General features: G+C 38.5%; 1 protein-coding gene across 3 annotated transcripts; it reads left to right on the top strand.

Annotated features, from left to right (window-relative positions):
- The first annotated feature begins 15,070 nt into the window (after positions 1 to 15,070).
- TCAF1 (TRPM8 channel associated factor 1) lies at positions 15,071 to 64,943 on the top strand. Of its 3 annotated transcripts, none has more exons than XM_053553390.1 (9): positions 15,071 to 15,201; positions 39,755 to 40,388; positions 53,337 to 54,331; positions 54,632 to 54,729; positions 55,742 to 55,955; positions 56,237 to 56,476; positions 57,343 to 57,680; positions 59,510 to 59,760; positions 62,320 to 64,943. In XM_053553390.1, exons 2-9 carry the CDS (start codon positions 39,769 to 39,771, stop codon positions 62,327 to 62,329), a joined length of 2,766 nt encoding a protein of 921 aa, XP_053409365.1. In that variant the 5' UTR covers positions 15,071 to 15,201; positions 39,755 to 39,768; the 3' UTR covers positions 62,330 to 64,943. The 3 variants fall into 3 exon arrangements, with proteins under 3 accessions (XP_053409365.1, XP_053409364.1, XP_053409366.1); XM_053553389.1 differs by lacking the exon at positions 15,071 to 15,201 and adding an exon at positions 32,366 to 32,490; XM_053553391.1 differs by lacking the exon at positions 15,071 to 15,201 and adding an exon at positions 34,216 to 34,352.
- Positions 64,944 to 72,089: the final 7,146 nt, after the last annotated feature.

Genomic DNA, 72,089 nt, shown 5'->3' with positions numbered 1-72,089 from the left:
GCCCCCCAGGATTCCAGATTCTTAGGAGATCTCTCGAGGGATGTGGATAGAGCATAAACTACGGCCACTCAGTGCTGACTCTGGGGCATGAGACAGAGGAGAAAAGGATCGGCTGGGTGCCCACACCAGAGCGGCAGTTCCTGGAGGCAAATCAACAGCCGTTTTTTCTTTAACAGCAAAACGGCTCACTTCTGGATATTCTGAAGCCACACCCCCTGTCTCCCTGGGCAACCAGAGGAGGCCACCAGTGAGCAAAGGATTTGCCTGACACTGCTCACAAACCTGGGAAGCTTCCAGGGCAGGGCTGACTCAGAGAGGTAATCGAACACAAACCTCCAGCAGCAAAGATGTTTGAACACAGAACAGCCCGTCTTCTGTAGGCTATTTTAGCAGAAACAGAGACAGAACCCCGCAAAGTTGTCTGTTCTGTTCTGTTAGCAACATCAATCAGGGACGGGGCTAACCCTGAGTAAACACCTCCCTCCAACCACCTGCATCAAGCACTCAAAGATGTCAGGCCACATCTCCTCCTGCTACATAGCGGCAGACTGCAGGGGCCTGGCAGACTTCCTTGCAATTCAGGCAGGTGCAAACCCCTGGAGTATCTGTTCACTACAGGCAACTGGGTTAGCCATCTGCAGAGATACCAGTGACTGGGTCCGACGGAGGGGCAAAGTGGGGAAGGAGACATCAACTTTCCCAGACTGATCTATTTGCTAGGTGGCTCCTCCTGACTCCACGCAGCACTGGAGTAAGCCATATCAGAGGAGTCACCAGACACCTCTGATCCAGTTCCCGGAGACCTCTTGAACTCTCCCACCCGAGACAGGTGCTGATTGAGACAATTGATTTGGACCTTTTGAACTGAACTAATAGACTGAGGACTTTTCAGGCGGTGCTGGGTATGCCATTCTAGGAAGGTTTGATTTTCCTTTTCCTTTTCAAATTGGTGCCAGAGGTGGGCGGGCAGGGTGACTTAATTGCTGGTTTTTCCACAAAGCTGAGACTTCAAGCCAGAGTAAATGTTACAATAGGATCGAACAGAAACCAGCTGAAAACAAGACAGAACCACTTTGCTCCACCACACCAGACAGGGCCCCAGTTTCTCAGGCCACAACACTGTACGGGCCCTCGATAAAACCCCAGGGGAAAAACCAAAGGGAGTAAAATAACCATGGGGCGGAATCAGTGGAAAAACTCTGGTAACATGAAAAACCAGAATAGATCAACCCCCCCCCAAGAAAAGATACGGCAGATGTGATTGAAGATCCCATTCATAAACAACTGGCTGAGATGTCAGAAATCGAATCCAGAATTTGGATTACAGACAAGATTAATAAAATGGAATTAGGAATTCGAGGAGAAATTCAAAAGTTGTCTCAAGAACTTAACAAATTTGAAGACAAAACCACCAAAGACTTAGACACACTGAAGCAAGAATTTACAGCCCTCAAAGATATGAAAAATACAGTAGCATCCCTCAGCAACAGAATGGAGCAAGCAGAGGAAAGGATTTCTGACATTGAAGATAAAGTCTTCGAATGCTCCCAATCTCTCAAAGAGGAAGAGAAATGGAGAGCAAAAACGGATCACTCACTCAGAGAATTCTCAGATAATTCGAAGAAAAGCAATATATGAATAATTGGGATTTCGGAGAATGATGAAGTGGCCTTGAAGGGCACAGAGGCCCTTCTGCATGAAATTATGAAAGAAAAATTTCCAGACATGCCTAGAGAATCTGAAATTCAGATAGCAGACAGCTGCAGAACCCCAGCACGATTCAACCCCAATAAGTCATCCCCCAGGCATATCATAATTAGCTTCACCAAAGTTAATATGAAAGAGAAGATTCTCAAAGCAGCCCGGCAAAAGAAAACCATTACGTACAAAGGAAAGAATATTAGAATAACTGTGATCTCTCTGCTGAAACATTTCAAGCCAGAAGAGGGTGGTCATCGAATTTTAATCTCCTAAAGCAAAATAACTTTCAACCCAGGATCTTGTATCCAGCTAAACTGAGTTTCATTTATGATGGAGAAACTAAATACTTCAATGACATTCATATGTTGAAAAAATTTGCCATAAGTAAACCAGCTCTTCAGGATATTCTCAGACCTATCCTCCACAATGGCCAACCCAATCCTATACCACAAAAGTAAACTCACTCAGAAACTTTGGATCAAACTCCAACTTCCGCACTGGTGAAAGGATTAAAAATGTCCACTGGACCTTTGAAAAACTCGATACCCAAAATTCCACCAGACTTATCAATACTCTCCATTAATGTGAATGGCTTAAACTGTCCTCTAAAGAGGCATAGGTTAGCTGACTGGATACAAAAACTCAAGCCAGATATTTGTTGCAAACAAGAGTCACATCTTAACCTATAAGACAAATACAGACTCAGGGTGAAAGGATGGTCATCCATATTTCAGGCAAATGGTAATCAGAAAAAAGCAGGTGTTGCAGTTTTATTTGCAGATACAGTAGGCTTTAAACCATCAAAAGTAAGGAAGGACAAGAATGGTCACTTCATATTTGTTAAGGGTAATACTCAATATGATGAGATCTCAATTATTAATATCTATGCACCCAATCAGAATGCACCTCAATTTATAAGAGAAACTCTAACAGACATGAGTAACTTGATTTCCTCCAGCTCCATAATAGTCGGAGATTTCAACACTTCTTTGGCAGTATTGGATCGATCCTCCAGCAAGGAGCTAGCAAAGAAATCTTAGATTTAAACCTAACCATCCAATATTTAGATTTACCAGACATCTACAGAACATTTCATCCCAACATAACTGAATACACATACTTCTCATCAGCCCACGGAACTTACTCCAAAATTGACCACATTTTAGGTCACAAGTCTAACCTCAGTAAATTTAAAGGAATAGAAATTATTCCATGCATCTTCTCAGACCATCATGGAATAAAACTTGAACTGAGTAACAACGGGAATCTGCATACTCATACAAAAACATGGAAGTTAAATAACCTTATGCTGAATGATAGCTGGGTCAGAGATGAGATTAAGAAAGAAATTGCCAATTTTTTGGAACAAAACGACAATGAAGATACAAACTATCAGAACCTCTGGGACACTGCAAAGGCAGTTCTAAGAGGGAAATTTATAGCACTGCAAGCCTTCCTCAAGAGAACAGAAAGAGAGGAAGTTAACAACTTAATGGGACATCTCAAGCAACTGGAAAAGGAAGAATATTCCAACCCCAAACCCAGTAGAAGAAAAGAAATAACCAAAATTAGAGCAGAATTAAATGAAATTGAAAACAAAAGAATAATACAACAGATCAATAAATCAAAAAGCTGGTTTTTTGAAAAGGTCAATAAAATATATAAACCTCTGGCCAACCTAATCAGAGAAAAAAAGAGTAAAATCTCTAATATCATCAATTAGAAACAATAAAGACGAAATAACAACAGACTTGTCAGAAATCCAAAAAATCCTTAATGAATATTACAAGAAACTTTATTCTCAGAAATATGAAAATCTGAAGGAAATTGACCGATACTTGGAAGCACGCTACCTTCCAAGACTTAGCCAGAATCAAGTGGAAATGTTGAACAGACCCATATCGAGTTCAGAAATAGCATCAACTATACAAAACCTCCCTAAAAAGAAAAGCCCGGGACCAGATGGTTTCACATCAAAATTCTACCAAAAAAAGAAGGAAGACTACCCAACACGTTCTATGAAGCAAACATCACCCTGATTCCCAAACCAAGAAAAGACCCAACAAGAAGAGAAAACTATAGACCAATATCACTAATGAACATAGATGCAAAAATATTCAACAAGAGCCTAACAAACAGAATCCAGCAACACATCGAACAAATTATACATCATGACCAAGTTGGTTTTATCCCAGGGACTCAAGGCTGGTTCAATATATGTAAATCTATAAATGTAATTCAGCACATAAACAAATTGAAAAACAAAATATGATTCTCTCAATCGATGCAGAAAAAGCTTTTGATAATATTCAGCATCCCTTCATGATCAGAACACTCAAGAAAATTGGTCTAGAAGGGACTTCTCTTAAACTGATAGAGGCCATCTGCAGCAAACCCACAGCCAATATCATATTGAATGGAGTTAAAATGGAATCATTTCCACTCAGGTCAGGAACCAGACAAGGCTGCCCATTGTCTCCATTGCTTTTCAACATTGTAATGGAAGTTTTAGCCACTGCAATTAGGAAAGAAAAGGTGATCAAGTATATCCAAGTAGGAACAGAGGACATCAAACTTTCACTCTTCACAGATGATATGATTGTGTATCTGGAAAACACTAGGGACTCTACTACAAAACTCCTAGAAGTGATCAAGGAATACAGCAGTGTCTCAGGTTACAAAATCAACATCCATAAATCGTAGCCTTTATATACACCAACAACAGTCAAGTTGAAAAAGCAGTTATGGACTCTATCACATTCACAGTAGTCCCAAAGAAGATGAAATATTTGGGAATTTACATAACAAAAGACGTGAAAGATCTTTATAAAGAGAACTATGAAACTCTAAGAAAAGAAATAGCTGAAAATGTTAACAAATGGAAAAACATACCATGCTCATGGCTGGGAAGAATCAACATTATCAAAATGTTCATACTACCCAAAGCAATATATAATTTCAACGCACTCCCTATTAATGCTCCACTGTCATATTTTAAAGATCTTGAAAAAACAATACTTCGTTTTATATGGAATCAGAACAAACCTCGAATAGCCAAGACATTACTCAGAAATAAAAACAAAACAGGAGAAATCACACTACCAGACCTCAGACTTTACTACAAATTGATAGGGATCAAAACAGCATGGTATTGGCACAAAAACAGAGACGTAGATATCTGGAACAGAATAGAGAACCAAGAGATGAATCCAGCTACTTACCGCTATTTGATCTTTGACAAGCCAATTAAAAACATTCAGTGGGGAAAAGATTTCCCTATTTAACAAATGGTGCTGGGTGAACTGGCTGGCAACCTGCAGAAGACTGAAATTGGACCCACACCTTTCACCATTAACTAAGATAGACTCTCATTGGATTAAAGATTTAAACTTAAAACATGAAACTATAAAAATACTAGAGGAGAATGCAGGGAAAACCCTTGAAGAAATTGGTCTGGGCGAGTATTTTATGAGGAGAACCCCCCGGGCAATTGAAGCAGCTTCAAAAATACACTACTGGGACTTGATCAAACTAAAAAGCTTCTGCACAGCCAAGAATACAGTAAGTAAAGCAAGCAAACAGCTCTCAGAATGGGAGAAGACATTTGCAGGGTATATCTCTGACAAAGGTTTAATAACCAGAATCTACAGAGAACTCAAACGCATCAGCAAGAAAAAAACAAGGGATCCCATCGCAGGCTGGGCATAGGATTTGAAGAGAAACTTCTCTGAAGAAGACAGGCGCACAGCCTTCAGACATACGAAAAAATGCTTATCATCTTTAATCATCAGAGAAATGCAAATCAAAACTACTTTGAGATATCATCTAACTCCAGTGAGACTAGCCTATATCACAAAATCTCAAGACCAGAGATGTTGGCGTGGATGCGGAGAAAAGGGAACACTTCTGCACTGCTGGTGGGAATGCAAATTAATACATTCCTTTTGGAAAGATATATGGAGAACACTCAGAGATCTAAAAATAGATCTGCCATTCAATCCTGTAATTCCTCTGCTGTGCATATACCCAGAAGACCAAAAATCACAACATAACAAAGATATTTGTACCAGAATGTTTATTGCAGCCCAATTCATAATAGCTAAGTCATGGAAAAAGCCCAAGTGCCCATCGATCCACGAATGGATTAATAAATTGTGGTATATGTACACCATGGAATATTATGCAGCCTTAAAGAAAGATGGAGACTTTACCTCTTTCATGTTTACATGATGGAGCTGGAACATATTCTTCTTAGTAAAGTATCTCAAGAATGGAAGAAAAAGTACCCAATGTACTCAGCCCTACTATGAAACTAATTTGGGGCTCTCACATGAAAGCTATAACCCAGTTGCAACCTAACAATAGGGGGAAGTGGGAAAGGGAGGTGAGGGAGGGGGGTGGTGGGTAGAGGGAGGAGGTTGGTGGGATCATACCTGTGGTGCATCTTACAGGGGTATTTGCGAAACTTGGTAAATGTAGAATGTAAATGTTTTGGCACAGTAACTGAGATAATGCCAGGAAGGCTATGTTAACCATTGTGATGAAAATGTGTCAAATGGTCTATGAAGCGAGTGTATGATGCCCCATGATCATATCAATGTATACAGTTATGATTTAATAAAAAAAAAAATAGAAGCCAAAAAAGGAAGAAGTATTTAATAACATTAAGAGTGGTTTTCTTTGGATCTTGTAATAATGGAAGATTATTTTTTATCTTTTCAACTTTCTATTTAAATTTTTCTTGGGGGGGAGAACTAATTTAACATTAGATCTTCATTTAAAAACAAAATTTCCTTTAGCTGTTTATTTAGTCTCTTACCACAGGAAGAAGACTTCATACCATCCTGGGAATTTAAAGGCACAGACCCTCTCTCAATCCCCACCCCCTAAACTGAGCCCTCAATTTGCACTAAGGTGAGACCATGTCCTTGGAGCACAGTGAACCGCTGACTAACATGGTTAGCTGCAGAAGCTGCTTTATGGTGTTCTGATACCAACAGTCTCTCTTAAAAACCTTTCTCATCAGCCCGCCTACCTTCTGCCACTGCACTAGTCTATTTGTCTTGCTCGATATTTAAAAGAGCACATTTGTTTATGTTTTTTGACTATCTTGCCTAAAGGAAATATTTCCTCCTTGCCCCACCCACCTAAAAACAGAAAGAGATGGTTTGTGGGCATGTCGGTGCAAAGCCCTGGCCCATGACTAATTCTTTCCATTCCTAGAAGGCAGATCAGCTTTTAAATTCATACTTAGTTGGCTAGTTGAATGTAAAACAGCCTTCTTTCTTCTCCTTTCTTCTTCTTTACCTGATAGCTACTTGGCGATAATTTCGAAAGCCCAGTGGAACTAGCAATCTCTAATTGCATAGAATGTCTCTTCAAGGCTGTGTCAGAGGCAATGCCTGAGAGAGAAGACAATCCTTTAAAATGATCAACTTAATATGACTAAACAACTTCTAAATGGTTTTGTAATTTCTCTCCACACAGTTCTATTCATTTCCCAAATTTATCCGCAAGATCGTTGAATCAGAGCCCCTCCGCATGACAAAACTCTGGCCCTTCCAACCTCCAGTCAGGGTGAAAAGGAAAGAAACTCTTACAGGCAATGATCCCCTTTTCATAGGTCTCTGGCATACTTCACTCACATCCCACCTTCTTCTGACTTTCCCCTCAACTTTCTTTTGAAAATCAAAATTGCATTTTATATTTAATTTTCCAACAACTTAATAGGTAGACAAAGAGTACTACTATTATTTTCATTTTATACAGAATAAAAGAATTTCTCTGGCTAGTCTTCCACATAAAAGATTGTACAAGCCTGAAGAAATAAACTTCCTGCGTATTAATGGGTTTGTTACAAGTGAGATGTTGAAAACCAATGGTGTTATGTTCCTACATATAAATTAGGAATAAGTAATATATGAGGACAATTAATGACAATTAAGGTTATGGGGGGGAAGGAAAAGCAGACAGAGGGATGGAGGGAGGGGGCGGGCCCTTGGTGTGTGCCACACCTTCTGCGGGCAAGACGTGATTGCAAGAGGGACTTTACCTAACAAATGCAATCAGTGTAACCTAGCTTATTGTACTCTCAATGAATCCCCAACAATAAAAATAAAATAAAATAAAATATTGTAATAAAAAAATAGACAAATGTTCTTAGTTCACAATTAAAAAAGGATAGTTTGACACAAAAAAAACCTCTGCAAATACGTATGAGGCCAAATAGTGGCCTTAGTGATGTCATTGCCACAATGTTTGGAAATAGAGTGTGTGGGGCCATCATATAGGGTATGCTAAATTCAAATAGCATCACAGGACTATATTATAAGAAAGCTAAGTGAGAAACTTTTGCAAAAGAAACAACTTCTCAACAATACTGGTAGATATCACCTTAATCAAGTGACCATGACTATCATTAGTCATGGGATAGTCTGAGGTCATATGATATCTGATAGAAGTGAGAACTCAGCATCACTTCTGTGCCACTCCTGTTAAAATGCATAACCTGAAACTAATCATAAACAGAAATAAGGAAAATCTAAATCCAGAATATATAAAATAAATGGCCTGTAGTCTTATAAAAGTGTCACAGTCATAAAAGCCAAGGGAAGAGTGAAGGACTTTCCCAAACCAAAACTAAAGAGACATGACAACCAAATGGGACATGTGATTCTAGACTAGATCTTTCTTGTTAAAAATATCATTATTGGGGTAAATAGCAAAATTCAAATAGGGTCTGAAAATTAGATGGTAATGATATATCAATGCTGAAAATACATAAAAGCTGATTATATCAGTTTGTGATAGTTGTTATGATGTTTATATAGAATACTCTTAAAATTCAGGGGTGATTGGAACATTATTTTCGCAACCTATTCTGGAATGGTTCAAGGAAAATAGACATTCCTGCATTTCAATCTTGAGAGTTTGGACAGTTTGGATGGTGTTGATTGAGTCTTTACGGTACTCTTTTATATATTATTTTTCTTCCCTTGGAAGCATTGGGGATTTTTTTTTTTCCTCCAAACTACCCTATAGGGATAGTTGTAGAGAGAGAGATGGAGGAGCTGGAGGAGGGAGGGCAGGGATGAGAGAGAAAAAGAGAGAAGAGGGAGAGAGAGAAAAAGGGTGCGTGTTTAGGTTTAGGGTATGGATAAAATATATGTGAGTGACCAGGAGGAAAAAGAAAGCTTATATATTTTTTATTAGATAATGTCAAAACTTGTAACAATTGAGAATTTTGTGGAAGAGAATAGATAAACTCTTTCCTTGAACATGTTGGTTGGCATGCATGATTGCATCTGGTAGAAAGCAATGGCAGAAATTTTCAGGATACCAAAATGACAGATTCCCTTCTATCAATAAGTAATAAAATTAGAGAAAGTTGTAAGAGCATAAAAAACATTGCATAGCATAAAGCATAATAGGAATGGGACACAACCTTATTACATAAACTTCTAAGAGTGAAAATAATAAATACATGGCACTTCCTGAGCACTTGCTGGGGGCTAGGCTGTCTTCAAACTGTATCTTATGTGAGAATGTGTCTTTGAAGCCAGAGTATTTGGCCTTAAGTTGTGCTTCTGTGAAAACTAAGAGTCTGGTTCATCTTGGAATGATGTTTAAATACTATTCCTGCATTTTTATGCCCCTCCATATCCTGAGAAATTATGCTAAATGAAGAAATGAGTTTATAAAACACTAAGAATTCTCCCTGACATTGGCCAATCTTGAGGTAGTGGACTGAGATAATGAGAAACTCCTGAGAAAATGTGAATAAAATCCTTCAAGTGCAGAAACCTCTTATTTCCTCCACCATTGGCTTTGCAGATACCAAAGAGAGGCCCTCAGGGTTTCCCTGGTTCAAAAGCACTGTGCCTTGTGAACCAGATGCATCCCAACCATGTGGAGAAAACCCTCTGTACCCTATACTTAGAATATGAGTATTTCAAATATTCGTGTGTGGACAATCATTTTATCTGAGCAATTCTTTAGTTTCCTTATTGAATTCAAGTTAAACTTTTCTTTGAGGGAGTTTCCAAGGGCCTATCAGGTCTCCTTGTGACACTGTGTTTACTTTCTCAACTCAAGTTGCAACACTGCAAGAATTCCACTTTACCCTCCCAGGGGAGTGCAGTGCAGTGAAAGGGAATGGTTGAGAAACATCTAAGACATGATTACAAATCCCAGTGCCCTCAAAGGTCAGGCAATAACCTAAGTAAGCAAAGTGAGCCTGGAGTAGGATGTTAAGAAGTGGGGAGCGGTACAGCCAACACAATACTCTTCTGCAGAGAGCCCTAAATTGCTGTGCCATAAGAATGCAGGTCCTCTGATGCTCAATTTTCAGATTGTTAAGAGACACTGGGAGTCTGGACCCTTAGGTAAAAACCTCGTGATTTCTCAAACGTTGGAGATTAATAAAAAGATTTAGGTTTCGGTAGCCTCTATAGGCTCCCTAGACACACCTCCGGGGACCAAACCTAGCCCATGGGTCATTGGTTTGTGACCTCTATTGTAGATAAATTTGGATAAACCTTTCTGCTTGCTCATGTGGTGTGTATTGTTCTCAGTGGAAAATATCATTTATGTAAAAGAAAAATGATTTTGTTTTTATTAAATCAAATTAATTTTGACAGTGAGCTCCTACACCACTGAGTTGACAGAAAATGTTGTCAGAGTCATTGGCAGGGTCCCAGACATCCCCACTGAAGTTTGGCTTGCTCCTTGGGGTACCACGACAAGGCACGAATAGGTTAACCCTGTCATTGCTGTTCTGGGGTACATTGACCCCACTCCTTGTCTCTGCATTCTCTCCTGTTGACTTTCCTGGGTTTTTAAAAAATATTCTTACCCTTGCTTCACTATCTAAGCCCTTTAAACACCTTTCCAGTGGCTCAGGGGTTCCCTAAGGACTGATTCATGATGCCTGGCAGGACTAGCTACATAATTTGGGAGACTGGTGCAAAATGAAAATGCAAGGCCTCTTATTCAAAACTTATTAAGATTTTCAAGATGGCCACAGCAAAGTCTTAGACCAGGGTGGGGCTCTTCTGAGCACCAGGCTCCTGAGCATGGGGCCCTGTGCAGATGCAGTGATCACACACCCTTGCAGTGGCCCTGACTCTTGGCCTTCTATCCTGGCAAATTATCTGAGGTGGGGACTTACAAATCTTAGCCACTGACTGAGAGGGTGGGGCAGGTTGGGAAATGCAGAACATTGTGAAATTTACCACACATCAGAAAAATTACCTTGCCGTATTTTCAAGAATAGGTCCAGGTTTTGGCTTCCTAGGCCACAGCCAAGACCACAAATTTCATAAAGCTGAGAGACACAGGCCAAGTCACCAAGGGCTGATTCTGGAATTCAGCATCTGTGCAGTCACTCTTTCTAGCTGTCAATCAAGTTGGGAGGAAGAAAATCAGAAAAAATCAGAAGGATGTTCTAATCTCAATCTCTCTCTCTCATAGTAGCATTCTAGGGAGTGCATTTCAGGTCGCCAAACCCCTTGGCAGCTCAATCTAGCATGATAGGAGGCAATCAGAGGGACAACCACCCTTGCTCCTTTGCTTTTAAATCTCTATGCTGTGTGCTCCCTCATTTCCTCCATGTCTAATCTCCCTCCAAACTACCCTGCTATGCCTGGCCTGAGATTGCAGGGCAGGCATAGGAGGTTTCTAGAAGTGAATATACCCAGCTACCGGCATAAGGGAGTTGTTTCTGACTATTCTGATGAAAGGAAAAACCAGTGTCTGGGTTTTTGTACAGTCGGGTGGGTACCTAGGGGCACCTATGGAGATAGGTGGGTGTTTGGGGCTTGTACTCTGAGTGTTTCTAAGAGATGAGGCTCCTTGTAGTTGAGCTGTGGCTCTTTCTCATTCTCTTTCCTGAGACAGCTGCATTTTCCTCTTGCCAGATCCCTCCTCCTCTCTAAATCTGACAGTCAACAGGACACAAGCCTGCCCTCTTCCTCCCCCCTCTCTTCAAGCACACAGGTCAAACCCACCGTTTTTAGTTGCTGCTGTTTTTTGCTGTGCAACTGATGGCGGAGTTTCAGAGTTAAGATAATCGCCTCAGAGCTCCTTCCATATATTAAAAGAAAAAAGGAGTGATGAAATGCTACCAGCAGAAGGGATTCATACAAGAAGAGATGGAGCATGACCTTGAAATTCAGATGCCAGTGCTTTTGGAGTACAAAGTCCCTAGGGCTGAGATTACTGGCCAGTCCCCTGGGTGCTTCACGTTTCTGTGTGTGTATATGTGTGCGCATGCGCTTTGGGGGATGGGGTGGTCAAGGACTGGAAGGACTTGGGGCCAGCATAGTGAAGGACCCTCTTTTACCCAGCAAACATGAACTGACTATCTGGACCTGGGCCAGGGCCCCTGAGCATGCCAGTCAGCCCAGGCCAAGCTTTCCTACTCTGCACCCCTCCTTCCCCTGCTCCTCCATCCCTCCTCTGCTTTTCTTCTGACTTGCATTTTTCGCCTGGCTCTGAGCAGGGGAGGAAAGGAGAAGAGAAGGGAACTTAATACTGACAGCCCAGAGCTTAGGATGACCTTCCTTCTCCACACATTGCCCTGAGTGTTATTACTCTGAAGAGTAAGAATTTTGCAGTGGCTAGAAAGTACTGTGAGAAGGCAAAGCAAATGGTCTGCTGATAAAATCTTCTGCTCACTAAGCTTTCTACCTGAAGGGAACCAGACTAAGATGAGTAATGCAGAAGAGAGAAGATGAACAGAAAGACCTAAAGGAAATTCCCTTTAAAAGGAAAGCAAGATTTAGAATTGAGGGAGGCCTATTGGACCCAGGGCATAAAGGGAAAACAGGTCAAACTGGCTCAAAAGGGGAGTGGAAGGTGCACCTTTGAGAAAGAAGCTGCAGATAAGAGAGAACCAGCAGCAGAGGTGAAGGCACCCACAGCACAGGGAGGTCTTACTTCCAGAAGAATGAGGTGACATTGTGTGATTTGGAGATACATGGAAGTGTCTGGAAGGATGTATTCATGTCTGTGGTAGTAGAGAGCACTCACATACGGTTTACCTTCTGTGACATGCTGCTTTAAGTGCTTTTGAGGTTGGACAATTAAGTTCTCAAACTAATCCTAGAAAAAGTGCTACATACCTCATTGCTGAATATTGCTTTTGACATATTCTCCTCAGGAAGCTATGCACTGATGCCAGTGCCTAGTCTACTCTTCAAAGCACTTTTTCTAGGATGAGTTTTTGAACTTAATTGTCAGACCTCCAATGACAACAGCTTTGATGGCCATTCCAGAAAGAGTTCCAAAATTGCTTTTAAGGGTGAACGAGGCACTGGTGTCACTGCATAGCTTCCCAAAGGGAGTACTTCAAAGGTGACTGTAGTGATATTCAGGAATGAGGTATGTAGCACTTTTTCTAGGATGAGTTCAGGAAATTGCCTGACTTTGTATCTGCCTTAACTCATTTATTCCTCATAACAATCCTGTGAGGTAGATATGATCATTATCCCCCATGTTACAGAAGAGGACGCTGAGATAGAAATTAATGAACTCTCTATGATAGGCAGAAAAAATAGCCCTGTCCAGCCTGAGCAAGAGTGAGACCCCATATCTACTAAAAATAGAAAAACTAGGCCAGCATGGTGGTTACCTGTAGTCCCTGCTACTCAGGAGGCTAAGATAGGAAAACTGTTTGAGTCCAAGAATTTGAGATTGCTATGAGCTAGGCTGACGCCACACTACTCTATGCAGGGAGACAGAGTGAGACTCTGTCTCAAAAAATAAATAAATAAGAAGAAAGAAAAAGAAAGATGTAGGCGGTGCCTGTGACTCAAAGAAGTAGGGAGCTGGCCCCACATGCCAGAGGTGGTAGGTTCAAACCCAGCCCCGGCCAAAAGCTGCAAAAAAAAAAAAAAAAAAAAAAAGAAAGAAAGAAAGAAGTAGTCATCCTGATACTAAGCAAAGAGAATTAAGTCATCAGATAAGACTGCTTAATCAGCTGACCCTGAGATGAGAGATTATCTGGATTATCTGGATAGGTCCAATGCAATCACAAGGGTCATTCTAAGTGGAGAGGTTTTGCTCCTGTTAAGGCTGGTTTGGAACTCCTAAACTCAAGCAATCTTCTCACCTCGCCCTCACAAAGTTCAAGGATTATAGGCCTGAGCCACTACACTTGTCCTATATGCTCCATTTTAACACTTCAATTTTTAACATAAGGACATTTGCATTTCAATGTTTATAGCAGCTCAATTCACAATTGCAAAGATGTGTAAACAACCCAAATGTCCATCAAGACATGAATGGATTAATAAACTGTGGTATGTGTATGCCATATAATGCTATACAGCCATAAAAAAAAGGTGGAGACTTTATGTCTTTTGTATTTACCTGGATGGATTTGGAGAACATTCTCCTAAGTAAAGTCTCAAGAATGGAAAAGCAAGCATACATGTGCTTAATACTATGTTAAAACTAATAGATCAACAACTATAGGCCCAAAGGACAGAAAAACACAATTAAATGCAAGAAAGGGGAAGGAGGAGAGAGGGGAAGAGGGTTCACCAAATTCCTACAGAATAAGTACAATGTAGAAATATATGGCACATTTCCTGGTGAAGGACTTAACTGAAACTCAGACTTTACCGTCCAAACGCAAACAATGTAACCTAATCATATGTGCCCTCATATTAATCCGAAATTAAAAATGTGTGTATATATATAGGACAAACAGATTTAATTCGTCCCTTAAAAATAGTTGTTTTTTCCACCAATCACCCTCCCTCTGCCCATCCTGCCCCTCCCCGCCCCTCCCTCTACCCCTTCCCCATATTCTTAGGTTATAACTGGGTTATATTACACCTGCGGTGCATCTTACAAGGGTACATGTGAAACTTAGTAAATGTAGAATATAATTGTCTTAACACAATAACTAAGAAAATGCCAGGAAGGCTATGTTAAACAGTATCATGAAAACGTGTCAAACTGTTTATAAAACCACTCTATGGTGCCCCATGATCCCATCGATGTACACAGCTATGATTTAATATTAATTTTAAAAAAAGAAAAAAAAGTTCTTACCACAAGAAAAAAAAATAGTTGTTTTTTATATATAAAGATCTATCCTTATTTATCAACCCTCCACTTGTTCCTAAACAGTCTCACCTTTTATTTTTATTTTATTTTATTTTTTTTAACGAATTGCCCCCAACAAAAGCGTTGCTTCCATCCCGGATTTGGGGCGTTCCTTGGGCCAGAAACTGACACACAGCGGGGCCTCTGCTGTCAGCCACTGGCCGACCAAGCCCCGCCCCACCCCCACGGCGGCCAATCCGCTCCCAGGGCGGTCTCCTCCGCGCCCCACTCCCCAGCGGTGACTTTCCACTTCCCCCAGCATCGCGTCCGCCACTCAGTCCTTTCAGATCTGAGAAGCTCTTTCTTCTTGGGAACCACCCCTGGCTGCTCCTAGCAGATCCCTTCTGCCCTGAACCCGTGCTGCAGGGAATAGCGGGGCAAAAGGTGAGCGTGGTGTAGCGTGGGCGCTGGACCAGGAAAGGCCTGCGGTGACAGAGGCCACAGCGGCTGACAGCGACGGGACCGGAGAGGGGCCTGGATGGTGGATGCCCGGGAGGGGTGGGGATGAATCTGGGGCCTCTGCGCGTGCCGGAGGGTGACGGGCAGCCCACAGAGGAATCCTTCCTTCTGCCCCCCTTTCTGATTTTTCTCTGCGGTCTCTATTTCATTCTGGCACCATGGTTAATTCCCTCTTCCTCTGGGAGATGGATGACCCCCTTTTTCCTGTCATTTGTTTTTTGCTTCACCGGGAGCCATTGAGATCTGAGCTCATAGGAACCATGGAGACGATGTTATCTCATCTTCTGCGGAGGATGGGGGGGAGGAGCATGATAGTGAATTCTTTTAGGGTAGCTTGTCTCTGCTTAACCCCTAAGTGAAAGTCCTCAACCAAAGCCAGCGCTTTGCATGCTCATGGCCTCTGAGTGTTTGTGGTGAGGGAGTGATGTCTGGGGAGGGATGCTGGAGAGAGTGGGAGAGTGGGTGCCAGGATCCAGGAGAATGTTAGTCTGGAATGCATTTGGCCTGAATCCAGCAAGTGCTGGATTACACACTTACAGGGTAAATGGCCAGGAGCTAGCCACCAGGTTGGCCCAACCTGTAAGGGAAGGAGAAGGCCTTCAGTGGGTATAGGAGAAAAAGACCTTTGCCAGTTGGATCATCATGAAACTTGAAATTTTCAAGTACATGGATGACTAGATAGAAAGGACAGAATGTATCTGTCTAGCTGACCAGCCAACCACGTTCGTATGTGTATTCCAAAAACATACCTGCCTGTTGTCTTTCTCAAGTTTTTACTTTCATACCAATGACATTATCCTGCACATATTCTTAAGCTTTTCAGATTCAGTCTTATTGGTGCTTCCTTTAGTTTCATTCTTTATGGTATAAATGTACTATAATTTGTCCATTCTACTGCTGATGGACATTTGTGTTGTTTGTAATTTGAGAGATATATTAATTATCTACAGCTGTGTAACAAAGTAGTCTAACACTTAGCAGTTTAAAACCAAAAACCCCAAATGAAACAAAATAAACCCTACTGTCTCCTGTCTTAAGAGTTTCTGTGGATCAGGAACATAGCAGGGGCTTAGGTGGAGTCTCTGATTCAGGGTTTCTCACAGGCGGTGATCAAGGAATCAAGGTATTGGATGGGGCTACAGTCATCTCAAGGCCAGGAGTGGGGTTTTTGGGACATCTTTCAGTATTACTGACATGGCTCCTGGCAGGTCCTTCAGCCTCACTGGCTTTGTCAGTTCTTTGCACATAGGCCTTTATAGAGGATGATCACAATATGGCACCTTGCTTTCCCCAGGGTGAAGGCTCCCAGGGAGAAAAAAAAAAAACAACAGAAAACTAACTTGTTTTGTCACCTAATCACAAAAGTGACATTCCCATCACTTCTTCCATGTTTTATTCATTAGCAGTGAGTCATCTTTAGGTCCAGCACACACTCAAGGGGAAAGGTTTATACCAGGAATAAATACCTGGAAACAGGGATTATTAAGGGCCATTAAGGGCCATTTTAAAGAGTACCTATTACAGGGAATTTTAATGAATAATGTTCTCTACCATTCAAGTACCCTTGTGTAGGAGTTTCCCTGGTGTCTATAGCTATGAGTAGAACTGCTGAGCTGTAAAATTTATGTATAGTTGACCTTATTAGGTTATTTCCAAAGGGTTAAATAAGTTGCACACCCTTACCCCTCCAGCAGGGGGTAAGAGTTCTTGTTGCTCCACATACTTGTCATAACTTGGTCTTGTCAAATTTCATTTTTAGTCTGGCAGGCATGAAATAGCATACCACTGTGATTTTATTTAGCATTTCCTCATAACTCATGAGATTGACTGTCTTTTTATGTGTTGGTATTGTGCATTTTGTCTGTGAAATTCTGGTTCTGTCCTGAAAATATTCATTTTCATATTGGGTTGCTTACCTTTTCCTTATGGACTGAATGGACTTTGTTTTTAATCTGGATACTAATCAATTCCTTGTTAACTATATATGTCACAAATACCTGCTTCCAATTGCTTCCGAGGTTTTCTTCCTCTGTATGTCTGTTTCTTTCTCTGTCTCTATCAATGAGTGTAAGCTTTGAATTTTGATTTTAAGTTACCAGTGCTTTCTTTTATATTTTATCTTGCTTACAAATTATTTCCACAAGATTGTAAATTAATTTTGCTTTATTTTCTAAAAGCTTTTGTGATTTCCTATTTGACAATTAGATCACATAGAAATTTATTTTTTTGTGTTGTTTATTCCAGATGGATAATCAGTTTTCCCAAAACCAGTGATCTACATGAATCAAGCTTTCCATATATGTCCCATAATTTGTTTTAAGTTTCCTCTCTTATGATCTGTTTGTCCAACTGCACCAATACTAAATTTTTAACTACTATAGTCTTATAAAAAGCCTTCAAATCTAATAGAAAAGTCCTTCCACCTGTTTATTGTTCTTCAACAGGGTTTTAGCTATTCTTAGAGCTTTGACCTTACATATAAATATTTTTAAAAAATTTGTCAAGTTCTCCACAACAAGAAACAAACAAGCAAGTAAACCCGTTGAGATTTTAATTGGTAATCTATTGTCACTATATTTTAGTCCATTTTGTGTTGTAACAGAACACCTGTGGCTTGCAAGTTGTAATGAACAGAACTATATTGACTCATGATTCTAAAGTCTGGAAAGTGATAGATCAAAGGGTTAACATCTGGTAAGAACCTTCATGCTGTTTCATACAACAATGGAAGGGAAAAGAGGGTGAGAGAGAGAGAGAGAGAGAGAGAGTAAAAGAGAGCCTAATTCCTCCTTTTAAAACCAAACCACTCTGTTGATAATATCATTAATTCATTCCCTTTGTCCTCAGGACCTCTCTTTAGACTCTACCCACTTCATAACACTGTTGCATTGGGAATTAAGTTTCCAACACATGCTTTTTGGAAAACACATTCAAACCATAGCCCTCTATATATCAATTTGGGGAGCTATGACCTCTTTAAGATATTCAGTCTTTCCACCAATAACTTGGTATAAATGCTATTTATTTAGGTCTTCTTTAATGTTTTGTACTATTTTTGTATTCTTTTTGCTCTTTTTTTGTTAAGTGTATTTAACAAAATTTTTTCTTTTATAAAAAGAAAATTGTGATTTTTTTATTTTATAAAAGTTATATGTTTATTGTTGCTAACATACAAAGATCCACTTGCCTTTTATATATTAATTATATATACATTATATTTAATAAAATTATTATTAACCCTCAGTTTATCTGTAGATTCTTTTAGACTTGCAGCATAGATAATTATATCATTTGAAAATGACAGTTTTGTTTCTTCCTTTCCAGTTTTTATACCTTAATTTCTTTTTTCTGTCTCACCGCCACAGCTAGGAACTCCAGTACCTTGTTGAATAAAAGTAGTGAAGAATATCTTGTTTTGTCCTTAAGATAATAAATATTTCATCCTATCAACTTTGAACAGGTCATTTGCTATAATGACTTCCCTATGGTAAGGAAGTTCAGTTTTTTCTTTTGGTAAACACTTTTATTATGAATGGATGTTTTATCAAATGCTGCTTCTGTAACTCCTGATAATATCACATAATCCTTTTTCCTTTAACTATATTAACATGGTATAGTATTGAATTTCTGATATTAAAAAAAAATTTTATATTCCTAGAATACAAAAGCCTTCCTTGTAAATATGTAATAACTTTTAAGAGTAGATATAGATATAAAGGCAAACATTAGATAGTTGAACTTGAATGCGTGAGTTGAGATTGGCCTGCTTTTATCCTTTCTGTATTAATCTTTATTTGTATCGGTATCATCATAAAATTGTATGGGTAATAGTCTCTCTTTTTTTATTCTAGTCTTTGAATTTTTGCAAGATTAGTATTATACAATTCTTAAATATTCCTTGAATCACTTGGAAAACTATCTGGGTTTAGAGTTTACTTTGTCAAGAGATTTTAAACTTGTTGGTCGAATTACTTTAATGACTATAGAATTATTTAGGTTTTATTATGGGGTCAGTTTTGAAATATTGTATTTGTCAAAATATTTAAGCATTTCATACATATTCATATATGTATTCAGATATATTCTTATATATATATGTTTATTCAATATATAAAAATACAGTTGACTCTTGAACATGTGAGGGTTAGGACACCAACCTCCTGCACAGTAAAAAATTCACATACAACTTTTGACTCTCCAAAATTAGCTACTCACAACCTACTGTTGACCAGAAGCTTTATGGTAACATAGTCAAATAACACATATTTTGTGTGTTATATATCTTATATGCTACATTCTTACAATAAAGTAAGATAGAAAAAAGAAATTGTCATTAAGAAAATCATACAAAAAAGAAAATATATGTACTACTCATTAAGTGAGAGTGGGTTATCTCGAGGATCTTCATCCTTATTTTCTTCATGTTGGGTAGCCTGAGGAGGAAGAGAAAGAGGATGGGTTGATTTTGTTGTCTGGTAGTGGCAGAGGCAAAAGAAAATACACAAGTAAGTGGACCCACGCAGTTCAGGACAGTGTTGTTCAGGAGTCAACTGCATGCGTATGAATATATGTATTCAAAATTGATAAAATAAAATTGTCCATAATATCTTCTTCTTATCTGTTTAAATCTTGCCATCACCTATTAATATGATCCCTTTTTCATTACTAATTAACACATGTATGTTTTTTCCTCTTTTGTTTTAGTTTTGCTGGAACTTGGTCTACTTTATTAGCTCTTTCACACAACTTTTTTTCTCACAATTTTTTGCCTGTTTTATTACTTCTTCTTGCTTTCTTTTATTTTTTCAGTTATTTACCTTTCAAGCTTTTAGATTATAAGCTTAACTCATTAACTCGAGCTTTTGTTCCTATGTAAGATTTTAAGCTGTTAAGTTTCAGTCACTGTTTTTTAACTCCACCTCATAGGGTTTTGTATGAAGTTTTTGATCATGTAGCTTTAAGTGTTTATAATTTCCGTTATATGTATGTTGTTTGAGTCATGAATTTCTTAGATATGTGCATTTTAATTTCCAGTTGTTCATATGAAATAAATGTTGCCTAACTTATAGTCAGAGAATGTAGGATACCAATTCCTTTGTATTTATTGAATCTGGTTTTTGTGCTTGAAAGGATGTGTAGTCTCTAATTATAAGGAGATTATGTGTATCTTTAAACTGTGTTAACCATGTGATCCAATCTTATGTATCTTTACCAATTAAATTAATAATTATAGAAATAGGTATATTATAATTACTCACTATAATGCTAGGTTTCACAGTTTTTCATTGTGTAGCTATATATTTTGCTCTGTATATTCTGAGGATACGTTATTAGTGAATTGTGGTAAACTGAACATTTTATTTTAATGTAGGGATCCTATATCATGATACCTATCCACGTTTATTGTTTTAAAATCTTAATTTGTTCAAATATCAAGTCAAGCTTTCTTTGATTGGTATTTGTTTCATTTATCTCTTTTATCCTTTGACTTTAAATCTTGTGAATCTATGTTTTAAGTACGTATGATATCTGGATTTTAAAAAATCCTGGATTTAAAAAAAATTGACAATTTATAAATTATCAATGAGTAATATAGTCTTTTTATGTTTATTGTGATTAGTTATATTTAGATTTATTTCTACCATCTTATTTTTGCTTTGCTTTTTATTTTTCCTATTTTTCTGTCTCTTTCATTACTACCCCTCTTTTTTTTTTTTTTTCTTTTTTTTTGGCTTACATGGAAGTTACATGCTTTAGGTCTTATGTTTTAGGAATATTTTAATTTTTAACACATTTAACTCATAGCATTCCTAGTTTATAACATACTTAGTTTTATAACATACTTTACATAGCACACTCAAGTTAAATAACATTGGTTCTTAGGACTTTATGCCTAACTCTTGTAACTGGGGTGCCAGAACCAGGAACATGAGCCACTCATGGGGGTTAAAGACGTCCTTTGTTGGCCAAGATTCAGAATCCCAGAAAGACAGGGAGATCATTCTCAAAGGCTGCCTGACTTTGGGAGAACTTCACAGAGTTCTTATGCCCTCCTCAAAAGTATTATCTTTAGTTTCACATCATCCAGCACGCTAATCTCTAGCTGAAGGACTCAGTGTTTGTTACATTCCCAGGCTGTACATCTGGTGTTTTATCCTTCAGCTCAGGGTCGTGGTGGCCTTCACCGTTTGAGAAGCAGGGGAGGACTGGGTGACGTGACTGACTGATAAGCATTTGTATCTTTAGGAAACTTTTACAGCTATTGGTAGGCTTGAGGAAGTTTCTCCTCTTATACTCTCACTTCTGAATATCAAATGATTTTTATTATTATTTAATACCATCAGTGTTTGATTTTCCAACCTATTTACAAATATTTTTGCTTAAAGATTTTTCTTTTTATGAAAACATGATGTATAACTTACATGTATAAATTCACAAAAATGTGCACTTAATATGTAGTATATGTGTATATAGTTTAGGTCAGGATATATAATATTCAGACTTCTTCACTTTCACAGATTACCACTATTCAGATCTTTATCATCAAACATTGGTCCAATTGCGATCGTCACATAAATTGAGTAATAAATAGGTATTCTTTTGGGTTTGGCTTGCTTTATGCAGCCCTAGGTCTGTCCACATGGTGGCATATAGCAGTACTTTGTTCTTTTACTTTTCTCTGTAGTATTATATTGCTTAAGTAGATCACAAATTATTTATCCATTCCACTATTGATGAACATTTGAGCTTTTCCAGTTGTTTTGCTGTTAGAAATAAAGCTACTTTGAACATATCTTTTGGTATCACTCATTTTTATTGAACATATACCTAGTCAGCCTGAATAGAAAACACCAGTTTTGCAAAATTACTTGATCAGTTTACCCTCCCATCAGAAATGTCTATTTTATACGTTCAAGCAACTCTAGATCCTTGTCATTGTTTGATATTGTCACTACAGTTAATTTTAGACATCTAGAATAGATCTAAGTCTCTTACAGTTTTACTTTGAATTGCTTTGATGACTAATTATAATATTAAGTATTTTATTGTATACTTATTGGCCATTTGACTATCATCTTTGATGAAGTGTCTGTTCATGTTTTTGTCCATTTGGGTAAACGAAGTAGTTTCTTTGTTAATTAATTTTGTGAAAAAAAAAATTTTTTTTTTTTTTTAACAGATCTCACTTTGTTGCCCTTGGTAGCAGCTCACAGCAGCATCAAACTCTTGGGCTGAACTGATTTTCTTGGCTCAGCCTCCACAGGGCTGGGACTATAGGCATGCACCACCATGCCAGGCTAGGTTTTCTATTTTTAGTAGAGCCTGGGTCTCACTCTTGCTCAGGCTGGTCTTCAATGCCTAAGCTCAAGCAATTGACCCACCTTGCCCTCTTGGAGTGCTAGGATTAAGGGCTTGAGCCACTGTGCCTGGCCAGAAGTTTTTTATAATGTTCTGAATCATGCATACACATATTTTTTGTATTAATAAATTGCAAATATCTGTTTCTAAACTAAAGCTTATCTTTTCACTTTGGTAATAAAAAGTACTTCTAAATTCATTTAATTTTAATAATACCTAATTTCTTTTAATAAATCCAAACATTTATGATTAGCAATTAAGTCCTATTTGAGAGAATTTTGCCTACTCCTAGATTACAGAAAAGTTACCCTATGCTTAAATGTTTTATTGTTCACATTTAGTATAATTTATCTTGAATTATTTTTTGTGTATGACATGAGGTATGGGTCAGGGTTTATTTTTTTCATATAGATACCTAGTCAGTCAAGAACTACTTACTGAAAAGTCCTCTTGACACCAGTGGATTATATTAGTTACTTTATTGTAAATCAGGTAACTATACATAAGTGAGTCTGTTTAAGATTCTTTATTCTTTTTATATATTCATTTATACATTCATTCAGTTTGATTTGCTATATTTTGTTAAGGGTTTTTGAATCTATTGTTCAGCCTCTCGTATTTTGTTCTTGTAATATACTTATCAGATTTTGGTATCAAAATTATGCCACGTATAATAAAATGAGTTGGGAAATTTTTTTATATTACTATTCTGTGGAAGAAGTTGTATAACATTGGTATTGTGTTTCTCAAATGTTTAAGAAAATTCACTATAAAATTCCTTCTAGGTCTAAAGCTCCTTTTTGGAGAATGTTTTTAATTTTGAGTTAAATTTCCTTAATAGATAGAATTATATATGTTTTCTATTTCTTTTTACACAATTTTGGATAAATTATGTTTTTAAGAAATTTGAAAATTCATCTGAATTTTTCAGGTTTATTGGCATGGGGTTATTTATTATATCATTTGTTTATCTTTTTAATATCTTTTAGGACTGTAATGTAAAACCCCCTTTTATTTCTAATAATAATCATAATATATTTTCTCTCTCTTTCTTTATTGATCATTTTTCTTTTGGTTTATTAAAATCAACTTTTGGTTTTATTGAATTTCTCAATGTTTTTGAATTTGATTTCTGCTTATATGTTTATTACATTCTTTCATTTATTGTCTTTGGCTTTGATTTGTTGTTCTTTTTTTTTTTTAATATCTTAAGATAGAAGCCTGGATGGTTTACTTTCAGACTTTTCCTCTTTTAGTAATATATGCATTTGGAGGTACAAGGTGCTCCTAGTAATTGATTTGCTTCATCCCACAAACCTTGATATGGTGTATTTTAATTTGAGTAAAAATTATTTTTTAATTTGCATTGTGATCTCTTTTCTGACCCAAGGGTCCTTTATATCTGTAGCCTCCAGCCCCCAGGTGGCCTGTTCGTGGCCTGTTAGGAACCAGACTGTACAGCCCGAGGTGAGGGGCAGGCCACTGAGCCTAACTTTATGTGTATTTACAGCTGGTCCCTTAGCTGGCATCACTGCCTGAGCTCCACCTATGGTCAGATCAGCGTAGGCATCAGATTATCACAGGAGAACATAAAGAACCCTACTATAAACTGCACATGCGAGGGATCTAGGTTGCACATTCCTTATGAGATTGTAATGCCTGATGATCTGAGGTGGAAATGTAATGGGCTTGAATTATTCCCAAACCACCCTCCCCAGATCTGTGGAAAAATTGTCTTCCTTGAAATTTGTCCATAGTGCCAAAAAGTTTGGGGACTGCTGGTTTAGAAATATATTCTGTAATTTCAAAATGTGAGAATTTTCTAATGAAGTTATTGATTTATGTTTTGTTTAATACTATTCAATCTCTGTGTTTTTTATTTTGTTTAGTTTTTTGCTTTGTGCCCAACATATGGTCTGTTTGAGAAAATGTTTGACAAGCACTTGAAATCATGTATATTTTATTGATGGTGGGTGTATATGTATCATATGTTAAGATGGTCAAATTTGTTAACTGTGCTACTCCAATCTTGTGTATGTATATCCTTACTGAGCTTTATACACTTATAGAGAAAGATGAGAAGGTGTATTTAGGGTGGCGCCTGTGGCTCAACGGAGTAGGGTGCCGGCCCCATATACTGGAGGTGGTGGGTTCAAACCCAGGCCAAAAACTGCAAGAAAAAAAGAGAAAGGTGTATTAAACCATCAACTACAATTGTAGATTTGTCCATTACTTCTTTTACTATGGTCAACTTTTTTATGAATTTTGAAGTTATGTTATTAAGGACACAAATTTAACATTGTTGTATTGCTTTGTGCTCCACTGATTTGATCTTTTATTATGAAATGTCTTTATTATCTCTAGGAACTCTTGTCATAGTAATACAGTTGTCAATGCACCCACACTAGCTTTCTATTGGTTAGTGTTTGTATGGTATATAATTTTCCATCTTTTTGTTTTCAATCTCTATGTATTCATATTTGAAGTTTTTTTTTAAGTAAACTCTGTCTTGTAATTGGATTTTTAATCATTTACAATGAATAGAATTATTGATATAGTCAGTATTTTGATCAGATTGGTCTGCTGTAATGCAAATGTCATGGAGTGGGTAGCTTACAGTTCATTTATTTCTCACAGTTATGGAGGCGTGGCAGGGAAAGGGCGGCATTCTAAGAAAAAGGTGCCAGCAGATTCCATGTCTGGCGAAGGCTGGATTACTGGTTTGTAGACAGCCCCCTTGTCAGTATATCTTCACATGGCCAAAAGAGGGAGCTTTAGCTTCTTTCTCATAAGGACACTAATACTATCAAGGGTGCTTCATACACATGACCTCATCTAAACTTAATTATCTCCCAAAGGCCCACCCCCTAATATCATTCCATTGTGAGTTAGGGTTTCAACATATGAATTTTGCAGGGACACAAACATTCAATCCTTGGCAGTTGGGTTTAAGTTGACCTAACTGCTCATTGTTTTCACTTTGTTCCATATGTTCTTTATTATTTTGTTTCTCTTTTCTTGCTTTCTTTTGAATCAAACATTTTATATTATTATTTTTTCTATATTATTTAGAATTATATAATTTTTATTAGTATTTTAATGGTTACTATAGATGTTACAATTGCCTATTATTACAATATACCTTAAAATGTTACTTTTACCTATTGTCAAATAATGCAAAACTTTAAAACAGTTTATCTCCATTAATCTAGTCTTACTGCTATGCTATTGTTGTATTGTTTATTTTTCATATGCTATTGATTTAAGAAATGTATATTTATTTATATTGACCTATTTACTCTTTTTAGTGTTCTCTATTCCTACCTACAGTACTGTGTTCCTATGTGCAATGTTTTTCCTTAATCTTGAAAAATTCTTTTTAGTAGTTCTTACACCATATTCTGCTGACAACAACTTCTCTCAGTTTTTGTTATTAAAAATTATTTTTATTTTTCCTTTATCTTTGAAGGATATTTTTCTTGAGCATAGAATTTTGGGTTGGCAAGTTTTCTTTCTTTCTCTTAGCAATTCCACTGTATCTTTGTTTTCATCATTCTTTTGAAAACTGAGCTATATGGCCCGGTGCAGTGGCTCACGCCTGTAATCCTAGCACTCTGTGAGACCAAGGTGGGTGATTGCTTGAACTTAGGAGTTGAAGACCAGCCTGAGCAAGAGTGAGACTCTATCTCTACTAAAAATAGAAAAACTAGCCAGGTGTGGTGGTGTATGCCTATAGTCCCAGCTACTGGGGAGGCTGAGGCAAGAGAATCAGTTCAGCCCAAGAGTTTGAGGTTGCTGCGAGCTATAATGATGCCATGGCACTCTACCCAGGGGGACAGAGTGAGACTCTGTCTCAAATAAAATAAAACAAAATATAATTTTTTAAAATCAAATAAATTTTATAAAATAAAATAATCAGCTATATTTTTGCTATTTGAATGGTAAGTATCCTTTATTTCTGGCTACGTCTCAGATTTTATGAATTTGGTTTTCAGCAGTTTGGTTATGATGTGCTTTAGTGTAGTCTTCTTTGTATTTAATCTTCCTGGGAAATGTGGAGTTTCTTCATTTTGTGGTTTGACGTCTTTCATCTCTTTGGGGTAATTTTCATTCATTAGTTATTAACATACTGCTTCCATTTCATTCTTTCTCTCCTTTGGAACTCTGATTACACATACGTTGTAACTTGTCACCATGTCTCATAATTCTACTATACTCTTTCTATATCCTTTCATTTCTTTGTGCATTATCCTTTCTATCCTCTTAGCTTATGTATGGATACTCTCTACTGACTTTTGTTGCAGTTCACTAATTCTTTGGTTTTCTTTTCTTTTCTCTCTCTCTCTTTTTTTATTTAACGTGCCATTAAAACTATCAATTAAACTATTGCTTTTATTATTTTTTATTTCTAAAACTTCCATTTTATTCTTTTATGAGTTTTAAGTTCTATGCTAAAGTTCTCCAGCCTTGTTTTTGTTATTTTTGAACATATTAATCAGAGTTGTTTTAAGTTACTGGTCTATAAATTCAAATATGTAAACCTCTATGAGACTATTTCTATTACCTGTTGGTTCTCTTGAGTTCTTAGCAACATATTGAGCCTCTTCCTTAATTTTTGATTAAATGCAGGATATTGTGGATAATTATTAACATTCCAATTGATATGGTTTTTCTAAAGGATTTCTGGGGGGAATGAGCAGATAAAGTATTGGAAGATTACTTACATACTATAACAGGTCAGTTGTTTCAGGCTTTGTTAGGACTAGTTCACTTAAGGTCTGCTCTTTCACCAAAAGCATAGTCTTTACTCCTCAGGCATGGTTCTTATTCATATGCCACAAATTTTCTTATGTATCAACTGAAATCACAGCGTGTTTATAAGAATCTTTTTTGTTGGGGCTTGGATTTCACCTCTTCATCTCCCTAACACTGTAGCTACTAAAATGCCTGTTCAGTTGTTTAGACTTTTGGGCACATTTCTTCAGGTTTCTTTGGGGTCTGTCCCTGTGCATGCATAGGTTAGGAGTCAGCCCATGATTTAAGGGGAATTTGTGTATAGATTTTTACATTCACTTCTCCAAAGTGCTTTCATGTCTGAAACTTTACTCTTTGATTTCCAAATGGCTTCTCAGTCTTGAACCAGTAAGGATAACACTTTCTGTTTGGCCTCAGTTACCCTGCAGTGTGAAATGGAAAATGTCCATAAGGAAAAAAAGTCATAGTGAATATGGAACTCATGTGTTTTTTGCCCATCAGAAATTGTAGCTGCTTAAGTCCTGCTTGTGTTGTTTGCTTTTCAAAGTCTTCAGTTGTTCCAAAGATATTCTCTCAGTGCCAGAATTAGAAGTCTCTTGCCATTCTGTTTTACATCTCAGCCAAGTTGTCTAAAATTATTATCCTTCTTTTTGAGATACATCCTTTGGAATTTCCTTGATGTAGGTCTTTAGGTAATAAATTCTGAGTGTTTATTGGTTTGAAAATGGCATTTCTTAAGAATTTTGCAATAGAAGATGGTTTCTGTGTATAAAATTCTAGATTAATTACTTTCTCTATATATATTAAAAACATTATTTTATTGTTTTTTTTTTTCTGTTAAGAAGGCTGTGAGGCATATAATCCTCAGTTATTTGTAAGTGATCTGTTCCTTTTCCTCCCATCGGACTACTTCTGATTTTTTTCCCTTTAGTGTTTTCTGTTCTTTTGCTCACTATAATATATTTAGATGAGTATTTCTTTTATTCATCTTGCTTGAATTTGCCAGGCTTTCTGGATCTAAGGATTGGTATCTTTCAAGATCTCTGGAAAAACTGCAGCATTTATTTCTTCCAATAAAACTCTTATATAATCTTTCCAATATATCCGTTTGGAGCTCACATCAGATGTGTGCTAGATCTTCTTACTCTGCCATCCATATGTTCTATTCTCTTTTATATTTTCCAAATTTTGGCTTTTAGACTGAATTATGAACAATGTCTTCTGCTCCAGATCCAGTTCATTAATTCTTTTTTCAACTAATCTTGTATTTAGTCTCTTTAATGAATCTTTATTTGGAACCATTCTATTTCAACTATTATATTTTTCATTTCTAGTTCTAGTTCATTCATTTTATATTTATTTTCTGTTCAAGTTTCTCAGCTTCTCTTTTATTGGTCAAATACATTAAACATGGCTATTTTATATTCTATGCCTAGTAATTCTAATGTCTGAATTCTTCATTTCTGATGTCTCTTATTTGTGATGGCTTTTATTCATGGTATTTTATGTCCTTGAGTGTTATGTGATTTTAAAAAATTACTAATATAAGCTTCTCTTTTTGTCTGGATTATTTTTTATGTAGAAATTCTTTCTAGATGCATTGAAGTTCAATTTTGTCAGAAAACATCTATATATGCTTCTTTCATCTGGTAAAACTACTAAACTGGTACCACTTCTAATTATTTGCTTAGGCATTGTCAGTCCACAGAGTCCTGGATTTATATTACACACCTATGTGGAGAGTTGATTTGGTTGTTCTTTTACTTACTCATTCAAAGACACGTTTTCCCCTTTCACCTTCCAGCAGGGTTAAGACAGGCAAATAGCATTGATTTCTTCTGTGTTGTGCAATTTATTTCTTATTTACTTTTACCCCAGTAAGCATACCTCTTTGGTATCTGAGCATCATGCAGGAATGTCCTTTTAAATTATACCCTTCATGTGGGCCTGGTCTTAAAGTCCTGGGCTGGAAACCACAGAAGTGTTCCCCATACATTCTCCACGGTTGTGTAGAAGCACCATGATGAAAGCCAGCCTTTGTGCCTACTTCCGTCAGTGTTTCCTGGTCTTAGGTTGTTTTGACTTTGCAGAATCCTTACTTCCATATTATTTCATTGATGACTATATGATACTGTTTGTTTTTTTTTTTATTGTTGGGGATTCATTGAGGGTACAATAAGCCAGGTTACACTGATTGCAATTGTTAGGTAAAGTCCCTCTTGCAATCATGTCTTGCCCCCATAAAGTGTGACACACACCAAGGCCCCACCCCCCTCCCTCCATCCCTCTTTCTGTTTCCCCCCTCATAACCTTAATTGTCATTAATTGTTTATACATATTGTTCGCATCAGCAGTATGATTCAGGGTACTTAATCAACTACATTTCTAGAATTAAAATACTATCTTAATACCTCATTAAAATGTGATATTTGCATGTGTGCTTGTATATAAATATGTTATAAACGTGTGGTTTGATAAATTTTCACAAAGTGATCATGTTGTTAGACTGGCCCTTAAACTCATTAAGAGAATATTACTAATAACCCAGAGCTCCTCCTTGTGCCCTCTGTCAGTCAATACCTTGCTTAAAGATAAATCTTCTGAGTTTAATATAAAAACTATTTTTTTATTTGTGTAAATATGATCATACAGTATAGAATTTTGTGTTTCTGGCTTGGTTCACTCTACAGTTGATTGGTAAGATTCTGCTATATTGTGCATAATGCTAATCTTTTATTCTTATTGCTGTACAATATTTCACTGTGAGTATGCCACCATTTATTTAAGTATTCTACTGTTGATAATACCCAACTGATGAAGAAGGGTGGCAGTAGGACTGAGAAAGTGGGATGGTAGCATTTGGGCAGTTCCCGTATCAGACTAATACAGACGGTGCTGCTTTGAAGATTCTGGCACATGCCTTTTGGTAAACATGTGTATGCATTTCTGTTGGGTATATACCTAAGAATAGCATTACTGGATAATCTTATTTATAATTTCAAAGTGCTACTTGTAACCTTTTTAAATGCAAAGTGCTAAAGAAAAAATTACTGACCAACTCTTTCCCAAGTTCTTGAAGTGGCCAAATATGTCTTTATTTTTACTGTGCTTATATTAACAGATACCATTTTCCCCTGCAAAGGTAGGATCATAAATTTTTCACTCAATTTATTGAGAACACTATTCAAGGTATGAATTGAGCTCATTTTTTAAAAACTGCATAATATTTTTACTATAGATTTTTAATAAATTGTTCATTCCCATTTCTGAGTATTTACAGGATTTAATATCTCAAAAGTTATTTCAGTGGTCTCGAGATTTCACAGCAGTCTTCATTACTCAGATATTCTGGGCAAAAACGGGAAAGAAAAACAAACTCTCCAGGGGCAGTAAAAATAAGAAAGGATATAGGATTTAAAATTGAACTAATACTTGTGGTGTCTGGAGTCAAGTAACAGAAGGTAGAACCAGCTCAAATTTTGAGGAAAGTATTGGGAGATGTAGAAAGTAAACAGCTTATGAGGAGAGTGGGAAGATTAAAAGGAAAGAGCATGAATGAGAGCAGAAAATTTAACAGCACAGGAAATTTGTGATTTGGTTAGTTTTCACATCAAGTTGCTGTTTGTTTTGTTGAGCAATGGTCCTAGAGACTTCTTTTCTTACCCTCATATTCCTCTATGCTTTCCACCCATCCATCTACCATCCACCCTTCCAGTGGACATTACAGATCATCTGTTTATGACTTTAAAAAGGGGGAATCAAAAAAAGAATAAAACACAGTTGTTGCTTCCTTTAGTTTGGGGAGTTTTAATTAAACCTTTCACTGATACAAGAAGTCAGACTCTATCCCCATTACCACTGAATCCACCTTCCTATGGAAGGTCCAGTCTGGGCAGTGTTTTGTAATAGGGGAAAAAGTTTTATAATGATCTGCTCCTCAGGACAGTTTGATCTGGGGACACCCTCTCCCTGGGCAAATTAGGGGCCAAGGTAGTGAGGAGTGAGGAAACTGAAGAATCTACAGGGGCTATGCAGACGTCCTTCAGGCCCACGGGGTGAGCCAAAGAGAGGAACGAGTAGTTTCCCCCGCACCAAGGTTCTATAGTTGAGCTCACCAAGCTAGACAAGCAGATGAGATTCAAGGCAGGGCTGGTCAGGCATAAAGCCAAGTCCTGGCTGCAAAGTCAAGTGTTGTAGCTCATTCTTAATTAATTAAAATGGTAACAACTAGGAACAACGTTCAAGAAAACTTCAAGCAGGAAAAATCATATTTGAAGAGAAGCCACTACCAGCAAGGATATTTTACCTAGTTTTATAGTTGATTAATTTATTTTTATTACAAAATAGCATGCAACTATTAATTAAAACATTAATAATGTACATAGAGAAAAATTACTTATAAGCAATTCACTCTCCTCCTTGAAGTAACTAAACTAAACTAGGGGAGTAACCCATAGTTTGACTATTCCATATAATTTTTGTGATTATAAGTATATACAATAAAAGCATTTTAAAGGTTTTTGTGCAAAAATACAAACTATTACTACAGTCATTGTTTTATTTTAAAAAATGATACATAAACATAGTGTGATATATATACACTCCCTACATATATATATATATATATGTGTGTGTGTGTGTGTGTAGAGAGAGAGAGAGAGATTAACTCTTGGCAAACAGTATATGTAGACTTAACCCATTTTTGGAAACAGTTACATATTATTTTTATTTAAATAAATAGTCTTACCAGTTTACTTTTTAACAAATTATCCTGCTGCACTCCCAGGGCGGGCGCCAGGGCCTTCATCCCGGGGTTGGGGGCGCATCTTGGGACAGAAATTGGCATCAAGGCGCTTCTGCAGTCCGGGGGCGGTCGGCAGGCTCCGCCCCCACACGGCGGCGACAAGTGGGCTCCCTGGGACGGCCCCTTCCTGGCCCCTCCTCTGCAGTGTAGCCCCAGCTCCCCACGCTCCACCCACCACCCCCTCCACCATCGCTTTTCGAATAACCAGGCCGCCTGGCCGGTCGCCTTGTCACATCTCTGGCAGGACTCCCTTCCCACTCTGAAGTAGCCTAGTGTGGGGACTGCGGGACCGACGGGTGAGTCTTGCCCACCGATGGTTTCTGGAGCCCGAGCGGGCCCGGCCGCCCAGGCCAAGTCACGGGCGGCTCCCAGCGCTGGTCCACTGAGGCGCGGGTGCGAGAGGGAGCGCAGGGCCCGGGTCCCCGGGGAGAGCGATGGAGGGGGCCTGCGAGGCTGTGGAGTGGGCAGGTTTGGGGCCTGAGACCCTTGAGTTCTTGGGCGCAAAACCAAAGATGAAGAGGGTTCTCTGCAGTTTCCCGTCTCTGTGTCTGTTTCTGCTTTTTTCTCTTCTTTCTTTCGAGCTGCGTGTCTTCTGCTCAGGGAACCTAACCATCAAGAACCCGATACATCTCTGTCCTTTTAAGACATTTTCCATTATGAAATATTTCAAAACTATGCAGAAAAAATAATACAACAGATTTATCATATGATGACATTTTATCATCTTTGCTTCTGCGCTTTCAACCTCCCCTTCCTTCCTAAGAAATAAAACAGTCAAAACCGTTTTCCCAGCAGGTCTCGCGTCCCCTTCCTCAGAGGTAAGTCAGGCCTTGGCTCTGCAGCATCCTGAATTCGGTTTCTCTTGACATCAGTTACTGTTTTCTCTGTATAAACTATGCCACGGAGCTCACTCACCTCCATGGCGCTTTTGGTTGTTTATAATGATTCAATTTGGAGAAAGGGAATTGAAAGTAGATGGGGAAAGGAAATACGGCTTGGATTTGAACCAAAACCCTAGTCAGGATTAAAAGGTACGCATTTTCCTAAAGCATGAAATACTAAATCTTAGGATGGCTTGAATTTATATTCTGTTGAGTATTCTATGAGTATTAAGCTAAGAACTTTGAAAGCATTAACTCACCTAATGTAAGGCTCACGATGAATCTGTGCTATAGATGTTAATTTTATCACGCTCATTTTACAGGTAATAACGCGTAGGCACAGGGAAATTAAGTGACTTGCCCCAAAACACACAGCTGGTAAAGTATAGAGGTGAGGTTTGAATTCAGTCCACCTGGTGGCAGTCGGGGTTCCAAACCGTCATCCCACCCTGTATTTCACATCCTGAAGTGAGCACCTTATTGGAGGTGGGCAGGGACAGGCCACTCTTAGGAGGAGGAGCTGTCAGCTGGTTGTCAGTAAGGAAAATGGGATTTAACCATGCGTGGAAGAATACATTATAGCTACCTATGGTTTGCTTGAAATATACTATTTTCAATTTACAAAAGTAACACACGTAACAATGCAAACAATGAAATTATATAAAATGTTGCCTTCCCCCTGACCTCAGATTAAGGCAAATTTACAGGCCCTTTCTTCTCCCCACCATAATACAAATATAAGCGGGGTTCCTCCTTTTTTTTTCCTTATGGAAACGAAAGTTTATTCCACAATTTCTACAGTTTGTGGTTTTTCCTTGGCAATACATCAAGGTACATTTCCCCAACTAGATTGAGAATTAAGGTTTTCATAAGAATTGAATACGAGACAGAATGTATCTACTGCAGCCTGTTTGGCGTTTTCCTTACTAATGTGTAGTCAAAGAAGTTTACGTCTTCAATAAAACGGCCATCCACACTGCCAGGATGGGCGTCCCTAAGCCGCCGCAGTGCTGAGCCTCCGGGGCTGGCGACACAAAGAAGCGCTGTCCCCTTCCAAGCGCCGCCCCCTCGGGCTCCCACTCCAGCCCGGGAGGAAGTAGAGAGGAGGAGACTGTTAGGGAAACCCCTCCTCTACTCCCGCTCCGGTCTCCTCCCAGATACCCTCTCGGGCTGGACACTGCTGTGCAGGGAAACCCCTTGCCCGCTTTACCGTGCGTCCCTCTCTGCGCGGAGCCCTGTTCCTCCTAGCTGCCCAGTGGAAACTGCAAGGTGACCTGGTGAGTGTCTCTCTCCGAAAAGCTCTCAGGCCAGAGGAGGAGCTGGCAACGGTGGACTCGGCCTGGGTGTTGGGGGAGGGCTGCGCAGGGGAGTGATGGGGGCTCGGGCAGACCAGCCGGAGCCGGCGCGCCGCGGGTCTGGGTGTGCCCAAATCTGGGACAGAGAATCCCTGTCCCTTTGTATCGCTGTTTCTGTGGCTGATTTTGCTCTGCTCCAGGGCTCTGCCTCCCTCCTGCAGCAGTGCTTTTCCAGGTTCTGACAACTGATGTTTTTGTGTGCTTGCTTTGTGTAGTAGAGTTATGTCCAGGCCTGATCCAGAGAAAACAGCATCTAATCCTCTGCTTTATCTGATGAGAATAAGCCCGGGAATACGTAGCCGGGGAAGAGGCAGGGCTTGCTCAGAGTCGCGCAGGTAGCTGGTGACAGAGCATCACTTCTGTCCTACTACCCTTTGATCTTTGCAAATACGGTGCCTGGGACTGAGATCTCTTTCCTACTTGTACTGTTTCCCAGAGGCTGGTGAGTTTGTGCGAGCCTGTGTCTGTGCGTGCGTGCTCGCGCGCTTGGAGGAGAGGGCAGTGGCCTGTGCACCCTCGCCTTCTCCACAGACCTCGGGGGCTGCGGCTGCAGAATTTCCAGCCGGCTCACGGTGACGAGCTTTTCCGAGGCTCCTCTTCTTCCCAGCTAGCCCCCGCCCCCCCACCCACCCTCCCACACACCGGTGGCCCCCGAGGCTCCCCCTTTGATGTCACTGACTTGCTCTTTGAGGACTGGCTCTGGGCCTTCAAGGGAAGGAAGGCCTGCGCCAGAGGCCAAGCTTAGCACGGCCAGCCCCTGGGACTTTGGAACGTCGGTTCTTACACCCTGTGCATTTGATAAACACCCTATGAGGCGAACAGATCACAGCTAGAGGGACTCAGCACCCGGATTAAAAAAAATATGCAAGTCTTCCCACTCCTGGGCTAGTCCCCCAGATGAGTGAGCAAAGGTGAGCAGGAGAAAGAGCCCTGGAATTAGAAAGGAAGTGCTGCGAGACAAAAATAAGGAAATAGAACAAAGCAAAGTTTCCAATCCTACTTATTCATGTGGCAGGGGGTGGGGGTTGAATAGCAAGAGGGGCTTCAAAGATAGTGGTGAAAGTCTATTTTTTCAAGCGGGATGGTAGGTATATGGGAGTTAGTTTGATTTTTAAGTTGTCTTATTATTTAACCGTCTGTATTCTTCTATGTGCATTACATATTCTGTTTAGATGTTCATAGAATTAAACAATTTCTAAATGAAAAATAAGACTGAGCTGGGAATGTCTAGGGCAGAATGCAAAAGAAGAGTTGAACTAGCCCCAATTCTGGCTTACTAGAAGTTGATGGACATTGGAAAAGATACTGAGTGTATAAGGAAAAAAGAAGCATTCTGGAAGGAAACCACATGAAGAAAAGGCCTCTGGAACTGGACTGTGTGAGGTTGATCAATTTTCAAGGTCATTTGCTGAAGAAACATCAATGATCCTAGGTTTGCTCTTATACCCGCATCTATCATTCAGTCATCCAGTAGTGAAACACCTGTTCATTCACAGAACAAAACATATTCTGTGACCTCAGACCTATACTGAAATCTAACCATAATACAGGATAAGGGTGGCACAGTGTCCCAAGGGCCTTCCACCCACCTTGCCTTCCATACAACTCTTTAGGTGCCAGGGCACTGCGTGGTAGGAGTGGAAGCTCTGCTGTCTCCTTGAGTCACAGGTAGTGTCTCATGTACCTTCTGCTTTGGGGGTGATTTTTATTCCATCAAGCTGAAATGAGCCGGAGTGGCCTAGGGAGAGAAAGCCGAAACTATAAGAGGTTAGGGAGGGAAATAAAAGAGAAATTTCCCACAGATTGTGTTCATTTTGTGTTCACAAAGCTAGGAGAACAAAAGGATTCAGGGACAAAGAGAGCGCATTTGGTTTAAAAGTCAAACATTAGAGTTACTGATAGCTGGTTACACCCTGCCTCAAGGTTCCAGGAGGGGAAATCAAATTTATAGGTGGGAAAGTAAGTGCACAGCCTGGTGGGAGATGAAGGAAGACACTTTAGGGCCCAGGAGATAGGATCAGCGGATCGATCTGCCTAATCTTTTATACAGTGTACTTGATCATTGAATGTGTTCACTTGATTGGATTTGTATTACCTCGGTGCTCTTTTTAATTGTAGGAATGATATCTACATAATAATTCATCAAAGGATTAGACTTGATTCATGCAATTCACCTGCATCAAAGGATGCAGACTCCTAGATAAAGAAAACTCTTCACCATGTCCCTTCCTAATGTAATCAGTGCTAACTTGTTGAAGTGTAGCCTACAAATATTTCCTGCGCATATAAAAGACTGGTATTTAACAGTTACTTACATATTCCTGGTGCTTAAGAATGTGGACTGTAGCCTAGACCTCCTGGGCTTGAATCCTAGGTCTACCTTTTGCAACCAATGTGACTTTGGCTTGTATGGGGGGGTGCCTGGGGGCTGTGCATAGGGTCTTATGCACCCAGAGTACAATGGAGTATCTGAAGGCATGTGGAAGTTGGATGGGTATGGTTTGGGTTAGAGACACTGCACCTGCAACAATTGAAAAGGTCCTGGGAAATGTTCCTTGTCAATCTATTTATAGGCTTTCATTTATCTATCTCCATCTGTGGTTTTGTGCGTCACTTAGCATCTTTGTACATATGTCTTCATTACTGCTGCTCTTATTTCTTTTATTAGAAGAGGGTTTTCTGGGTCTAAGGATAGGAACATCTTTGCAACTGAGTTGTAACTGTCAGATTGCTTTTTCAAAAAAGCACAGATGTTCTCCATCATTCCAGGAGACTGTGACAGTATTCCACAGCATTTCTGACTGTAGACATTATTAGCTGCCTTCATCATCATCTTTTTGCCTTCTCCTTCTTCTCCTCTTTCTCTTTCTCTTAGTTCTCATGGGCTAAATTTCTTTTTCACTTTGCAAGAGCTCTCTGTTATTCATAAACTTAAATGGTTTATTCTTAACCAAGTAATTAGAAGCATATATGAGTAGGTGTGTATGTATACATAGCTATTATTATTGAATACTGATGAATATGCATTTGATCTGCGTTGTTTCCTCTAATCTTCAGGACAGCCTTATGTGGTAGATACTCTTCTCCCTATTTAATGAACAAGGACGCTAAGTCTGAGATATGTTGCTAAAGTCTCACAATTTTAGTAAGCAGCAGATCTGAGATTGAAACCCAGATATCTGTACCTCCAGACCCCCAGCTTTTATTCATTTTGTACGTTACCTTAAAACTGAGCATGTCTCTGACAAGAGAAACAGAGAGGAGGTACAAGCCAAAAATTAAAAACTTAAGGACTATTCACATATTCCAAGAAGTGGTGCCAGAAGGACAGAAAGTAAGTGGTTCCAGAGGTTGAAGACAAAGTGTTTGGCTTGGGTCCATGAAGTCGCAGCACACTGTTGGAGGTGGTATGGCTTCATGGACAGGAAGAACAACAGTGTCCAGGGCTGCGAAGTAGTCAGTGAGATGAGATGCCCTGGGTGTCCTGATCATGAAAACACGTCTTTCCAGGAGCTGTTTCAGTACAGTGCATGCAGTGGAGATACAGCTGTAGAGCATCCTTGGTGGGGAGCTCACGGTGAAGAAGTAGAGGATATTTTGAGTTGACATCCACAAACACAAACCTTTTTCATTTGTGTCCTAGGTGCAAGTAAGACTCTGCTGTAATTTTATAACTTGTTGCATTTTCTGCCCCTGGTTGTCTGAGACTTGGATTCAGGCCACAGAGACTTCCACTTTCCTCTTACCCAGCCAGTGACATTGACCAAAGAGCCATCTTTGGAGCCCAGACTTTTCAGACAGGCTCTGTGTTGCGTGACCGGAGATGCAAACGAACAGCAGCTTTGCCATGGGTGTAAACTCGCTCCCGTAATTATTAAGTCAAGAAACAGACTACACGGGATGGGATGGTGTGTAGCGAAGTTCTTTATTTAGGGGTTTGATTTTATACCTTTCTAGTCACGTACACAATCTATTATCTGTTAGTTTCACCATTACCTCAATTTACCTATCTGAAATCAACTTGAAAAGAAATATCCTGTTACCACATCAACACAATCACTTTTGCAGTAAACATCTTCTTCTAGACACTGAATCTCTGGGCAGGTGTCTAAACAAAATCATAAAGAAGAAAGTAGCCACAGGGGAACAGAGTTAATGGAAGAATATCTTCAAGCATTCACTCAGTTTACTCAGTATGAAGTAAGGACTGTGTCTTTCCCTCAGGGTAGAGCACCTAGACCTCTGACAATATGTTGTTAACATACGTCAAGTCAACCCTCTGGCCCGTATCTCTGAGGAAAGGCGGCATGCCCTTTGATCTCAGGCTTCACAGGGCACACAGCTTCAGAGAATGCACTTGTGGAATTTTTAACTCCAGGCAAGTCAACTCTGCATGTGTCCCAGGGGGGCCCAGGTCCCTTAAGCCTCTGGAAGAATAGCAAGTCATTTTAAACTCACACTGAGTTCACTTTGTGTGCTTGTTGTAGGATATGTTTATTTCTAAATATTACACTCTGGGTTCTCTTTGTGGGAAGTGATAAAATCAGCAGGGGAAGGGTGGGGGCAAGATGATGGAATGTGCCCAGGTGGAGGTGACAGCATGCTGCATACTTTATTAGGTCCCATAGGTGCTGTAACAAAGTGCCACAAATGGTATGGCTTAAAATAACAGGAATTGGTTCCTTCACAATGCTGGAGGCTTAGAAATGGGAAATCCAGGTGTCAGCAGTGTAGTTTGTTCTGGAGGCTTCGAGGCAGAATCTGCTCTGTGCCTCTCTCCAGCTTCTGGTGTTTGCCAGCAATGCTTGGCATTCCCTGGCTTGTTGTCTCATCACTGCAGTCTCTGCCTCCAACTTCTGACAGCATTCTGCCCTGTGTATCTGTGTCACTCTGTGTCCAAATTTCCTCTTCGTATAAGGACACCAGTCATCATACTAGTGCCCATCCAAATCCATTATGGCTTCTTCTTAACTTAATTACATCTGCAAAGACCTGTTTCCCAATAAGGTCTCATTTACAGGTACTAGGAGTTAGGACTTCAAAATATCTCTCTGGGGAATATGATTCCACCCTCATCTCTCCCTTCTGTTTCATTCTTCAATGGGAAAAAAAACAAGCTTCCTAAGTTTGACCACATGAATTGAACAGGACAGGGTGCAGTGGGGTGACTGAAGGCACTAACATGGAGTGCTTGGGTCCTTCCCCTGTGCCCATTTTGTCTGCACAGTGAGAAGAACTACCCAGTCAGTGGAGCAGTGAGCTGTTGATTGTTTCTTTGGTTATTCATTTTTCACCAACCTGAGTGTGTGCTTTCTTCCCTACAGAAACAGACAGAACCATGGCAACTCCTTCTGCTGCCTTTGAGGCCCTTATGAATGGAGTGACAAGCTGGGATATCCCTGAAGATGCCATCCCATGTGAACTGCTTCTTATTGGAGAGGCCTCATTCCCAGTGATGGTGAATGACATGGGCCAGGTGCTCATTGCTGCCTCCTCCTATGGCCGAGGCCGTCTGGTAGTCCTGTCCCATGAGGACTACTTGGTGGAGACCCAGCTGACTCCCTTTCTCCTCAATGCAGTGGGGTGGCTTTGTTCTTCCCCTGGGGCTCCCATTGGTATTCACCCATCCCTGGCACCTTTGGCCAAAATCCTCGAGGGCTCCGGAGTGGAGGCAAAGATTGAGCCAGAAGTGAAAGACTCCCTGGGGGTTTACTGCATTGATGCCTACAATGAAACCATGACTGAAAAGCTGGTCAAGTTTATAAAACGTGGAGGAGGCTTGCTTATTGGAGGCCAGGCCTGGGATTGGGCCAACCAGGGTGAGGATGAAAGAGTGTTGTTCACCTTCCCTGGGAACCTTGTGACCAGCGTTGCTGGCGTGTACTTCACTGACAACAAAGGAGACACAAGTTTCTTTAAAGTCTCCAAGAAGATGCCCAAGATCCCAGTCTTAGTTAGGTGAGTACCTTATACCACCGGGGAGTTGGCCCCAGGTTAAAAAGTAGAAAGGGCTCTGAGATCTGCAGTTTGCTCCCAGTATCACAGAGGGGAATTTGATACCCAGACTTGAATTGGCTGCAATTCAACTAGGTTTTACACATACCCTGGGACACAAGAAGAGCAAGGTCTTCATTGCTACTACTGCCCCAGACCACACCACTTAGATCTTTGAGAGGAAGGACATTTTATGGGTTGTTATATCCCCAGAGTCTAGTTTGATCAAATACACTACTCACCCCAAGAGCTGGCATGGTTAATCCAGGAAGGTGCATAGAAGAAAGCTGTTTTCAACTGCAATGTGAAGAAGCAGCAGACATGAAAGACCCTCTAAGCCAAAGTCTAGAGAGCTATGAAAAAGGTTTTGAATTATGCAGCCAGATGGGGTTCAGATGAAAATAGGAAGTAAAGGATTTCAGAAGTTAAGATAGCAGAAAAGGTGGTACAAATTATACGTGCTTAATCTAAGATTTAGGAGAAGATTTTTAATCTCTGAAAGAAAAGGAGCAGATGATTGAGAATCAAGAAAGCAGGTGACAGGCTCAGAGACATGCTGCACCAATGGTTCTTTGAGCATGTTGTCTAGCCTGCTTTGTTCATGTTGTAGTCCATCACCACATATATTCCAAGTATATAGGAGGTTAACAGGTGCTCAGTAAACATTTCTTGTATGTATGATTGCATGGATATATGAGAGGGATAGAAGCTGAAGGAGTAGGAAAAGGGCACCAGGCTACTTTTTGTTTTATGCCTTAACATTTGAGACTATGTGAATATTCTGTTAGCCAACAAACTTTCACTAAGTGGTTTTTGTTTTCATCCGTGATCTGTGCCTGAGTCAATATTTATGAAAATGATTACATCTACCACTTGGGTACCTCCTGATCCTTTCTTCAAAATTCATTTCGGGTATTCCCTTCTCTAAGTCCTCCACCCCTCCCATTCTGATATCAAGCTTTTCTTTTGTGTTCCCATAGTAACCTGACACCCTAGAGCTTGCCCCAGTCCAAGTGTAGGTTTACTTGTAGGTTTCTCCCAGGACCGATTAGAGTCCTTCTGTAAAGAACTTTCCTTCTTCACCTTCACATTTGTGGGTAGTTTATGCTTCTTTTTAAATTACTTTATTTTAGTATCACTTTATATTTAGAAATCCTTTTTAAAAAATTATCCACATTGTAATACATTTATAGTCAGTATTTTTGAAGGTCAAAAGACCAAAATTGGGCAGGTTAAAGTCCCATTAAGCTGTCTCCTAAGACCTTTGCATGCCCACCATTGTTTTTATTTTTTTGTTTTTGTATTTACTTAATTTCTGGCACAAAAAGATGTTGCAAATTTATCTTGTTCTTTTCTTATTCAAAACTTATATACAGCCATTTCTTGAAGCAATATTAGTTCCTTTTAATGGCGAATGGGACTTAGAAGCCAAGATCTAACATATGCTCAATGCTATGAAATTGTCTTCGTATCTGAAATCTTCAGAAATATAAATATATTTCTTAGCTTTGTCTTAGCAATATGTATTAAATATATATATATATATATCTGTTTGACTATATACTGTGGGTATATATATATATACAGTATATATTTTTAATCATAAATTCATACCAGTATCCCCAATTTTATCCCAAACCACAGAATTATTCTTCTCTTTCACTCATTCCACATTTGTATTGTCCTTCTTCCATAGTGATAATCTTGATTCAGTATTTCTTCATTTACTCAGTTTTATAATACACACAAAATAGCTTCATGATTACTGTACACATACTATTACCTCCATCAAACTAAGTCATTTTTTTCCTCAGAACATATCACACTGAGTATATAAAGTCCTAGTACTGTGTTCAAAAGTAATGCAGATTACTTTTTTCATTTGGTCCTATTTTTGTCCCACATGAGTTTTTCCCCATATTTATTGATTTAATTTATTTTTGTAGTATGTGAACTATCAGCATGGCTATAACAGCAGAATACACATTCTTCTTATGTGTACATGAAACATTCATGAGGATGGATTATCTGCTATGCCATAAATTAGTCTTGGCAAGATTAAAAGGATTGAAATCATACAATGTCTATTCTGGTCACATAGAATTAAATTAGAAATCAATAACATACATACATCTGGAAAATCCCTAAATATTTAAATTTTAAAGCATTTCTAAATATGCTAGAAATGGGAAAGTACAAAAGAAATTAGAAAATATTTGAATTGAATAAAAATAAAAGCATGACTTATTAACATGTCAAAAATTGTGTAATGCAGTTAAAACAGTGATGAAGACAAAGATATGCCTTTGAATTTTTTTATTAGAAAAGAAGAAAAATTGAAACTCAAGGGACTAAGTTTCCATTTTAAGAAGGTAAAAAAAGCAAACTTGAATTAAACTCAAAATGTGTAGAAGCAATAAGGAAATAATAAAGATGAGAGCACAAATTAGTGAAATAGGAAATAAAGAATAGAGTAAATCAGTAAAAGCGAAAGCTAGTTAGTTCAAAAAAATAATAAAAGTGATAAACCTCTATAGACTGATCCTGACAATAAAAAGGATAACACGATATTATGAAATTCAGTAATAAAAGAATGAACATTAATACAGATCCTACAGCCATGAAAAGAATAATAAAGGAATTTACTACTCAATGGCAATAAATATGACAACTTAAATGGACAAATTTCCTGATAGATACAAATTACTAAAATTGACACAAGAAGAAACAAAATAATGCTAAATAAATTGAGTTGTAATGTAAAACATCCCAACACTATCATAGATTGAATACTAGAAGACATTAGTGGAAAAATGGGTAAAATTTATACTCAGTTTGGAGTTAAGTTAATAGCAGTGGATCAGTGTTAACTTTTTAGTTTTGACAGATGTACCACGATTGCACACAATGTTAACATTAGGAGAAACTGGGTCAAAAGATACAGACACTTTCTGTGCAATATTTATAACCTTTCAATTATTTTAAATTTCAAAATAAAAATGGTATATAAAATCAACAACAGCATAAAGAAAGGTCCAGATAGCTTCACAAATGAATTTTATCAAAGAGTCAAGGAGCAAATAATACCGACCTTACATAAACTTTTCCAGAAAGTAGAAGAGGAGAAAAGTTTTCTTAACCTGATCCATTAGAACAGCATTTTTCAGATATTAAAACCAGAGAAAGACATTGTCAGAAAAAAAAACTAAAGACCAACATCCCTCATGAACATAGACACAAAAGATCTTAGAAAAGTATTAACAAATAGAATATAGCAATATATAAAAAGAATACTACCTATATCATGATCAAATAGGGTTATCCTAGACTGTTTTAACATTCAAAAATCAAATTAGTTCACCATATTAACGGAATGAATAAGAAAACCCATATAATTCAATAGATGTACCAAATTTTTTTGACAAAATTTAATACTGAATCATGATAAAAATTTTTAACAAACTCAAAATAAAAAGAACCTTCTTCAACATGATAAGTGACATCACTGAAGTACCTATAGCTAAAAACAATTGTAATGGTGAGACAGTGAATATTATATTACTTTTAGTCTCCCAAAGACTAAGAATAAGGCAAAGAAGAACACCTACTCTTACTTGCTCTATTCAACACTGTACTAATGGTCCTAGCCATGCAATAAGGCAACAGAAGAATAGAGACCGAAAATTAAGCAATAAATTTGTGTGATTTGGTTCACATTCTATATTTTCTAGAAGACTGAGCCAAGAGATAGGAAAAGTTAGAATCTTGGTATGAGAAAACAAATCACAAACACCAAAAGAACAGGAAGTATTTTAGACATTTAGAAGATTTTTAAATGACAAGATCCATGTGAACGTAAGGTCAGCAGAGCGTTTTCTAGACTACAATTACTTTATACCTGAAAGTATTTGCAAAAAATATGATCATTATGTAAAAATTTCTAAAGATTGTACCAAGAAAAGCTACTATAACAATTGCCTTTAACAAAGTTCCAGGAGGCAAAAAGTCAATATACAAAAACCAATTACATTTTAATATATTAGCAAGAAACAATTAATAATTGAAATTAAAAATACAGCAACATTTAAAATAGGACTCAAAATTGTGAAATACTAAGGGTTAAATTTAATTAAATAATGTCACAAGATGACCTATATGCTGAAAACTACAAAACATCATTGAGAGAAATTTAAAAAAACCTAATGAAATGGAGAAATATACCATATTGGTGGATCCGACACTCAATATTTTAAGATGTCAATTTTTTTCTGAATAACCTATAGATTCAATGCAGTCCCAACCAAAGTTCAATTGATTCTAACAATAGTTTACAAATGAAGAGGAACTAACATAGCCAAACCTATTTTGAAAAAGAAAAAAGGTAGTGGACTTTCCTACTTAATTTTAAGACTTTCTACAAAGCTTAAGTGATCAAAACACTGTGATAGTGGCGTAAGGATAGGCATGCAGATCCACAAAACAGACTAGATAGAGATAGACCCCAAAATTTATGTTGAATTGTTTTATGATAGAGTTGCTAAGCTAATTCAATGCAGAAAAGAAAATCTTTTTAACATACAGTTCTGAAACAACTGGATACTCTGATGGAAAAAAGGTGAAATTGTGATCATTACCCCTCTCCATACAAAATAAATACTATATCATAGATCTATACCTAAATGCAAAAGCTAAAATTCAAACACTTATAAATGAAAGTATAGGAGAAAATATCTGTTCCCTTGGCCTTTGCAATATTTACCTATATAGGATACAAAAAGTGCATTAAGCATGAGGAAAAGATTGGTGAATTGAGCTTTGTCAAAAAATAAATGTAGTGACTTCTGCAGTTCAGTAGACAGTAGTAAGAAAACAAAAAGGCAAGCTACAGACTGGACAAAAACATTGTAATACTGATACAGGTATCTGACGATGCGCTTACATACATGATACATACAGAACTCTTACATCCTAATAATTAGACAGCCAGGTTTTTTTTTTTTTTAAGGCAAAATATCTTTTTTTTTATATCCCTGTTAATATTTATTTTATTTTATTTTTTTATTAAATCATAGCTGTGTACATCAATATGATCATGGGGCACCATACACTTGGTTCATAGACCATTTGACACATTTTCATCACATTAGTTGATATAGCCCTCCTGGCATTTTCTTAGTTACTTTGCTAAGACATTTACATTCCACATTTACCAAGCCTCACATATGCCCTTGTAAGATGCACCACAGGTGTGATCCTTTCAATGCCCCACCCTCTACCCACCTCCCCCAACCAAACCAGCTCTTCAGGATATCCTCCATAATGACCAACCCAATCCTTTACTACAAACGTAAACTCACTCAGAAACTTCCGATCAAACTCCAACTTCTACAATGGCGAAAAGATTAAAAATGTCCACTGGACTTTTGAAAAACTCGATACCCAAAATTTCACCAAACTTATCAATAGTCTCCATTAATGTGAATGGCTTAAACTGTCCTCTAAAGAGACATAGGTTAGCTGACTGGATACTAAGGCAAAATATCTTAACACATCACAAAAGATGATACATGAAAGGCCAAAAGCTCAAAAATAATTCTCAACACCATCAGTCTTTAGAGAAATGCAAATTAAAATCTCAATGAAATACCTTACACCCACACTAGAATGACTAAAAGACTCTACGAAGTGTTGGCAAGAATGTGGAGCAACTGGAACTTTCATACATTGCTAGTGGGAACATAAAATAACACAACCACTTTAGAACTGGTTGGCATTTTTTTTACATATAAAGTTTTTTTATATAAAGTTAACATACATTATCCATTTTATCTCTAAGTATTTATCCAAGAGAAAAGAAAACATCTTGGCACAAAAACTTGTACATGAATGTTTATGGCAGCAAATGCTAGCTGGAAGCTACCCGAATGTCCAGATGAAGAGAGAAAATGTGGAATAGTCACGAGCTAGTATAGTATTCAGAAATAAAGAGAAGAAATTACTGATAAGCTAAACAACATAATCGTTCTCAAAAAATTATTCTCAGAGTAAGAAACCAAACTCGAAAGAATACATACATTGTGATTACATTAATATGAGACCTTAGAAATGACAAATTTAATATATATGGATAGGAAGCACATCCAGTGGTGGCCTATGGCTGTGTGTGGGAGGCCAGGTTGACTATAATAGGGCCAAAGGTAACTTTTTAAGGTGATGAAAAGTTGTATATTTTTATTATGGTCGTAGTTACTCAGGTGTATAGATTTAACAAAAACTGTCAAGATGTATACTTAAAATGGATGAATTTTAGGATAACACATGGCATTGAAGGCAGTTTTTAACAATTGGCGTGTTTAAAATTTCAACACCACTTAACCTGGGTGACATTATATAAGTCTCATTCTATTCATCCCAAATTTTATTAGATTTCTTGACTATTCTTTCTGTGTTTCTTTTTGCAATAAGCATATATGTATGGATACTTATTATTACGAGTATCTCACAAATTAAAAATAGCTACTATAAATAATCTTTTGAACCTTGATTTTTTTCTTTTCTTTTTTTCGTAATTAAATCAGCCCACTAACTAGTTTTTATTTTAAATTAATGTGAAGGTACAAATGTTTAGGTTACATTGTTTTCAAGTCTAAGGTAAAGTTCAAGGTGTAGTTGAGCCCTTCACCCCCGGGGGTTGCTGAACACCCTCGAATTGTGCACATTAGGTGAGATCTTGCCAATTGCCCTCCCTCCTCCCACCAATTGCCCTCTATTCTCTCCCTTCCCCTCTCTTTTTTCTCTGCTTCCCTCTCCCTCCTCTTCCTTCCTCCTTGCTAGACTATATTTATGTTTTATCATTCATGTGGGCATATAGTTCTATTGATTTCATATTAGTATTGATACATTGGATTTTTTTTTTTTTTTGCTATTCTTGACATAACTTTGCTAAGAAGAACGTGTTTCCTCCATCCAGGTAAAAACAAAAGATGTAAAGTGTCCATTGTTTCTTACGGCTGAATAGTACTCCATGGTATCCATTTACTATTTTTTACTTTATTTTTATTGTATATATTCAAGGTGTACAACATGTTTTGATACACAGATAGACATCAAAATAATTATAATTATTATCAAACAGATTTACATATTTATTACCTCCCATAGTTATGTGTGTGGTAAAGGCACCTAAAATCTACTCTGTCAGAAAAATTTCAGTATACCATGCAGTCATGGTGCTGTCCATAAAATCTCTGGGATTATGCATGCCACCAGACTGCAAATTTATTCCCTTAGAACTACTTCTCCTCATTTCCTCTCTCTCCCCATGCCTGGTAACCACTGTTGTTCTACTGTACGTTTCCGTTTATTTGACTTTTTTTCCCCACTTCTTTTTTTTTTTTTTAATTAAATCATAGCTGTACATTAATGCAATCATGGGTTACAATGTGCTGGTTTTATATACAATTTGAAATGTTTTCATCAAACTGGTTAACATAGCCTTCACAGCATTTTCTTAGTTATTGTATTAAGACATTTATATTCTACACCTAGTAAATTTCACATGTACCCTTGTAAGATGCACTGTAGGTGTAGGCCTACCAATTACCCTCCCTCCACCCCTACTCCCCCATCCCCTCCCCTCCTTCTCCCCTTTCCCCTTCTTCTTGGGCTATAATTGTGTTATAACTTTCTTACTTGGTTTCCTAGTAAGATTGAGTACATTAGATACTTTTTCTTCCATTCTTGAGATACTTTGCTAAGAAGAATATGTTCCAGCTCCATCCATGTAAATATGAAAGAAGTAAAGTCTCCATCTTTCTTTAAGGCTGAATAATATTCCATGATGTACATAAACCACAATTTATTGATCCATTCATGGGTCAAGGGGCGCTTGGGCTTCTTCCATGACTTAGCAATTATGAATTGGGCTGCAATAAAAATTCTGGTACATATATCTTTGTTATAATGTGATTTTTGGTCTTCTGGATATATACCTAGTAGAGGAATTGTAGGATCAAATGGCAGGTCTATTTTTAGATCTCTAAGTGTTCTCCAAACATCTTTCCAAAAGGAACGTACTAGTTTGCATTCCCACTAGCAATGTAGAAGTGTTCCCTTTTCTCCACATTCATGCCAACATCTCTGGTTTTGGGATTTTGTGATATGGGCTAATCTTACTGGAGTTAGATGATATCTCAAAGTAGTTTTGATTTGCATTTCTCTCATGATTAAGGATGATGAGCACTTTTTCACGTGTCTGTAGGCCATGCACCTATCTTCTTAGAGAAGTTTCTCTTCAAGTCCATTGCCCAGCCTGAGATAGGATCACTTGTTCTTTTCTTGCTTATACATTTGAGTTCTCTGTGGATTCTGGTTATTAAACCTTTGTCAGAGACATAACCTGCAAATACCTTCTCCCCTTATGAGGGCTGTCTGCTTGCTTTACTTACTGTGCAGAAGCTTTTTAGTTTGATCAGGTCCCAGTAGTGTATTTTTGATGTTGCTTCAATTACCCAGGAGGTCCTCCTCATAAAATATTCTCCCAGGCCGATTTCTTCAAGAATTTTCCCTGCACTTTCTTCTAGTATTTTTATAGTTTCATGTCTAAGTTTAAATCTTTAATCCAGTGAGAGTCTATCTTAGTTAATGGTGAAAGTGTGGGTCCAGTTTCAGTCTTCTATAGGTCGCCAGCCAGTTCACCCAGCATCATTTGTTAAATAGGGAATCTTTTCCCCACTGAATATTTTTAATTGGCTCATCAAAGATCAAATAACTGTAAGTAGCTGGGTTCATCTCTTGGTTCTCTATTCTGTTCCAGACATCTACTTCTCTGTTTTTGTGCCAGTACCATGCTGTTTTGATCACTATCGATTTATAGTATAGTCTGAGGTCTGGTAGCGTGATTCCTCCTGCTTTATTTCTATTTCTGAGTAATGTCTTGGCTATTCGAGGTTTTTTTTCTGATTCCATATAAAACTATGTATTATTTTTTCGAGATCTTTAAAGTGTGACAGTGGAGCTTTAATAGAAATTGCATTAAAATTGTATATTGCTTTGGGTAGTATGGACATTTTAACAGTGTTGATTCTTCCCAGCCATGAGCATAGTATGTTTTTCCATTTGTTAACATCTTCAGCTATTTCTTTACTTCGAGTTTCATAGTTCTCTTTATAGAGATCTTTCACGTCCTTTGTTAGGTAAACTTCCAAATAGTTCATCTTCTTTGGCACTACTGTGAACTGAATAGAGTCCTTGACTGTTTTTTCAGCTTGACTATTGTTGGTATATATAAAGGCTATAAATTTATGAGTGTTGATTTTGTAACCTGAGACACTGCTGTATTCCTTGATCACTTCCAAGAGCTTTGTAGTAGAATCCCTGGTGTTTTCCAGATATACAATCATATCATCTGCGAAGAGTGAAAGTTTGATCTCATGACTTTTTTTTAAAAGATTCTCATCTTTAAAAATCTCACATTAAGTGAGATTGTACAGTGCATTTCTTTCTGTGATTGAGTTAATTCACTTCGTATAATGTCCTCCAGGTTCATCTTTGTTGTGCCAAATGGCCATACCTCTTTATTAAGGGCTGAATAACATTTCATCATATATATGTGTGTATTTTTATGTGTGTGTGTATACACAGTAGAACCTCCATAGTTGACCACTTCTGTACATTGATCACCTCCTTAAGCCTTAAGTTGACCTAATTTTCATAGATCAAACATACACCATACGTATGTATCAGTATAGTAGGCCTAATTCCTTATGTTGACCACATCTGTATGTTGACCTGCTTGTTACAGTTTCATGTGTGGTCAACTTACAGAGGTTTTTACTGTGCATGTGTGTATGTACTCATATGGTTTATCCATTGATGAACACTTAAGTTGTATTGTTATCTTTGTTGTTGTGAATAATGTTTAGCATGGGAGTGCATATATCTCTATAAATGTCTGATTTCATTTCCTTTGGGTATATACCCAATAGAGAGATTGCTTGGTCATATGGTAGTTCTATTTTGAAATTTTTGAGGAATCTCCACTTTTTCCCATAGTAGTTGTACCAATTTACATTCACATGGACAATCTGCAAGGATTGCCTTTTCTCCACACCCTTGCCAACACTTATCTTTTGACTTTTTATAATAGCTATCCTAACAGGTGTGAGGTGATATTTCATTGTGGTTTTGATTTTAATTTTTCTGATAATTAGTAATGTTGAGCATCTTCACATATACTTGTTAACCATTTGTATGTCTTCTTTGGAAAAATGTCTATTCAGGTCTTTTGCCCATTTTTTAATTGGGTTATTTGGTTTTCAGCTGTTGAGTTATGTGGGTTTCTTGTATATTTTGGCTACGAATCCTTGATCGCATATATGGTTTGCATGTATTTTCTCCCAGTCCATAGATTGCTTTTGACTTTGTTGATTCTTTGTCTGTGCATAAACATTTTAGTTTGATGTAGTCCCACATGTTTTGATTTTGCTTTCATTGCCTGAGCTTTTTGTCTGATATCCCCTCGCCAAAAATAATTGCCAAGGCCAATATCAAGAAGCTCTTCTCTATGTTTTCTTTTAGGAATTTTATGGTTTTTGGTCTTATATTTAAGTCTTTAATCCAATTTGTACTTGTTGGTATGTGTTCATGGTGCAGTGCTTTTTTCAGTTATTACGTTTTGGTAGTTATTCTTTGACAATATTTATAAATTTTCCTTATTATTTTCTATGATGACATTGTATTCCACTCTGCATATACTATAATTTATGCAGCCAATCTCTGATGTATGGGCATTTATGTTATTGTCAGTATTTTGCTATTATCAATAATGTTGAAATGAATAACTTTGTGCATAAGTTTTTTCTTTTTTTTTTTTTGTTTGTTCTTTTACTCTGTTGGAGATGTACCTTTTGGTAACTTTTTAAATGTGGAACTGCTAAGTCAATGAATAAAATTCTGTATACCTTTGTTATAAATTGCCCAATTATTCTTTATATTGGTTTTTACCACTTCATATTCCTACCAGCAATGTAAGAGATGCCTATTACTTCACAGATAGCCAACAGAGTAGTTGTCAGGTTTATGAGTTTTTGGCATTCTGATATAATTTTAATTTGCATTTTTCTTATAATCAATAAGATCAGTTACCTATTTGTATGTTTAAGAGCTACTTACTTTTTTTATCTTTTTTTTTTTTGTGAATTGCCTGTTCATGTGTTTTGCCCACTTACATATTGGGTTTTTGCTGTTCTGTCCATTTTAAGAGTTCTTACAGATTAAGAATACTACTCCTCATAGCAATGATTTATATTGCATTTGCCTTTTAAATGTGCTTAGTATTTTTGCCAAAAATGTTTATGTATATATTCATATAGTTGATTTTATCAATCTTTTTATTATCACATGTGATTTTGAGTTAGCAAGATTTTTCCTACACACAGATTATTTAAAAATTCAACTTTGGGCAGTGCCTGTGGCTCAAGGAGTAGGGTGCTGGTTCCATATGCTGGAGGTGGCGGGTCCAAACCCAGCCCCTGCCAAAAAAAAAAAAAAAAAATTCAACTTGCCCACTTCTTCATTGACATTATTTGAAAAAAAATTAACTGCATGAGATTCATAAAAAGAATTTATTATAAGAATTAAAATAAATTTTCATCTTATTTTGTATATACACTTAAAGGACTAAAATAAAAAAGGATTTTTTTTTTAAATTTTAGAATCACCAAATTAAAGGTAGATTGTCTAAGATGTTACTTGAGAAAAATAAATGTCACCAAACTAGAACATTTTGGTTGGCCTGGCCAATGACTTGTTCCTCTCATTAGTCAGGTGACTGGGAAATGATAATATAATCACAGAGTTGCTTGGTCAGCCTGGAATCAGAGCAAGCAGAGCTAGATGAATGATTTTAGGGTTAATGCTTCAAGGAATTAGAGAGTCATCTCCATGAGAAGGGGTGCCATTGTCTTCAGGAGAGGGTCACATGTGCTAAGAAGATGTAGTTGGCCCACCCATGGGTTAGTACTCTGCCAGCCACAGAGAGTGCCACACAATAATGCAACTACACTCTCTACCTGACCCCATTTTTGTTCAGTGTCTCCTTACTGCTGCCTTTTGACCATACAATTACCACAGCTTGGCTGACAAAAGTGGCAGAACCAGGTCTGGAGCTGCAAGCTTGTAGGGGCCACTCCATCCCCTCCACCCACATCCCAGCCTCCATCTCCCATCTGGGGCTTGTGGGTACTCTGGGGTCTTCTAGGGCAGGATTTGCCCACAGATAGCAAGCAGATGGTGCTGAGCAAAACCTTGTAGCATTGATGTGTGTCACTGTGATGGGGCAGACAGTGTGTGAGTGAAGTTCTGCATGTAAGTTGTCAAGTCCTCTTGGGCTCAGGTAACCAGAGGGTCTCTCTAGAGTTGAGGCCAGTCAGCTCCCCTGCCCACCTTTTCAGATAATAATGCTTCTCCTGTAGTATCACTAGCTTAGCTTTCCATAGACTTTATTTGTAGGAAATTAGCTGCATGAAATTTGTATACAAGACTCCTTATGAGAAGAAAAACAAGAATTCCCATTCTATTTTTATATGATGTTTAAAGGGCTGAAATAAACATGAATTTAAATCTAGAGTATTTGAGATGTGATATTAAGTAAACACAGCGAGACTACCTTTGCGCTTTCCTCTGGAAGATTAGTGTTTGGAGAATGACTACGATTAATGCTGGGTCCCTCTATCTGCTCTCCAAGTCTCCAGGCTGGTGGAATCAGATCTGTCAATTCTCCCATTAAGAGCTAAAAATAACAAATTAGCAAAGCTGATAGATCTTTAGCATGTACTATATGCCCACAGCCACTGTTCTAAGAGCTTTATATAGAGCCATTCCTTTAACAGAGGATGCATGTGTCTTTTGCAGTTGTGAAGATGACCTCTCCGAGGACAGAGAGGAGCTTCTGCATGGGATTTCAGAGCTGGACATCAGCAACTCGGATTGTTTCCCATCTCAGCTGCTAGTGCATGGGGCTTTAGCCTTCCCTCTGGGGTTAGATTCCTACCATGGCTGTGTGATAGCCGCTGCCCGCTATGGCCGGGGCCGGGTGGTGGTGACTGGCCATAAGGTGTTATTCACCGTTAACAAACTCGGCCCCTTTCTGCTCAATGCTGTCCGCTGGCTGGATGGGGGCCGCAGAGGCAAGATCGTGGTGCAGACAGAGCTGAGAACTCTGAGTAGCCTGCTTGCAGTCGGGGGCATCGATGCCAGCATTGAGCCCAACCTGACCAGTGATGCAAGTGTCTATTGCTTTGAACCCGTGAGTGAAGTGGGGGTCAAAGAGCTGCAGGAGTTTGTAGCGGAGGGTGGTGGACTGTTCGTTGGAGCCCAAGCCTGGTGGTGGGCCTTCAAGAACCCGGGAGTGTCCCCTTTGGCTCGATTCCCAGGAAACCTCCTCCTCAACCCCTTTGGCATCAGCATCACCAGCCAAAGCCTCAACCCAGGGCCCTTTCGTACTCCTAAAGCCGGGATACGGACTTACCACTTCCGCTCCACCCTGGCGGAGTTCCAGGTTATCATGGGCAGGAAGAGAGGAAATGTGGAAAAGGGCTGGTTGGCAAAGCTGGGCCCCGACGGAGCAGCTTTCCTCCAGATTCCCGCGGAAGAGGTCCCTGCCTACATGTCTGTGCACCGACTCCTGAGGAAGCTGCTCAGTCGATACCGGCTCCCTGTAGCCACTCGCGAGAACCCCGTTATCAATGACTGCTGCAGGGGGGCTATGCTTTCCCTGGCTACGGGGCTGGCCCACTCTGGAAGTGACCTCTCTCTGCTAGTCCCAGAAGTTGACGATGCGTACAGCAGCCCCTACCTGCGCCCCTCAGAATCTCCCATCACCATCGAGGTCAACTGCACCAATCCAGGTAAGAGATGAGAGGGGGAGGGATCTCAGTATTGTGGGGGCAGGGTGACTTCCGCAGCTCATTGCAGGGGTCTGCTCCCCTCCAGAGGGCAGTCGCCAGCCTATACCATGGACTGTGAAGAAGACAGGGGTTGGCATTTTAGTTAGCATTTTGAAGAGTTGAGTCGGACAGCACGAACGAGTGGAGAAGAAATGAGCAGAGCCCACAACAGGTCTCTGGAAATACTGAGCGGAGTGGGATGGCGGAGGAGGGATCTCAGCAGAGGGATGACGTTGACTGTCCCTCCTGTTCTTTTGGCAGGCACCAGATACTGCTGGATGAGTACTGGCCTCTACATACCTGGAAGGCAGATTATAGAAGTCTCTCTGCCTGAAGCTGCTGCCTCTGCCGACCTGAAGGTAGGGCCGTGCTAAAGGCTCTTGCTTGCACAATTACTATCTTACTGATTCTCATAAAACCATATGGACAATACAGGACAGGTATTTGTACCCTAGTTTAAGGAGGTGGCAACTAAGGTGCAGAAAAGCTTATTGATTAATTTAAATATACAGAACCGAAACATTTTAGAACCCAAGACTCAAACTTAACCAACTCTGGCTCTTAAGTTTTGAGCTTTTGACTTATGTCATAGAGTGGGGAATGAGAGAGATCCGATAGAAGGTTCCCGAGCACACAGCAGCCATTCAGTAAACCTTAGTTCAAGTTGCAGCACCATGTACATTTCCCATGGTAGAGCAAGGTCTGCTTCCACCTGACAGCAAAGCCTTTTCCTCCAGTTTGACTTGCCTTCTGCTCCGTGACTCTCTCTCACATACACACTCTATTGAAAAATTAATTTGTCATCCTGCTCTGTCCCCTTTGAGGGTTACTGTGTTGATTAGGGTCTATTCTGTGCCTGTTTCTGTCTTGGAACTTGTTTACGATAAACCTAGGAAAACAATGCCAGGGTTTTACCAAGTAGTTGCCCACAAAGGGGGACCTTGGAAAGCAGGGAGGAATCACATCAGCCTTCACTACCTGAGCCAGGTCACCCTGCCTCCCAGTGGAATGCTTACTGTCCCAAATTCCAGAGTCACTGGCATGGGATAGTCAACCAAGCATTCTGTCTGTTTCAAAGGCAACAAGCCACTGATTGTGGAAGTTGATCTTCCTCAGAATTGGCTTTTAGGGTTATAGCTGGTGCTCTTCACCTTAAGGTCTCACCTGGCCCAATGCGGAGCTGTTTGAATCCCTTAGGAGAATATTTACATATAATGACCTCAAGAAATGCTGCACTTTCAGGGTTTTATCAAGCCCAGGCTTGCATGGGGTTATGGCCTAATGACCCTTACTGGGTCCTGACCTCCTGGGCCCTCTTCCTCCACACACACATGCCCTATGGTGACTCTGTGGGGGATCTCTCTGCTCCAGATACAGATTGGCTGCCACACAGATGACCTGACCAGGGCTAGCAAGCTGTTCCGAGGCCCACTTGTGATTAACCGTTGCTGCCTGGACAAACCCACGAAATCCATCACCTGTCTCTGGGGTGGCCTTCTCTATATCATCGTTCCTCAGAGCAGCAAACTGGGTTCTGTGCCCATCACCGTGAAGGGGGCTGTGCATGCCCCCTACTATAAGCTGGGTGAGTGGAGCCCTGGGCCACCACCTGAGGGAGAGGGAGGTGACTGGGAACTGTTTGGTGTAGGAGGAGAGAGACACTTCAATGGACCAAGAAGGGTCACCTTCCTAACCTTCAGCTTGGGGGCCACCTGGGTCAAGATCAGGCCCCAACCTTGGGGACTTCATAGGAAAAGGACAAAGAAGAGGGATACTGTCATTCATTGTCTTCCAGGGGCCCACATTTATGTTTTAACTCATGAGGTTAGGGAAAGTGGTTTTCAAGCCCATGGTCTCTCTTCCTAGGGGAGACATCCCAGGAGGAGTGGAAGAGGTGCATCCAAGAGCATCCAGGTCCCTGGGGAGAGCTGGCCACAGACAACGTCATCCTGACAGTACCAACCGCAAACCTTCGTACCCTGGAGAACCCGGAGCCGCTGCTCCATCTCTGGGACGAGGTGATGCAGGCTGTGGCTCGACTGGGAGGAGAGCCCTTCCCATTGCGTCTGCCGCAGAGAATTGTTGCCGACGTGCAGATCTCCGTTGGTGGGTGCTCTGAGCCAGCCCTCTGTGCATGCTGCCTGCAAGCACCTTTCTTTCTGTAAACACCCATGCAGCGGTCAGCTGGAGGAGAAGCATGTTTTGCTAGCAAGACATATAGAGGCAATACTTCCTACAATATTTAAAGAGAAAGGAAAAAGTGTATATAAGGAATAAGTAACAGTTTATTAACGTGTCAAGGCATGTCATCAGAGACATCAAGCTTTCCACCTGGGCTTTCACAGGTGTCTATTAGAGGACTTCAAGGAGTGAATAAAACAGGTGGAGGGCCTTGCCCTAGGTCAGAATGCTTGGGAGAGGGAATTTTACAACTTTGAGAAGACATTGCCTATGGGTCAAGGAGCCTTAAAAAGGGAGAGGAGTATATAGACATTAAAGACCCATGGAAATTTCTCCACAACTTCATTTTCTTGGCTTACATAGACAATCACTATAATGTAATGTTAATGTGGGCAACTCCATAAGTGAATAATGAGAGGAGAAACTTCCTCAAAGAGTTCCAAAGTTTGAAAAAAGGGTTTAATGATACAGGATCACATAATAAGGCATCCTCATAAAAACAAGAAACTCAAGTGGCAACGTGAATGACTCTTTGTAACAATCTTATTATCCCTCCCATAGCCACACGATTTCATATTTCAGGTGCAAATGAGATAAAGGTGTTCTTACTGAATGAGAGGATTAGGAAGGAAGATTGTGAGGGCCTTGGTTCAGATTGCCCTCCTGAGCATTATGGGGTGCTGGAAGTCGCCCAAGGTGACTGGGTATTTTGAAAGAAGCAATATGAGAAGAATTTTGTGCATTGAGCGAGGAGGACCCTAACCCTCTCTTCCTCCTCCTGCATCTTCCAGGCTGGATGCATGCGGGGTACCCGATCATGTGCCATCTGGAGTCAGTGCAGGAGCTCATCAATGAGAAGCTCATCAGAACCAAGGGGCTGTGGGGCCCTGTCCATGAGCTGGGCCGCAACCAGCAGCGGCAGGAGTGGGAGTTCCCCCCACACACCACCGAGGCCACCTGCAACCTGTGGTGTGTTTATGTGCATGAGACAGTCTTGGGCATTCCTCGAGCCCGTGCCAATATTGCCCTGTGGCCCCCAGTTCGAGAAAAGAGAGTCAGAATCTACCTAAGCAAAGGGCCCAATGTGAAAAACTGGAATGCATGGACTGCATTGGAAACGTATTTACAGGTATTGGGCAAAAATGGGGGATGATTGGAGCCTTCTACTTTGGGGAGCACCAAGGTGACATGGTTAGTTGATGGCAACCAGGAGACCTCCCATTGTACCTGTCCCCACACTAGGTCACAGGAGGCCTTGACAGAATCCCAGTGTGACAGTTCTAATGATGCTGCCTTTCAGTGCATTGCTTTCCGTAACCCTCAGGGGCACATGATAGCCTCAGCTTCACCCTCCACTCCACAGAGATACATGAGGGTGAATGGGAAGCACTGAGAAAGGTTAACATAATAAAGGCAAAGGTAGTACTATAAATATACTTGCTTTCTCTAGCTTTAAAGACATACCTGAGATTGAAGCCAAACTCTCCTACTTAATAGCTCTCTAACACCAAACAATGCCCCTGCCATACACACACAGAACAGGCAACATGACCTATCTTTTCCTTAGATGAGAATACATGGGTCATTAGGAAAGTTTTGAGATACACAAAAATCAAAAAACATAAAATCTGTGAGGACAGAGACAAACGAAGCCCTTGTAACAACACTGATAAGCCAAGCAAGGTAAACTTGCCCAGGTGAATCAGAAAGGACACTGCTGACTGTGTTTCTTGGAAGTGAAATAATGGACCATAGCACAGCCTGTCTCAAAACTTTCATAGTGACCCATGTACTATCTTCTCACTGTGACTTGGCTGTGCTTCAGATTTAACTTACGTAGGCAATCCAAGATTCCTCAGGGGCCTGGACATGGATGTTGCTTTTGCTTTTGAAACTTTGTTCAGTGCCCCAGTTCCATTTCCCCAAAGACTGGATCCATTCCGAGCACACTGTGGAGAGTTTCAACACCTTGAATTCTGGAACTCAATCTCAAGCCAAGCATGCTCTATTCTGGTTTTTCCACCTGCTCAAGATCCTCTCCATTCATTCCCAGTGCCACAAGAAGGACGGGAAATAGCTGGGGGTGGGGTTTTGTCTCTACTTTAACCTTTTACTTCTGCTTTGCTCATTAGTGAAATAAGGTTGACCTTGGTCTAGGGAAGTGCTCAAGCTCTGTAACCCTGGCTAACAAGGACTATTTGCAGTAGCCTCAGGATGACTGCCATTTTTAAAATTATAACTTTGCTCTTAATTCTACAGGTATCGCAAAGGTTGCCGTAAGAATAAGATTAACAAACATGTTATATTCTAGGTTATATTTCATTTTTTAAGAATTTTATATTTATATATCAACATGTAGAGAAATATTTTGTAAAAATTTGTAATTAACATTTTTGTAAATTAAGGCACCTTTCACTGCAGTTTCCCATTTTCCCCATGTATGTATGTAGTTTACCAGACTATGTACAATCTTCTGCTTCTACCTAACTCCCTTGTAAATTGACATAGACCTGTGATTACTGAGGATTTCATTGTCAGGCTGGGGACATGGGTGGAGTTTTCCAATTGTAGTTTAACTTTGCAACTATGAAATATAAAACAGTTTTTCACGTTAGCCAGTTTCAAATCCCTGTATAATGGCCTATCATGTCTTTATGATCTATTGAGATATATGAGCAATGATATTGGTAGTAAATACTGATCAGGGTCATTGCCATTATTACCACAGGCCTCCACCTCATCCCAAGTGCTGTGTTTTCCCCAAGGTCCTTCTTGGAATTAAAATATGTGAGGAGCAGGGTATGGGGCCAGTAGCCAAAACAGAGGAGAGAAGGTCAGTGAAACATATGAAGCTGATGTGTAAGGAGATAAATACATTTAATTCACTTATTATGGTGTTTCTTAGGCCCCCTTTTTGTAGTTTAGATGTCTCATCCTGATTTTTCTTTCTCTTTTCAGCTACAGGAGGCCTTTGGTTGGGAGCCATTTATCCGTCTCTTCACTGAGTATAGGAACCAGACCAACTTGCCCACAGACAATGTCGACAAAATGAATCTGTGGGTCAAAATGTTCTCCCACCAAGTGCAGAAGAACCTGGCTCCGTTCTTTGAGGCCTGGGCCTGGCCTATCCAGAAGGAAGTGGCTACCAGCCTGGCCTATCTGCCTGAATGGAAGGAAAATATTATGAAATTATACCTCCTCACACAGATGTAAGGAGTGCCCATCGAGGTGGCAGGTAGAGAGGTTTGGGGAGGTAGGCAGAGACGGGGATTCACTCCTCTACCTCTGCCTCCTAGGGTCTGGCCTTGTCCTCTTAGCTTCACCCCTATACCTTATTACTGACTTCCATCCCTAGGAAGTGGGTTAAGAATGCAGCCAAAAGTAGAACCAGAGTTACTTGAGAGCAGGGCCTCTGTTTATAAGTCTTGTTTCTCTGCTCTCAGCTGTCAGATTCCCTCCTGATGCTGCACTGGCCCATTTCTGAGATCTTTGGCACCTATTTCTATACCAGCCCTCAATTCACCATTGTGGGCCATAGCCCATAGGGTGGTTCTGATCCTGATATCCTCAGGATTCTCTCTGGCCTTTTGTTTTTGATCAGTTGTTCCAAAACCCTAACCATAGAGCTCAAGTGGAACACAAATTTACCAGGAGACCTAGACAGCTCCCTGATGACTCACATATTTTGTGTCTTCAGTAGTTTTCAAAGTGCTTAAAAAGCAGTCTGGTATAGTGGGAAGAGTCCAGAACTAAGGTTAACTCTTGGGATATCATTTAATCTTTCCCAAGTGTGAAATGGAAATAAAAATCCCTGTCTTACAGGGTTGTCATGAAGGTTCAGAGTGATAATTCTGAAGAGGTGTGTGAACTCTGCAGGGCATGCCACAGCATGACAAGCTCACTCCTACCCATCCTCTCCCAGAGCTTAGAGGTTGAGATCATCATCTCTATGAGTACATTCCCCACATCCAAATCCTGGTTCTTTCCCCTACTAGTTGTATAACCTTAGAAAGTTCCATAACCTCTCTGTGACTCAGTTTTCTCATCTGTAAAATGAGATCAAATTCATCAGATTATTGTGAAGATTAAATTCTATAACACTTCTAAAAGTGATGAGAATGGCACCTGGCAGCGAGTAGGTAGTGAGAAAATGTCAGCAGCAGCCACTATTATTATCTAATTGACTCAGTATCATTTCAGAGCTAGACTTCACTTTTAGATGGTCTTTACTGAGGCAGTAATAATTAATTATAGTCCATCCTCCACTGAAGTCTGAATTCTGGCTTTATGAATCTAAAGACAAAACTCTAAATTCACACTAGGAGTTTTAAAGCTACCTAGAGTTTAGTCTTTTCACCTAATTCTGTCTTTCAGATCAAATTTCTTCTTTGATTAAATTAAGAGTGGAAGTTTTTTTTTTTTAAAGAACAATTCCATGACAATGTTTGTTCATAGACAGCTGGCTTTGTGACAGTGTTTCTATTTCTGCATTGACACAGACTCAAGATTCAGTCACTGTCAAGGGTTACTCACTAGTTTGGCAGAGGAAGTCCACATACATAGAGGACTTTACTTTGGAACAAGATAATTGTGTAGAGCCAAACCAAACTTCATTTAATTACCTCTTGGTCAAGATTCTCCTAAGTTTTCTTCTAATCTTACTTAGAACCTCCATTCCTTTATAGTTTTAACTAGAGTTAGGTCCCTAGGATTGATGTTGTGTATTTCTGCCAGTTTCCCTTCAGCTTCCTTCTTTTGATTCGTTATTTAAATATATCATTTTATTTGCCTAATTGGTAATTGGGTGGTTTTGAACTCTATCATGTTTTTCTTTGGATTTCTTTATTATATCATTTCTCAATCCTAGAATTATTTTCCTTTATTTCACAAATATATATTGTCTAGGTGGTTTGAACATAAATGTTGAGTATTCATTCAACATTTAAAATAATTGCTATTAATTATCATGTTTTGAGTATCTGCCAGCTATTGTACTGGTTCTTCTATATAGATTGTTTCATTTAATCTTCTCAGTAATTTCATGATGTGGAAACTATTGCCACTACCATTTTATGTAGGAGAGAACTGAATTTTATGGATACTAAGTAAATTATTTAAGGCTATATTATTAGTAAGTGATAGATCTGGGATTTGAACCTAGACATTTTGATTATAGAATGCTCATTCATAACTACAATGCTTTGAATGACCAGATAAATGGACAAATAAAGAAACCAACAAGCAAGTAGAAAGCCACAGTGTCCCTACTTGCCAGAGCTTTGGCTGCTTGTATTTATCCCTCACCTAATTTTTTCAGAACAGAAGGTCCGTTTGTTTATACCAAATGCCAGTTCAAAGGAAAAATAGAATACAGGATCTTGAAGTGTTTCCCTATAGACAGTTCTGGGGTGAGCCCTTTAAGATCAGCTCTGAGTTATTCAAGATTCAGTCATTCTCTTTAGGACACCATGAAGACATTCCCTATCTATTTGATTTTAAAGTATGGGCTATTTTGGTAAAGTTGCTGACTCCCAAAGGGACAGTGCATGTTCTCAGAGAGGACATTAGATCTTCAATCTTTTAGAATAATATTTGTTTCCATTCTTGCCCTCTTAATCAGTTTTCAGCAGTATAGCTTAGTAGAAAAGTCTGGGGATCTTTTAAATATAAAGTTATTCATGCTACTCACTTGTCTAAAAACCACCAGTGGGATTTCTGATTTAAGATGATGGACTGAATATGTAAGTTTACTTCCCCTCCCTCCTCAGGCCCCACTGAAATTGAAGGCAAGAAATGCAAAAGGAAATTGGCACATCTCAGCAAAGAAAGTTGAAGGGATTTGGTTGTAAGTGCAGAAGATCTCAACACATTTCTGGAAGAGAGAAAGTGGATGGCGTATGATAATCAGTGAAAGAGTGAAGGTACATTTCGGACAGAATATAAGCTGACCTGAACAACATAACCCCAAAGAGACTCAAGACCTGAAAACTTTATCTGCTAAATAATTATGTATTGTAAAATGAAGCCCACCCTTCTCTACCCCTTCCCTGTGCACAGAACTCAGGCAGTTTACTATCAATGTCAGTTAAAAAATTGTTGTCGTTGTTATTGTTGTTGTTATTTGTATGAAGGAATTAAATAAACTGCCTGAGAAGAGGTAATAGTTGGTACTCCAGAATAAAATTCCTCCTTTTGTGGAAACAAATGACCCCCACTTATCAACTAATTCTCTACTGACAGTGTAGAAGCCCTACTCAAGTGCCCAGTGCCTCTATGCATAGAAAAGCTTACTGGAGCAACAGACCTGGCCTTGAAATAGAAGAGGAAACCCACACCAATTCCTGTGACAGTAAAAGTTACTGTCATGGATCTTAAATGAGAATAATGATCACCTAGGAATTCCCATAGGTAGGGTGGAAGGAAGAGCATGGAAGAAACATTTAACACACACACACACACCAAACAGATATTATAAGGGAAATTTAAAATATGACAAACTGTGAGGGAAACAGCTAATTTGGAAAAAATAACTTAAGATTGTAATTATATCTTCAGAGATTTGAAGTGTATTTGTAAGATGAAAATAAGATACTACAAAGAAAGAGAAGACTCCAAGAAGAAGAACCCTTTGAAAGTGAAATAAGCTTACAAAAGCACTCAGTAGACAGGCTGGAAAATAAAGCTGAGGCAATCTTCCGAGAGGTAAAGAAAAACAGAAATGAACAGAAAATACGGAAAAAGGAAAGAGACACAGACAATCAACAACTGTTAGGAGTTCCTATGGGAGAGAAAATGTAGAAAATGTAAGTAAAGAAATAAAAAGACCTGAAGAATAGAACAAACTTAGCTTCCAGATTGGAGGGGGCCAAATCAACCTGTATCTAGACATGATCTTGTGAAATTATGGAATATCAAATATAGTGGGAAGATATAAAAGTGCCCAAGATGAAAAAAAATTAGGTCCTTCTGATTAGCTCAACAAAAAAGGAGGTAAGAAATAGATGGAAGCAGATTTTTTTTTTTTTTTTACCAGCAATACCAAATGCTCCAAGTCAGTGGAGCAATGTCTTTGCATAGATTATGGAAAATTTTTCTACCCAGAATTTCATAGCAAGGGAAACCATCAAGAGTAACATCAAAATGAACACATTTTCTGACATGCAAGTCTTCAGAAATTCTACCTCTTTTTCACCCTTCTGAAGAAGTACACGGAGGAAGTTCTGCAGTAGAATGAGGATACGAACCAGGAAGGCAAAAGAAATGGGATCCAGAGAACAATGGACCTCACCCAGGATTTCTCACTCTAGAGTGACAGTTATCCAAAAGGATGTCTTACTCTAGAATGACAGTTATCCAAAAGGATGTCTCACTCTAGAGTGACAGTTATCCAAAAGAATGTTTCACTCTAGAGTGACAGTTATCCAGCTGACCCATTTTAGATAAAAATGTACAGTCTTGGGCTGTACATTCTTGTGCATTCTGTGCTATAGATAGTGTCATTAAGAATTAGAATGAGAACATTCTTGAATTAAGAAAAAACAAAGATAAATCAACAATATCTCAAGAAATTTGATCCAATTTTATGAAGCAAAATAAAACCAGGCATGATTTTGAATTACTCGTGGAGTATAATAAGAAGAGACTCAATTTGGCACTGACGGTAGGTACATTTCCTTTACAGTGGCATCATGACGTGCATAGGGAAGAAGATACCCCAGTTTCTACTTATCTCTCAGTAAGAATTATTTACATAGCCAAAATAGTGTAGCTATCATTTCTTGGCATCCAGTGTTCTGATCAGCATATTGACAAAGCATGAAAGGCTCATTTTTTTTTATTCAGAACAGAAGTTGAAAGTAATTAATGCTGACAAGAGTTATTAATTAATGGTGAAAGTAATTCAGAAAGAAATTGAGAATTAGTTGGGAGGAGAACAGTGGAAGGAAGAATAGGGCTACTTGTATATTCAAAGTTGGGATGAAAAGATTTTCAGTTAATGGAACAAGAACTAGAGAATTAGTGCATTGTTCAAAGCTATAAATTAAACCAATAGTATTAAAAAATGATTCATTTATCAAACATTTGGAGAAAGATGGGCAAAGGAAAGTGGAAATAGTTAAATCCTTATCTTTTCTAATGGGGAATAATTAGAAAAATTATTAAGTCAAGAAATTATTGTTCAAATATATAATTTAAAGTTAGGAAGTTAGTTAACAGATGATATAAAATTAGATATTGTTAAAATAATTTCCTCTAGGGAATTGGAGTAGTATTAAAAAGGATGGGGTAGGAAACTGTGTTTTTCATTTTAAGTCCTTCTGTACTATTTAATTTTTTACCTTGTGCATGTATTACTTTGAAAATTTTTTTAATAAACTCAAATAAAAATCTTCTGTGGCTTCACATTGATTAGGATGCAATCCAACATAAACTCTTAACGTGGCTTTCCAGGCCCTCAAGTGTCTGGATCCAACTGACATGTATAGGTTCATCATATTGTTCCACTACTCTCTATTTTCAGCCAGACTAAATATCTTCCAGTTATTCAAACACACTTCACCTTCTTTTTCTTGTACAGGTGTCCTACAAGACAAAGCCCACCACTGATGTCACCATGTTTGGTGATTAAGCTTACTGTTCAGCAGGTTGTCAGTAGTTTTTGAATGAAGGAGTATCCAACAAAGCATTGGGTGAAGATTTCCAACTGGTGTGCTTTTCCAAGAAGGCCTTTGATGTTTGTTCCTATTCTGGGAAACATTTCAGGAAGGACTACATGAGGCTGTAAGCTTTCTTGCACTACTATTTATTTAGCTTTGATAACTTAGTCTTATATGAGGCCAATTGGTGTCAGAAGATTTCTATCCATCTGTCATCTCGTTGGCATGCTCTTTGCCACTTTCCTGGGACATCCTAACTTCTTTCCAGCTATTTTTACCCTTCTACTTAGGGAAAACAGTCCACTATGCAATAGAAATCTCCAGCTACCAAGTTTTTTTCTTTTGTTCTTTTAGTTTTATTTTCAATTGATACATTCCAATTGTACATATTTATGGGGTATGCTGTGGTGTTTTGTTACATGTATACATTGTATAATGATGAAACAGGATACTTAGCATGTCCATCACCTTAAATCTTTATCATTTTTATCATTTCTTTGTGGTGAGAACATTCAAAATCCTCTATTTCACCTATTTTGAAATAATGTACAATACAATATTGTTAACTATGGTCACCCTACTGTGCCAGAACTTAGTTCTTTCTATGTAACTGTAACTTTGTACCTGTTGACCAGTTTTATCCATCCTCTCTCTCACCTACTTTCTCCAGACTCTGGTAACCACTATTCTCTTTTCTACTCCTATGAGATCAACTTTTTCAGATTCTGCATATATGTAAGATCGTGTAGTATTTGTCTTTTATTTCACTTAACATAGTGCCCTCCAGGCCATCCATTTTGCCACAAATTACAGGACATTTTTATTTATTTATTTTTTTGAGACAGAGTCTCACTTTGTCCCCTTGGTAGAGTGCTGTGGCATCACAGCCCACAGCAACCTTAAATTCTTGGGCTCAAGCCATTCTCTTGCCTCAGCCTCCCAAGTAGCTGGGACTATAGGTGCCCGCCACAGTGCCTGGCTATTTTTAGAGATGGGGTCTCACTCTTGCTCAGGCTGGTCTCGAACCTGTGAGCTCAGGGCAATCCACCTGCGTTGGCCTCCCAGAATGCTAAGATTATAGGCATGAGGCAGCGCACCCAACCCTACATTTTACAGCTGAGCTGAATGGCATTCATTCATTCAAAGAAAATAGCATACATTTTCTTTACCATTCATCTGTTGATGGACACGTACGTTGATTCCATATGTTATCTATTGTGAAAAGTGATGTGATAAACATGACAGCACACATATTGCTTGGACATACCTATTTTATTTTCAGTATTTTTATTTTTATAAAATAAAAATACATACCTAGTAGCAGTATTTTTTTATCTTTGAGGAGCCTCCATACGGTTTTTCATGTAGCTGTACTAATTTGCACTTCCCACAACAGTGTGTTAAGAGTTCCCATTTCTTCACATCCACGACAGCATTTATTTTTTGTCTTTTTGAAAATAGCCATTCTAAATATACAGAGGTACTGTCTCATTGTGGTTTTGGTTTGCATTTCCCTGATGGTTAGTGATGTTGAGCATTTTTTTTTTCATATACCTATTGGACATTTGTATGTCTTCTTTAGAGAAATGTGTATTTAGGTCTTTTGCCCATTTTTTAATTGAATTATTTGGTGTTTTACTATAGAGTTGTTTGGGTTCCTTATATATTCTGGGCATTAACCCTTTGCCAGACACCTCATTTACAAATATTTTCTCCCATTCTGTAGGTTTTCTCTTTGCTCTGTAGCTTGCTTCCATTGCTGTACAAAAGCTTTTTAGTTTAATATAGTCCTATTTGTGTATATTTGCTTTTATGCCTGTGCTTTTGAGGTCTTATGCAAAATTCCTTGCCAAAACCAATATCAGGAAATGTTTCTCCTAGTTTTCTGTTAGCAGGTTTATAGTTTAGGGTCTTAAATTTAAATCTTTTATCTATTTTGAATTACTTTTTGTATATGGTGACAGATAACGGTCTAGCTAAACAATTGTTTATTTTATCTTTTTTAAAAAAATCAACTCTTGGGCAGCACCTGTGGCAGCACCACTGGCCCCATATACCAGAGGTGGCGGGTTCAAACCCAGCCCCGGCCAAAAAAACTGCAAAAAAAAAAAAAAATCAATTCTTGTTTCATTGATTTTTGTTTTTCGGTGTCTATTTCATTTACTTTTGCTTGCTCTTTATTATTTATTTCCTTCTATTAGTTTTGAGCTCCTAAGCGAAACATTAGTTTGTTTATATGAGGTTCTTCTGCTTTTTTGATGTAGGCATTTATTGCTATACACCTCACTCTTAGAATTGTTTTGCTGTATTCCACAGGTTTTTGATATGTTATGTTTCTATTTTCACTAGTTTCATGGAATCTTTTAATTTCTTTTTAATTTCCTTTTTTTCTGAGACAGAGTCTCACTCTGTCACCCTGGATACAGGGCTGTGATGTCATAGTTCACAGCAACCTCAAACTTTTGGGCTCAAGAGATCCTCTTACTTCAACCTCCAGAGTAGCTAAGACTACAGGCACCTGCAACAATGCTTGGCTAGTCTTTCTATTTTTAGTAGAGATGGGGGTCTTATTCTTGTGCAGGCTGATCTTGAACTCCTGAGCTCAGGTGATCCACCCACCTCAGCCTCTTAAAATGCTAGGATTACAGGCCTGCGCCACTATGCCTGGCTTAATTTCTTCTTTGACCCATTGGCTGTTCAAAAGCAAGTCACGTAATTTCCATGTATTTGTGTAGTTTCCAAAGTCCTTCTTATTACTTATTTCTAATTTTATTCTATTGTGATCAGATGAGATACTTGATTTAAGTTCTTAAAAATTTGTTGACTCCTGTTTTGTGGCCTAACATATGATCTATCTTGGAGAAATTTCTATGTGCTTTAAAAAAAAAAAACAACCTATGTTTTCTATAACTGTTGGGTGGAATGTTCTGTAGTAAATGTCTGTTAGGTCCATTTAGTCCAGAGTGCACTTTAAGTCATATGTTTCTTTGTTGATTTTATGTCTAAATGATCTGTACCTTGCTAAAAATGGGGAGTTAAAGTCACCTACTATTGTATTATAGTCTCTCTCTCCTTCACGTATTTTTTTTACGTGTATAGGTGCTTTGGTGTTAAGCACATATATACTTATAATTGTTGTATCCTCTTGCTGAATATGTAACTATATTCATGATAATTTAGATAACAATATAATGAACTCTTTGTTTCTTTTTGCAGTTTTTGACTTAAAGTCTATTTTGTCTGATGTAAATATAATTACCACTCCTCTCTTTTGGTTTCCCTTTGCATGGAATACCATTTTTGATTTCTTCACCTTCTGTCTATGTGTGTCCTTATAGGCAAAGTGAGTGTTTGTAGGAAGCATATTATTGAGTTTTGTTTTTTATCCATTCAGTTACTCTGCACCTTTTAATTGGGAATTCAATCATTTATATTCAAGTTTATTATCAATAGATAGGGACTTTTGCCATTTTAATTGTTCTCTGGTTGTTTTGTGTATCCTTTGTTCTTTTTCTTTCTTTCACTGTTTACCCACGTGGTTTCATGAACTTTTTTGTAGTGATAAATTTTTATTCCTTTCTTTTTCTCATTTGTGTGTCTGCTGTAACTTTTTCTTTATGGTTAGTATAGGGCTTACATTTAAAAAAAAAGTATAGTTATAATAGACTACTATAAGCTGATAACAACTTAACTTTAATTGCATACAAATACTCTAAAAATTTGCTCTCTTCCTAACAATTTATTATTTTCTGCCTTAATTTACATCTTTATACATTTTTTGTTCCTTAAATACTTGTAGCTATAGTTTTGTTGACCATTTTGACTTTTCATCTTCAACCAGAGATTTGAAAGATTATATACCACTATTATAGTAATAAAGTATTCTGTATTTGATAATCAATTTACTTCTACCAGTGAGATTTATATGTTATACGTGGAAGCATTCCCTTAAAGCATTCCCTTAAATCATTTCTTGTAAGTCCAATCAGTTGTGATGCGTTACCTTAGCTTTTGCTTCTCTGGGAAAGACATTGTATCTGCAAGAAAGCTTATCTTGGTATAATATTCTAGGCTGATAGCTTTTTTCTTTCAACCCTTTGAATATGTTATGGCCTTCTTTTACGTCCTGCAAGGTTTATGCTGCAAAATCTACATTGCCTAATGAAGATTCCCTTATACAAGACATGAGACTTGCTGCTTTTTTCTTGCTGCTTTTAAAACTTGACTATAATATGTCTCAGAAAGGATTTTTTCATGTTGTTTGTTTGATATCCTTGAGCTTTATGGACCTGGATGTCCAAATTTCTCCAAAACTTGTGAATTTTTCTGCTATTATTGTGTTAAATAAGTTTTATGTGCCTCTTCTTTATTTCTTCTCCTTTTTAAATTACTACAGTGTGAATATTTGTTCACTTAATTATCTTTCAAGTCTCACAGGATTTTTTTACTCTTCATATTTTTTCTTGGAAATGGGTTATTTCAAATGGCCTGTTTTCAAATTAAAAATCTTTTGTTCTGTTTGATATAGTCTGCTGTTGAAGCTCTCAATTGTAATTTTATTTCATTCATTGAATTCTGTAGTTCCAATGTTTCTGTTTGGTTCTTTCTTATATATCTTTGTGTAAGTGATTCTTGAGCCTATGAATTGTTTTCCTGATTTTATTGAATTGTCTGTTTTTTTTTTTTTTTTTTTTTTTCGATTCACAGAGTTTCCTTAAGATCATTATTTTGGATTCTTTGTCAGCCAATTCATAAATTTTCATTTCTTATATATAAGAAATGAAGGGGGTCAGGTACTGGATAATTATTGCTTTTTTATGATATCATGTTTCATTGTTTTTCATGTTTCTCATATCCTTACATTGATATCTGTGTTTCTGGTAGAATGATCACCTCTTCTAACTTTATAAGAGTGGCTTTTGTGGGGAAAGCCTTTCACCTGAAGATGTACCCTAGCATGCTGGTTAGATAGAGTGTGTTAAGTTCCAAGTGGGCACAATAGTGTAGTTTTCATGCACCTTAGTTAGATGAAGTCAGTGTCAGCAATTCCTGCATGTGTCTCAGTGGCCTAGCCTGCAAAAGTTTGCATGGCTAGTTTGCCTCCTCAAGTGCTAGTCACTTGAGGGTAGGCACTGGGATGGTCTACACACTGAAGAGCCAGAGATGGCTGGCTGGCAGCTCTTTTCAGGTGCTGTTCGCCTAGGGGCTAGGTGATGAGATGGTCTGCGCTCCAGGAAAACACAGATCTGGCCATCCAGAGTCTTTGCTAGGATGCTACTCCCTTGGGGAAGGGCACTGGGCTGGTCTGTGCTCCCTACCAAGTTTCTTGTATACTACTATCCCTAGTCTCTTGCTAGCTGGTCCTTTGCTTACCTCATTAACATTTCTATCTGAAGACAAATATTTGCTTAAAGGTCTTTTCTTATGTTAGTTAGCATCTCCCCTATTTCCCACATATCATTAGGTTCTAGAATAGAGATATAAACCTCACAAATAAGAGGGGTTCCCAGATTGTTCATGTTATATAAGAAATCACAAATTCTTTTATGTCTTCCACCATACCACTCAATGTACATTCTGTAAAAGGAAATTGAAATATGCCATTATTTACTTTCCTCTATTATCTAACTCCCAAAGTCATCTGGAGCTCTCTGATGGCAACCCAATCTTTAACAGCAGTATTTATTAGAAATCCTTCTCATCTTCTCTTTATAGAATCAATTGCTGACATACTTAGTGCCTAAATGAATGTTCCCATTTGTGGTTACAGCCCCACTGAATATACATAACTTACAGGTCAATAGATAACTAGTGATAGCCTTACATGTTGATATTATTTTTGGCTGAAAAAGAAAAACAACATGCTTAATCCCCTCTTTCAAGACTATTTCCCTCCTATGTCTCTACTGCTTGAAAATCCTTTGGACCCCGACTTGGCTTCCATTTTTAAAAGGATTTCTTTTTCTCATCCACATCATTGAAGTCAATCTTCCAAGTATGGTTAAGAAGGGCTAGAAGTTTGTCCTCAACTTTTAAGAGACCTTTCTTCTAAATGTAAATATCAGCTCCACCTCTAGATTAAGAAAGCTGAGAAATGCTAACAGTGCCATTAGTTTCTTAGGCACTCATATGCTATAAAGAAACATTTATTTGATAGGAGAACTTGTGTAGTTTATAACTGGTATTCTAGTCTCAGATTGGGTGGTAGGTTTCATAGGTGTTCACATTAGAAATAATTAGAAAAAACTTAAGTAACTAAATGAAAGATAAACAGAGGTGAGGGAAGCAACTCCCACTTTGAAAGAAGCCAAGCAATGGCCAGTGATGGCATTCAGGAACCAAGCTTTATTTTACTACAAATATATGCACCTGAGGGACATTAAAAATGACTTCTATTCATCTGAACTGTATAAGAACTCAAGATACATAACTGCTTAAGAAATATGTATACATTGGCACTAAAAACTGTTCCCATGAGTTGCTTTCACAAAGCCAGAAAACTAATTTTTACATATTGCCAAAATTACTTAGTGTAGTTGAAGTCTGAGATGGTGCTCATAATGGAGGCGAGAAAAAAATGATCAAACATACAATATAAAAATAATCTTATCAAAGAGTCTAGAAGAGGTTGATCCCTTGGACTTAGAAGCCCACTCTTCCTCTTGGACAGGGCTATTGTCCAGGGCCCAAGTATATACAGTAGGCTATATCTATACCTAGTCCTGTTGTCTGTGAGATGTTTGTGCTTTAAATAGGAGCCAAGAACTTGAAAAGAGGTTAGAATCTGCTCCTTCACCCTCTACCAAGGTAAGTAAGAAGTGAGGGAGGGAACTCTAGCTCTTATTTTTTTAAACATAGAGTTTTTCCTTTTGTTCTTGTTG

Source organism: Nycticebus coucang, chromosome 11 (assembly GCF_027406575.1).
Source record: "Nycticebus coucang isolate mNycCou1 chromosome 11, mNycCou1.pri, whole genome shotgun sequence".
Taxonomy (NCBI): Eukaryota; Metazoa; Chordata; class Mammalia; order Primates; family Lorisidae; genus Nycticebus; species Nycticebus coucang.
The sequence above is the reverse complement of the archived record's forward strand: the minus strand, read 5'-3'. Positions and strand labels throughout refer to the sequence as shown.

Excerpts from the sequence above, each read along its gene's own strand:
- TCAF1 (XM_053553390.1), top strand. The coding sequence starts at position 39,769 with ATGGCAACTCCTTCTGCTGCCTTTGAGGCCCTTATGAATGGAGTGACA. Across the intron at positions 55,956-56,236 it reads TGCCCCCTACTATAAGCTGG|GGGAGACATCCCAGGAGGAG; the intron begins GTGAGTGGAGCC and ends CTCTCTTCCTAG. Across the intron at positions 56,477-57,342 it reads CGACGTGCAGATCTCCGTTG|GCTGGATGCATGCGGGGTAC; the intron begins GTGGGTGCTCTG and ends TGCATCTTCCAG.